This window comes from Nelumbo lutea, chromosome 3 (assembly GCF_056320005.1).
Source record: "Nelumbo lutea isolate HS-2025 chromosome 3, American lotus-T2T, whole genome shotgun sequence".
NCBI classification, from domain to species: domain Eukaryota; kingdom Viridiplantae; phylum Streptophyta; class Magnoliopsida; order Proteales; family Nelumbonaceae; genus Nelumbo; species Nelumbo lutea.
The window spans coordinates 45,427,237-45,499,000 of record NC_142686.1 but is presented as its reverse complement, the minus strand read 5'-3'; the positions used below and the strand labels follow the sequence as shown (position 1 = coordinate 45,499,000).

General features: G+C 42.5%; 2 protein-coding genes, 1 long non-coding RNA gene and 2 pseudogenes across 6 annotated transcripts in view; 2 read left to right on the top strand and 3 right to left on the bottom strand.

Annotated features, from left to right (window-relative positions):
- Positions 1-2,275, top strand: part of LOC148864667 (uncharacterized) — a 3,040-nt gene extending 765 nt beyond the window's left edge. The window contains exon 2 of one of the 2 annotated variants that reach the window (XM_088980420.1): positions 161-2,275. In XM_088980420.1, the coding sequence (XP_088836546.1) occupies positions 190-2,112 (1,923 nt within the window). In that variant the 5' untranslated portion in view covers positions 161-189 and the 3' untranslated portion in view covers positions 2,113-2,275. Of the gene's footprint in view, positions 1-100 lie in introns of both variants that reach the window. The other variant, XM_088980419.1, reaches the window with a different exon arrangement.
- A 4,570-nt stretch (positions 2,276-6,845) lies between these two features.
- On the top strand, positions 6,846-8,090 carry LOC148864666 (peptidyl-prolyl cis-trans isomerase CYP28, chloroplastic pseudogene; annotated as a pseudogene). The gene has a single exon (XR_016110704.1). The product of XR_016110704.1 is annotated as a peptidyl-prolyl cis-trans isomerase CYP28, chloroplastic pseudogene (transcript).
- A 28,166-nt stretch (positions 8,091-36,256) lies between these two features.
- LOC148864665 (multicopper oxidase LPR1 homolog 1-like) lies at positions 36,257-38,716 on the bottom strand (annotated as a pseudogene). The gene is made up of 4 exons (XR_016109577.1): positions 38,503-38,716; positions 38,202-38,410; positions 36,682-38,107; positions 36,257-36,464 (listed from the first exon to the last, which is right to left on the bottom strand). The product of XR_016109577.1 is annotated as a multicopper oxidase LPR1 homolog 1-like (transcript).
- A 3,771-nt stretch (positions 38,717-42,487) lies between these two features.
- On the bottom strand, positions 42,488-43,392 carry LOC148864664 (uncharacterized). The gene is made up of 2 exons (XR_016109041.1): positions 43,251-43,392; positions 42,488-43,140 (listed from the first exon to the last, which is right to left on the bottom strand). It is a non-coding gene; the product is annotated as an uncharacterized LOC148864664 (long non-coding RNA).
- A 4,234-nt stretch (positions 43,393-47,626) lies between these two features.
- LOC148864663 (uncharacterized protein At1g51745-like) lies at positions 47,627-65,238 on the bottom strand. The gene is made up of 3 exons (XM_088974896.1): positions 64,452-65,238; positions 59,858-60,852; positions 47,627-49,491 (listed from the first exon to the last, which is right to left on the bottom strand). The coding sequence occupies exons 1-3, from the start codon at positions 64,634-64,636 to the stop codon at positions 48,122-48,124; spliced, it is 2,550 nt and encodes an 849-aa protein (XP_088831022.1). The 5' UTR covers positions 64,637-65,238; the 3' UTR covers positions 47,627-48,121.
- Between the last annotated feature and the right edge of the window lie 6,526 nt (positions 65,239-71,764).

Sequence of the window (71,764 nt, the reverse complement as noted above, 5' to 3'; positions counted from 1 at the left end):
GGGGGGGGGGGGGGGTTTGGTTTGGGGATGGCAGATGAGGGAAATGAAGGTCAAAACAGGAGAATGGATCTGAATTTGTATCTCGGTCTTCCTCATTCAGCACGTCGTAGGGAATTGGATCTTGGGTCTGATCTTTCTCTTGGCTCCCTATCCGTATCAGGCGAGGCAGAAATTCGTGGATCTACACAGATGTCTCATTATGCAGAGGCCTCAGATTCTCATGCTCCCTATTCCCCATCTCATGCTTCATTTTCCCCGAATCCGCAAGCTGTGGAACCTCTAGATTTTCATGAAAATTCTTCCTTTGCCTGTCCTGACTACTCGTCGCTCCCTTCTTATCCGTCTATTCCACAAGAGACGCAATCTGATGCTGAACCGCTGGTTGGGGAAGGCAGGTCCCATCCTGAGTATAGTCCTTACTCCCCATCTTATGATTCTGTCATTCCGACTGTGGAAGCGCGCCCGGAACCTGTAGGGCAGGACATTAATGAACTTACTGAACATTCTCCTTACTCTCCGTCCTATGCTCCAGCATCAGCTACTGGGAATGATGGCTCTGAAACCATGGTCCACGAAGGTGGCAACCATGTGGAATACGTTCCATACTCACCGTCTTATGTGCCTGCTTCATTGTCAACCCCCGGTTCCTCTGGTGAATCCTTAGTCCAAGAAGATATTCCACATATTCCATATATCCCAGTCAGTCCATCTGATCAAGCCCAGCATGGTGTCTCTAGTGGATTGGTACCTGAAGCCACTGGGTTTGGCGCACATCAGGTAACTGGACGGGGCAGAGATACTCTAGTTCGAGACAGCCCTTTGCACCGTGTGCTGCTTCAGTATCCGGAATATCGTATCAGGAGATTGGTTGAGTCACATCGCCGCCGTTGGCCTGTTCGAAGGTTCAGATCAACAGTTCCTTATGGTCTTAGCCGTAATCTTGGTGCAATTTCCTCAGAGAATGGTGCTTTGCACAGTGTGACAACCGAGGAATCTAATGAAGAAAATAGTGAGACCCAAAAAACAAATTTGGAAGGCATTGCAGCACAGGATTCGGAAGAGGGAGCAAAGGAACAAGCTAGTGGAACCACAAATTTTGATTGCAATATCTGTTTGGATGTGGCCAAGGAGCCAGTGGTTACTTCTTGTGGTCATCTATTTTGTTGGCCTTGTTTGTATCAGTGGCTGTATCTTCACTGTGATCATAGGGAGTGCCCTGTATGTAAGGGGGAGGTACTTGAATCCAAAATAATTCCTATTTATGGACGGGGGAACTCTGAGACAGGGGATAAGCAGAAGGGGCAGGATGCTGGGAATTCAGATTTGAAGATACCTCCTAGGCCGCACGGACATCGATTTGAGAGTTTAAGGCAACAAATAAGGAGACCATTTTCACAGAGGTTGGAAGAAATTAACTCATTGAGGCTTATTTTGGGTGGAGAAATACTCAATGGAAATTTAGACAGGCAAGAAGAGCCGAGTACACAGAGGTTTGTTGATGGAGCTAGTGCTTCAAATAGGAGCCGTAGATTGCTTTCCAGGCTTGTGACAGCCCAGCGGTTGCATATGGGGGACAATTTAGAAAGTGGATTGGATACAAGGAGAGGTGAGTCATCTAGAAATGCTGTTGAAGTGGCTTTAAGCTACACTGAAAATGGTAATTCACCTTCTGAAGGGCTTCATGGGGGTGAATCAAGAAGTACACCACCTGCTATTGCACGACACGGTATTGGCTTCTGGCCCCGGCATGCTTTTTACAGTGTTTCTACTTCTGATAGATTGGCTGCTATGGCTGCTGACTTATCTAGGATGATGAGGAGGTTTGGAAACAGTGGTAACCAGTCTGGTGCCTCGTCATCCATGAATCCACAAGATTCCAATCCTAATGTTCAAGGATCCCGAGAAGCAACGGTAGCTGCAGATCAGGTTTCTGCTTCAAGCACAATGGCCGTGATTCAGGATGATGCTGGAGTTCCTGTTGATGCCCCGTCAGAGCCAAACAGTGGGAGTTCTTCTCGTACCCTCAGAAGAAGAAGGAGAAATAGTGTGTCTGGTTCTGTAGACGTAGATGGAGGAGTTCATCATGCACGTAAAAGGAGAAGATTGAACTAACTTTGAAATTTATTACAGCACAACAATTTTTAAATAAGTTATGATCTCTTTTCTTTCTTTGTGATATGGATATTATTAGATTTCTTGTAGGCCATGTACCATACTTTAGTTCTAAATCATGCTATATCACGTTGTTGATCAATGCAATTGTGTTTCATTTTCATGTTGATGTTTCTTGTTATCCTGTACTATGGACAGTGTTCATTCTACATTTGATACTAAATGCCTGGCATTTTTGTCTGGTTCCACGGCCCCATGAAGTTCTTTACTTGTAATATAGAGGTATGGAATTGGAAGCAACATATGATCTAAATGGTCAATGTATAGCTGCTTTAAAGAAGGATTCATACTGGTATCCATATAAAAGTAATTGTGTTGTATATGTTTCTTTCTTGGAAGAGCTAGGGTAGACAATAGAGTTGAATGGCGAAACAGGATTCATATGTAAAGTAACCAACGATGATGATGTTGTTTAGGGAGCTTTCTTTTTTCGGATTTTGAAAGGGGGAAGTTGGTCAATTGGATTTTGGTTCCTATTGACTAAGAATCTCGTGTTCTTTTTTCAAATTAATGTGGAGACTAAGAAAATTTTATTATTTGGTATCACTTACCCATCTCTTAGGTGGGTAAATAAATAACTTCCTCACATGGGGGGAAAGTTTCTAACACTTAAATGGGACAAAAATGTCCCTTTTAATAATTGTTTTTTAAGGCTAAAATAATCATTTTCTTTTTTACTTGAAAAATAAAAGATCATGGTTTAGTGTTTCCCAAGAAAAACCTACTTACGTATAACTTACCAAAAAACAAACGGGCCATGTTTCTAATTCTAATATTACCTCTAACTTCTATGGTCTACTGCAATGGAGAGGGTTGTTCCGTTGGACAAGCAACAAACAAACTAACGAGATGTTAGGGCAATCACTACTAACATGAACCAAGTGTTCATGTATTGTATGATCCAAGTACTGGTGTAATGATGAACTGAGGGGTGGTTCCAGCATTGATGTAAATGATCCCCACTGGCTAATTTGGGGAAGAGGGGTTATTAATGGTGTGTGTCACCAAATATCAAAGAATAAAGTACTAGTATAATGGTGTTCGCCTACAAATGCGAATTAAACTAGTATCTACATTTTGACTTGTCAAAATGTCCTTTAGTCAGTGAGTAGTATATGGTATCCACTGTGGAGTCGTCGAATTCACATCTGTGCCGCACAGGGAGTGGCCCCACAACGCACAACATACCCCCTCGGATCGGACATTGACATGACCAGAGATAGATATATACATCGTGGGTAGGTAGATGTCAAATTTCTTTTTGATATTCAATTAGTTATTAAATTTTATGATGACATGACGAAAACCCACTTCATAGTTTGTGATATGATTTTATACAGAACAAGAGGGTAGGAAGGTTGTAGACCATAGGGACAGACCCGCCAAACGCAGTCGGGAAAGAAGAATAATGTTCCTGTTTATGTAAACAGTATACTAATATAAGTTAAAGCCCATTGGAGATGGGAATCATGGCATGAGAATAGCGGATAATCCCAGGTGGTCCCTACAAATAGAGAAATAAGAAATGAGAAATGCATCTCCTTTCCAAGTCTAAATATGTGGCTGGCTAATCTCCCCATGTCAAAGCCGTTATCTTGGACTTTCTAGTCTCACTCTCATGCTTATAACGCTAGACTTATCAAAACAAACTTCGAGACTATTAGTATGGTAATAGTATCATACAGCCAAAGGGAAGGGGAACGCCTTTCACTTGACAATGCGTATTATCAAATTATTTAAGCATCTAAAGTCAACTAACTATAACACAGTTCAGTTTCTCTTCACATTCATCCATCCCCTCCCCTCATTCTCTCGTACGTGCTTGCACTCCTCTTTCCTTCCCATGGTAAATTTCTCTCAAGATGACCACAGGAGCAGTCGCAGCCTCATGTCGATGGAATTGTCATGTATTCTTGAGTTTCAGAGGTGACGATACGTGTAAGAGCTTTACAGAGAACGAGGGACACATACCTTCAGAGATGATGAAGAGCTCAATAGAGGAGAAGAAATTTCGGTGGAAATACTGGAAGCAACCAGAGAACCAAGAATTGCTATCGTGGTTTTCTCCAGGAACTACGCTTCTTCAAAGTGGTGTCTTGATGAACTAGTCAACATCTTAGAATGCAGGAAAACGCTGGGCCAGTGGGTTCTACCCCTTTTCTATGATGTAGAACCCTCGGATGTTCCAAACCAAACTGGGAGTTTTGGGGAAGCATTTGACAGGCATAATTTGCTTGAAGGTGCTTAATCTCAGTCATCCCTTTACCTAATGAAGACTCCAGATTTTTTAGAACTTCCCAATCTTGAGAGATTGGTACTTGAAAGTCGCACAAGTTTGGTCCAAGTTCACAACTCCATTGGATATCTTGACAAGCTCTATTTTTTGAATCTGAAGAACTGTGAGAAACTTAGAAATCTTCCTCACAGCATTTGTAAGTTGAAATCTCTTAAAAAGCTTATTCTATCTGGCTGTTCCAAACTCGATAAGTTTCCTGCGTTCTCTTGTTTTGATACCTTTACTTCCTCACTGGTTTTGCTCTTTGGTTTATGCTTCCTAAGAAAATTAGACCTCTCTTCTTGTGTTCTGTCAGATGGTGCAGTTTTACGTGCACTTGGTAGCATATCTTCATTGGAAAAGTTATATTTAGGTAATAACAATTTCTGTAGCCTTCCAGACAGCCTCGGTTGTTTTCCCAAGCTCAAGTACCTGAACTTGGGAGATTGCTTGAGGCTAAAATCACTCCCATTGCTTCCAATAAGCTTAACAAAGTTGAGAGCAAATAATTGTAAATCATTGGAGAGATTATCAAACCTTGGGAGCTTATCCTCACTAGCAGTTTTAGATCTATGTGGAACCAGTATTTCTAACCTACCAACCAACATAAGTTGCCTTTCTCAGCTACATGAACTTATGTTAAGCAATTGCACAAGGCTTCAATCACTGCAAGACCTTCCATCAAGTTTCAATACATTACAAACATTTGGTTGCACATCGATGAGGAGACTGCCAGATCTGTCAAAGCTACAGAATTCGTGGTCCTTGTACCTTAATAGCAGCGACAACTTAGAAGAGATTCAGGGTGTGTTGAGGTTAGATGACTGCAACAGTGTGACAAATAACTTTTGGAAGAATCTCCTTACTGTTTTCCAGGTTCTCTCTCTCTCTCTTCTCCTCTACATGTATAAATATCTGTGAGATTGTTGTTGATCATCAAGCTTTCCATGAAACAGGGAGGGTATGTACGTGACACCATTCTACCTGTACCTGGAGGTGAGGTTCCAATATGGTTTGACAACAGAACCATGGGGCCTTTGATATTTCTTCAGGTCCCTGGAGTTTTGGGTCGTAAGGTGGTTCAAGGGCTAATTATATGTGCTATCTGTGAGGCTCATGAAGGAACTGATCACGGTTTATTTATTCCCGGTGCCTATGTCCATAATCTAACACTGGGTTATTCCTATCGCCACATACCAGAGTTCTGTTGGATAAGAATATATCGTGAAGCACAGATGTGGATCTGCTACTAACCATGTACTAAGGAGTTGGGAGCAGGGCATCTCGTCGCTGTTTCAATAGATACAAACACAACGGGATTGTGGGTGAAAGACTGGAGTCCATTTAGTATTTGAGTCTGATGACAAGGGTTCTAGCTCCAGTGATTACAAGGGATCCTCTGAGACAAGGACTTCACTTCATCCCTCTGGATGATCAAGTCCTATATTTGGTATTTGGTATTAGTGTGAATTCCATTTGCATTGGTGTAAATGCATGGAAGTTCAAATTGGCTGTATGTAAATTCTGGTTTAGTTTCGCATCAGATTTGACTTTGTACCATTTTGCGAAAAATAAAATAACTAAAATGATGTGGTCTCATTTTGTATTTATCTGTTTTTCAGATGCAAAATTTACATTATCAGCAGTGAGTGCAAATGAGACAAAAATGCAAGCATACAAATCATAATCACAAACAAATGGATGAAGTGATGAACAACTTAAAAGAGTACAAATTTTGTATCTCGTTCAGAATTACACAGGCAAACAGGCAAATAAACAGAGCTTAAATTTCTAATTTTGTTTTCTTGTTAACAATTATATAGCAACATGTACAGATTCATGTATAAATATGTCAAGTCGGAATACAATAAATTTGGTGTAGTTCAATAGGAAACAAACCCAGTTTATTCAAATTTTAACCCAAAGCAAAGGGTTTTCTTTTTTTTTCTTTTTGTCAGATACAAAGTATAGTAGTAGTGGAGCTGTAAAGTAGAACGAAATGAGTTGGACCAGGCATGGCCCAGTCACTACAGTGACCTGGCTGGGCCGTCGGCCCATATCCATGCGCTATGCCGGGTTTGGGTTTTGAGGCCCACGGGCCAGCATAACATGATACAATAAAGTGGGCCATGCCAGCATGGTCTACAGCTTAGGACGACACGGCCCACTGGCGCGGTACGACATGATCCCATAGTGGCCCAGAACAACCCACATAATAGCTTTTTTTTTGGGTAATAAGAAGATCCCCTGTACTATGGGGTCTGTGACAAAGACCCCTTGTAATATTTTTTGGGTAATAATAAAGACCCTTTCCGTTAACCTTCCGTTTGAGATCCGCGTTGCAATATTTTTCAATCCCCATACTATCTTTGTAATAACTATTTCGAGAAAAATACTGTTCGCCTATCTTACGATACACGAACGAACAACAGACGGTAGCTGTTGCAGCGGCGGCGGACTTCCGAAGTCCTCCCTCTCTCTCCCTTTCTCTCTCCCCCGTTCTCTTTTCTTCCCCTTTCCCTTTCTCTCTTCCCCTTTCTTCTTCCCAATTTCCTCTGTTTTCCGTTCGTTGTTGCCGACAAAAATGAAACCGTTCCACCACCGCTTTGCCTGTACCTTGAACTTTTGGCTTGAATGTTTCACAAGAAGCTTCTTCAGACAGTGGAAGCGGTGGTGGGACGGTTTCAAGATTGCCTGTACTAGCCCTTTCTGCCGACAAAAATGAAACCGTCCAACCACCGCTTCCACCTCCGCCACCGCCACTTCTCCCGGTCCCTGACACCACCATTACAGACCAGGTTTACATGAACTTCATCGTCTGTCCGAACTATTTCCGCTCTGATTGCACCCTTGGAGATGGGTTCGCCGCTTGCCAAGAAGCGGAGCCTTTGGGCCGCGTCGTGTTCGGCCTCTACGGCAAGCTTGTCCCTTTAACCGTCTCCAACTTTAAAGCCATGTGCACTGGCTCCTCCGGTTCGTCTTATAAAGGTACATTGGTTCAGAAAATCTTCCCGGGGCAGTTTCTCATGGCCGGTCGGCAGGGGCGGAGGGACAAGAGAGAGGTGAGCCCACCGTCTGGTCTAGTCAGGAATACGGAGACTGTGGATTCCAAGTCTTTCCTTCTCAGTCACTTGAGACCCGGTGTTCTCTCGTTGTGTTTGTCTGAAAATGATGACGATGAGGAGATCAAGCTTAACCCCAACTACAGGAATGTTGAGTTTCTCATCACAACGGGACCGGGGCCGTCGCCGCATCTTGATAATAGAAACATCGTCTTCGGAGCAGTGCTCGAAGGTTGGTTTTGTTTGAAGTGCATTTCCTTAGAGTTACTGAGCTATCTTCTGTTATCATTTTTCCTATTTATGAGTGCTATTTTGAATTAATTCATCATCAAGCCAATCCATGTATAGGATTTTTTTTTGATAGGTAAGCCGTGTATAGGATTTTAGCCCAACAGCATAGTCAATTGACCCATTCCATTTTGAGAACCAAAGGTTATACTTTCCCTGTCAACAAGTTTATTCTACCAAAATTGGTTTGAACAGGGGATTCTTTGGCTTTTTTTATCTGTAATTCTGTACTCTGTAAGCTTATGGTTCATATACTTTGTCCTGTTTTGAAGCTTGGGCTATTTGATTTTGGAGATTTGATATTGACCATCTTGTGTGTGGTGCACTAGCCTTCAGTTTGTTTTCCCCCTTTTTTTATCAGCAACAGTAATTCATACTTTTTAGTTATGATTATGAGCGAAGAAGCTTCTTGTGAAATATTCAAGTCAAAATTACAAGTACAGGCAACCTTGAAGCAGATTTCATTTTTGTTGGCAGCAAGGAACAAAAAAGAAGAAACGGGAGGAGAGAAAGGGGGAGGGGAAGAAGAGAGGGAGGACTTCGGAAGTCTGTCGTTATCGTGAGGTCGGGAATAATTATTATAAATGTAATATGAGAATTAAAAAATATTGTAACGACAAATTTCAACGAAAAAGGGTTTTTGTCTCACGGTCATAATACAGAAGGTGACAAATGCCATAATACAGGGGGAGTCCTTGTAATTTACCCTTTTTTTAACCAAGATTAAGATTAAAAGTAGCGCTTATAACCCTCCAAGATTTAGAAGCATCAAAATGTTTTTTAACTCTAAGCCTATCATCCAAAAGATGTGGAAGATGCAGTCCTAGATTTCAAAATGATGAAATATAATCCGATTCCAAAAGCGGCCCAATGTAGTGGCTCCAATACTAAGTTTCTAACGCTACATTTATATTGACCACACCTAATGGAGATGGTGAGACACCCACCCCCTTTTGCTGCATTAGAATGAGTTGGTGGAGCCACAAGTCCTGATGGTTGCCGCCTCTGAGGGAATTTATATTTATGCACCACAGCCTGTCCCCACATATTGTGTGTGCATTGGGAACATTTTCGTACGAGTTCTAATCTGTCTCCCCACCGGCTTGCGCTCCTTGTGCCAAGTTAATGGGATAGCCGTTAGCTTGTCCTGTTAGTACTTATTTCATCCAAAAAAATAATTTCCATCTTTCGAGTTCAAATCTCAGTCTCTCACTCTTCCTATCGACCTGCCCTCTGAAACTCAGACAGCCCCATCTCCTCCCTTGTTAGATCTTGCCTAGAAATCCGATGCCAACGATCGTTCCAACAAATAAACGAAGGTATGTACTCCCTATCGTTCTCATCTCAGATATTCTAGAATATGTTTATCTCGGCTTTTTTTTTTATTTTTTTTTTGCAATAGAAAAAACGAAGAAGGGAAGAATCGTCGATAGATATTTTCGAATCTATTCTCTCTTCCTCCTCCAATACTCCATTCTAAGTTCACTGGTTTGAGTTTAACCATGAATGCCTCCGGCTGAGTTGATGAGCCTTACATTGCAGTTTGGACGTTAAATAGATATTGATGGAGGATGATTTAGCCCGGCCTACGAAATGGTGACACATGAATCTGATTCAGCGCGAGTAACAGCTCAACATCGTGGCCTATTACGACCAAGTAATGAGCCAATAAAGTAGCTCACCACATCATAGCTCATAAAGAAGGAGCTCGCCACAATGCAAGTTCCAGGTTCCCCGAGCTACCCCGAAGGGGATATTCCGAGGCAACTTTAGCTCGCGAGCTAGGGAAACTAGCTCGCCTGGGCCCCCAAGTAGGTAAGCCGTCCCAGGGACCAATTCTACTAAGGGTAACCCTGAAGTATTCCCAAGCTCGCTACAAAGTGGCTCGCAAGTGCGCATCGTGAGCGTTCCTCAGGAAGCTTCTATCTGACAGGCCGTACTGATCAAACTGCACCACGTCCCTTAACTGACGGCGCAGTCCCTGTCCTTTCGACAGTTTGCGCCCATGTCTCTCAGCAAGCAGAGACGCGCCTGCCCCTTGGAAACGTGTCACTCACCTGGGCAAAGAGTACGTTGCAACGGCCCCCTGCGTAGCCCTGGCAGGTAACGGTTGTGGCAGGGGTCCAGCGGCGGTTACGCCCGATCTGACAAGAACGCCCCTATAAAAGCCCTCAAGGCAGAGGGGAAAAGGGATCTTTAGACTTCGGAACACTTTAACATTCTGATACTCTAAACTGCATATATCTTTGCTCGCGAGCTAATCTCTCGAGCACAGTGACAAAGCACGACCTACACTCTTAGCTTTAGCGCTCTTCTTTTCTCTTTCCCCTGCGTTCTGACTTAAGCATCGAAGTGTTCCCATCGGGTAAATCCTCGGGAATCCTTCTTTTCCATCTTCTCAGGCGCCGTCCATCGCCAACAAGGAGCCAGTCAATAGACAACTAGGAGTGCCCGGATTGCGCTGCATCATTTGGGTTGAAAAATGCTAGGGCAACCTTTCAAAGGCTTGTAAATAAATTATTTGAGCCATTAGTTGGTAGAAAAACAGAGTGTTATGTAGACGACATGGTCGTCAAAACTCAGTTCTCACACGAATTAATACAAGACTTGCATTATGTCTTTCAAATTCTACGACAATTTAACATGAAGTTGAATCCAAACAAGTGTGTCTTCGGTGTCACATCGAGAAAATTCCTAGGATACATCGTTAACTAGCGCGACATTGAGACCAACCCGGATAAGATTAAGGCCATCTTACATATGAGACCACCCCGGAAGTTGAAGAAGGTTTAGAGGTTGAATGGCCGCGTAGCCACCCTGAGCCGCTTTATGTCCAAATCGGCAGACCGCTGTCTGCCTTTCTTTAAGGCAATTAAAAGCAAAGGGTTTGAATGGACCCAAGATTGCCAGTTCATGTTAACAAGCTCAAGAAATACCTCGCTAGTGTGCCAATCTTAACCCGGCTTGAAGAGGGCGATGTTTTAGAGTTGTACCTCTCGGAAAGTGGCGAAGTGGTCAGCTCGGTTCTGATAAAGAAAGTAGATCGGGTCCAACGTCCTATCTATTATGTTAGTAAAGTCTTTTAGGGAGCAGAGATGAGATATCTAGAGATAGAGAAGCTAGCCTACGCACTGGTCATCGCAGCTTGGAAGCTCTGTCTGTACTTCCAGGCTCATACTGTTATCGTCCTCAACGACAAACCTTTGAGGCAAGTCTTACTTAAGCCCGAGGTCTCTAGTCGACTGACGAAGTGGGCCGTTGAGCTCAGCGAGTACGATCTCCGATACAAGCTGCGAACTGCTATTAAGGCCTAAGCCTTAGCAGATTTCATTGCTGAGTGCACTTTCAACTCCAAAGTTCCCAGGCCAAGCGCGAACTGGGATGAGGAGCCTTGGATCCTTTACGTAGACGGCTCCTTAAACTAGCAGGGCAGCGGAGCCATAATAGTTCTACACAGTCCAAGTGGCACGAAATTGGAGTATGCACTACGCTTTGAGTTCGCGGTATCTAACAATGAAGCGGAATACGAAGCGTTGATAGCTGGACTAGCTTTAGCCAGAGATGTAAAAGCCAAGCACATCGTCATCTACAGTGATTCCCAGCTCGTAGTCAACCAAGTCACCAGAGATTACGAAGCTCGCGAACCGACCATGGTTGCTTACTTAGCCAAAGTAAGAGAGGCTCTGCTCAACTTCCAGTCACACTTCATCAGGCAAATCCTGAGGTCAGAGAACATTGAAGCCAACGCCTTGTCCCGATTAGCTAGCACCAGCGATATCACCATGAGAACTGTGTACATAGAGGACCTACCTCAGCCTAGCATTCTCGAGGGGGCAGAGTCGAGCTGGATTGACCCGCTCGCGAACTTCTTACTACATGGGATCCTCCCTGCAGATCGCAATGCGGCTAGAAGGGTAGAGCGCCAGACAGTCAAATACGTCATAATAGATGAATGGCTGTACCGGAGATCCTACACTCTCCCCTACGTGCGTTGCTTGTGACCTACTGAAGTTGAGCTCATACTCCGTGACACTCATGAGGGTCTATGCGATGGACACTTGGGGGGCAGGGCCCTCGCCCCAAAAGCACTACGATAGGGGTATTATTGGCTAACAATGAAAGGAGATGCCATCGAGCTCGTCAGAAGATGTGACAAATGCCAGTAGCATGCCAATATTCACCACCATCCTGCTGCCAACCTCAAGTATCTCACTAGCCATGGCCTTTTGCACAATGGGGCATCGACATACTTGGACCATTCCCACCAGTGGTAGGCTAGAGGAAGTTGTTAGCAGTAGCAGTAGATTACTTCACCAAGTAGGTAGAAGCTGAACCTCTTGTAACGATCACAACCCGAAATGTCCAAAACTTCTTTTGGAAGAACGTTGTGTGTCGCTTTGGGCTACCCTGGGTACTAGTTTTTGACAACAACAAATAGTTCGAGGATATCAAATTCCAGAACCGGTGCCAAGACATGGGGATCTGACAAAATTTCACCTCAGTCGCACACCCTCAAGCAAATGGTCAAGCGGAAGTCACAAACAGAGCTATCATCCGCAGACTGAAGGCACAACTAGATAGAGGCAAGGGACTATGGGCAGACAAGCTACCCAGTGTTCTATGGGCTTATCGGACCACAGTGAAGACCGCCACAGGCGAAACCCCCTTCAACCTCACCTATGGCACTGAATTAGTCATCCCAACCGAGATCGAGGTTTCCTCGCTACAACTTGAAGTGTATGATGATAAGGCAAATAAAGATGAGCTACGCACTAACCTCGACCTCCTTGACGAAGTACAGGACCTCACATATATTAGGACCACAACCTACCAATAAAGAGTAGCTCAGTACTATAACGCCGGGGTCAAGAAGCGGAACCTCCGCGTCGACGACCTGGTCCTTCGCAGAGTTATGGTGCCTGAGCCCGGTGTTGGTAATTTCAGGCCAAATTGGGAAGGACCCTACAGAGTAAAGCGAGTGCTCGGGGAAGGAACATACGAGCTCAAAACCCTAGAAGGGAAACAAGTACCTCGGGCATGGAATATTGTCAACTTAAGGCAATATTACCTATAGCTACTGAGTAGACCGCGAATCACTCCCAGATCCTAAGGGCCAGAATCCCGAGCTAACGTAGACCTCGACACATTAGGACCCAGTCGCCTCCATGTCATGGGTGAACTCCAAGAGTGGACTATGAGTCACTCCCAGAGCCTAAGGGCCAAAATGCCGAGCTAACGTGACCTCGACGTAATAAGACCCAGTCGTCTCCCCAGCATGGGCAAACTTCAAGGGCAGACTATAAGTCACCCCCCGGCTTATGGGCTAAAATACCGAGCTAACTAACACCTCAACATCAAGAAAGACTTAGCCATTTCGATGATGAAGGCAAAGTATGAAAAGTGTAAGCCGCTCGGGTTTAAACCCTGCCAAGCATAGTTCATTTCAGTACGTTAATTGAACTAAAGAATAATCGACAAGTGTATGGTTCGGGCACACATGGTAATTACTTCACTGCGCACCACAGAAATGCCTTAAATGATTAAGGGAGAGTTCGAGATAACAACTATCGAGAAGTCCTACTTCGGGTATGTAGCTCTAATAGCTTGGGTGTTGAGATTGCCTTAACAATATTAAAGAGAGCAGATTCGAACTCGGTGCCCCCAGAGGGGGGAGTCCGATCGGGGTGCGACCTCTTCACTATGTGCCTCTGGTTGCTTGAAAGGAGGCGACGCGAGTCGATACCAGACATGATGGCTGCCAAGAAGAAACCACAAAGTGTTAGTTTGGTAAGAACAAAGTATATGTATATGAACACAATGTTATGACAAGTACTACGCGACCTAAAAAGGTAACCTACCCGGGCTCAGGCCAGCCTGCACGAGCTTCTCCTCGGTCAAGTAGTCCGAATAGAGGAAGCCTACTGATGCCCATGACAACATCATTTTCTGAGTATCGGGGTCCAACTCGACCCCGGAGTCCTAGATGGTGCCCCTCCAAGAAGTAGGGAAGGGCCACCCTTCAGGGTGGCGGACCAAAAAATAATCTCGCTTTCAAGCAAGAATTTTTTTGGGGATCTCATGCAAGAGCTTGTAGTTACGGCGGGGAGAGAAGTAATAGAGATGCCTCTTCGGTGGAGCCCCGGGGGTGGAATTCTTTATACAAAGGATAGTAGAAAAAATGTCGAGATTCAAGGGAAGATACTATTCCCAACACAATGATATAGTCACAACCATGTTCCGAATGGCATTGGGATGAAGCTGATCGATGGTGACATTAAAGTGGTTTAGCACCTCCACTATCAAGGGGTGCAAGGGAAGACGCAGGGAGCTGCTCCTGGTAAATGACTATCTCATTGGGACTATGCTCCCACGAAAAGTTACTGGTGGGAAGGCAGTAGAGGAGGTCCCTAGGAAGGTGGAAATAACTAATTAGAGGCCTAAGTCTCCCCTCTGTCATGGAGGAAGGGCCGGAAGTATCGGGCTCCCTTCCCCGGGAAGTAGAGGCTCCATCACTGGAGGTCTCCCGGGCCCTCGGGACTTGCTCCCAAGCTCCCCCCGAGCTCGAGAGAGCATCATCATCCTAGTCAACGCCCCGATGACGAGTATGGTACGGGTGCCCAGACATGACTGACAGTAAGTAAGACTCACCGAAAGGGACGGGATGAAGTGAGTTGAGGAACTCGAGTAGACTTGATAGATGCACAATCTCATAATTCGAAGACAGCAAGATGGCATGAGGGAAAAAGAGACTCAGAGGGCCCTCCTATTTATAGCCCCCACTCCTCTGAATCAATGGCCCAAATTAAAGCAGATCCAATGGTTCACAGGCGTACTGACCACACACCTTCTGAAAACCGAAAGCGGTTAGCTGCACATCTTCCACGATTAGGGTAATGACGGCTGCACGTCATCCGGAGTTAAGCACCACTTCAGCATGTTTTCGGAATCCGAAAAGTTAGAAAATCTCCTGATTCTCACGAATGCATTTAATGTGAGTAGTCAATCAAGTTTGAATTTCGGCCAAATCAGTCCGTCATACTTTGTGAACTCGCGCTAAGGTGACGCTCTCAGCCCAAGGAGTGGGGGGCAATTGATGGAGGATGATTTGGCCCGACCTACGAAATGATGACACGTGGACCTGACTCAGTGCGAGTAACAACTCAACATCATGGCCTATTACGACCAAGTAATGAGCCCATAAAGCAGCTCACCGAATCGTAGCTCGAAAAGAAGGAGCTTGCCACAACGCGAGCTCCGGGTTCCTCGAGCTACCCCGAAGGGGATATTCCAAGGCAACTTTAACTCACGATATAGGGAAACTAGCTCGCCTGGCCCCGAAGCAGGTAAGTCATCCCAAGGACCAATTCTACTAAGGATAACCCTAAAGTATTCCCAAGATCACTACAAAGTGGCTCGCAAGTGCATAGCATGAGCGCCCCTCAGGAAGCTTCTATCGGACAAGCCGTATTGACCAGACTGCACCACGTCCCTTAACTGATGGCGCAGTCCTTGTCCTTTCGATAGTCTGCGCCCACGTCTCTCAGCAAGCGGAGGCGCGCCTGCCCCTTGGAAACGTGTCACTCACCCGGGCAAGGAGTACGTTGCAATGGCCACCTGTGTAGCCCTGGCAGGTAACGACTGTGGCAGGGGTCCAGTGGCGGTTACGCCCGATCTGACAAGAACGCCCTATAAAAGCCCTCAAGGCAGAGGGGAAAAGGGATCTTCAAACTTTGGAACACTTTAACATTCTGATACTCTAAACTGCATATATCTTTGCTCGTGAGCTAACCTCTCGAGCACAGTGACAAAGCGTGACCTACACTCTTAGCTTTAGCGCTCTTTTTTCTCTTTCCCATACATTCTGACTTAAGCATCAGAGTATTCCCACCGGGTAAATCCCCGGAAATCCTTCTTTTCCATCTTCTCAGGTGTCGTCCGTCGCCAACAAGGAGCCAGTTAGCAGACAGCTAGGAGTGCCCGGATTGTGCCGCATCAGATACTGTTGATGCTCGTATTGGCCGAGGTCAACATTGTCAATTCACTCCCAAGTCCAAGTAGACCCAAGGTATTGAAAGTCTAAGTACAGGCATGGCCGAGGAATAGAGTCCATGATGAGGGAGATCCGTGGTCCATGGTCTAATATTCGTTGTGTCTAGTACATGGGGTGGATGAGGAACTTGGTATCGGTTTTGCAGGGAAGGAGAATGTCAGAGGCCTCGAGTGAAGACTCGAGGTGGGGACTCCAACGATGGACAAGTTGGTAAGAGGGTATGAGGTGGACGAGGTTTGAGGTGCGAACACCTAGATGAGGCCAAAGGAGAGCAAGTAATCTCAAGAGTGTGCTAGAGAGCTGGAGTATTCCCCCTTTACCTAGAGGGGGTTGCCCCCTATTTATACTTGAGGTCACTAGGGAGGTTGCCCCCCAGTCTTGTGAATGCTAGGTGCATCTCGTGAGGCCTCTTTTTCGGTTGAGGGTTCCAAGGAGGAAGTCCAAGGGCACCTGTGCTGGTGCCTTGGTCGCTTTGTGAGGGATCTCTTTATGCGGTGTCGTGGGTCATGAAGGAAGCTATTCCCGAAGCCCGATAAGTGAGTTGGGGGCCGAGCCCTCAACGAGTGGCTGAGTCATCACTGTAAGGAGGATGAGAGGTGGGTTAACCGGACAACGCTTTTGTGGAGTCAGCATGGTTGGGCTAACCAGTGAGTCGCGGTGAGGAGGTGTTTTAGTTTGCCAGGCGTTGTTTCGTCTACCCAAGGTAGGCCACGCGTGTCAGTCAATAGACGGGTAGCAAAGGCAGTTGTTTGTCAGTCATTGGATCCCACGTGATCTAGGCCATCAATTTTTCTTTAAATAGGGGCCTCGGCTTTGGCTATCACTTGTTCACCAGTGCTTTCGCTTCCAAGAGTTTCTTGCTTCGCTAGAGCCCTCGGTTTCAGTTGCTCACCTTCATCTTTGCTGCCCTCATCTTCTTCGTCTTGTTTGGTACAATTTCTTGTAGAGATGCCTGTGGACACCGAGAGACTGCTACTGGAGGGTGCCTTGGCCAAGAAGCAGGGTCAGGCAAAGGGCACCTCGGGGTGGGGGTGGGGGGGCAGAGACCTGTGCACAAGAACATCCCAGCTGTGGACGGTATGCCGAGGAAGGGGGCTCCTGTTGCTCCGAGGAGATTGCCTGCCGAGGGCAGTGTGCCAAGGAAGGGGGTTCCTATTACTCCAAGGAGACTGCCTACGAAGGGGCCCGCCACCGAGCCCTCATCTGCTCCTCTCTTCGCTTTCGAGCCCCCAAGGGGGGAGGAGCGCCTGAACCGTCTCTACTTCCCAAAGTGGGGCATTCACAAGGGGGACTCCATTGATACCGAGGGCGTCGACAGGGCCCTTGTCAAGGGGATGGTCCCTCCGAAGGACTACTTAGACATGATGTAGACGGACCCTGTTGCCATCGTCGATGAGGGGATGGACTTCTTGGCCGAGGTGAGTTTCCATCTCTTTTTGACTTGCTGCTTGCTAGATTCTACTGGCTTTTTTAATGGTGTGCTTGGTGCATGTCTAGCATCACTATGTTGGCCTCAATGACCGCACTTGCCTCATTCTCAAGCATGCAACTTGGCTCGAGAAGAAGAATAAATAGCTTCAGGTGCGGGTGGCTTCGACGAAGAGCAGTCGAGTTGAGACCCTCACATTGCTAAAGGAGGAGAAGTTGCTCCGATAAACATTCGAGGATGACTTAAGGGCCAAGAAGGCTTTCATCACCCGGGTCGCTAACCGGTTGAGGAGGTCAAAGGCTGAGGCTGAGGTAAAATACCGGGACGTTGTCGCTGTTTGGTAGTAGACACCAGAGTACAGTGCTTGGTGCACTATGGATCCATGGCTTACTTGGAGGGGATTGACGACACCAAGATGGCTCTTTTGAAGATGGCATCGAACTTCCCCATTAACCAGTTGTCAATGCTCCCTGACTCTCTCGCCCTAGAGGACAAGGTCGAGGTTCCCATCGAGGTTGTAGACGCAGGCATCGAGGATCCTTGCATTCTTTTAACTGAGGGTGATGCCTAGCCGACTTCAGTTCTTATTTTTGTCTCTATTATAAATGTGCTCGGCCTCGAGGGCCAAAAATTTTGTAAGTTGAACTGTAAAACAAGATGAGCATTTTTTCGTATACTTTGTGCCTGTCTAAAAGGGTCACAAGTAGACAAAAAATAACCTGAAGCGGCTCGTTAGATGTTCACTTTAGGAACACTTATTCCCATAGGCGAGGCCGAGGTGGACCTCCGAGATGATCGGGGTCACATGCTGAGTTGAACCACTGGGAGGTTGGGGCTACTATCCTCTTTTTCTTGTCGTGCCGTCATGGAACCAAGGTGGCCGCCTATTGCCGAAGAGGTCGCAAAGTTGTGTATGTTGTGCCATTTTGTGGTAGTAATTCTTCTTGCGTTTCTTATGTAGGGATCGGTGCCCCCTTCCAAGAGATCGCAAGTTGCAGAAATTCATTGCTCAATAACCCATCTACTCAATCACCCAGGTGGGTCGATGCCAGTTCTTGAGCCTAAATGACGACTCACTCGTTTGGAGGGTCTCTGAGGCCGAAGCCAAAATCAAGGGCCAACTCGTTGGCTGCGGCCGAGTGCCAATAGGTTCCTTGTCACAAGGGATGAGTAGGTGTGTGACATCCAACGGGTTGTATGCCTTGGGGTGACGTCTGGTTTGGGCGTGTAACCTTGGCAAATGTTGTATACCGCATCCAAGTTGTCGAGCGAGGTAGGGACCTGGCGACTAGGCATACGACCTCCAAGGGTCGTGTAACTTGGATTGAGGTCCAATCCGAGCATGTAACCTTGGCCAAGGTTGTATGCTGCGAAAGGATGCTCGGTTGAGATGAGAACATATACGCGGAGGGTTTGAGCCGAGGTTTCCTCAATGGTGATGTACGTCTGTGCCTTCAAAAATTCTGCCTTGGTTTTGGGTGGCGTCTTGGTGACAGAGCACTTAAGGGCCGACCCGAGAACGAGGCCTTGAGTTGTTACATTCATGGAGGTGTCACCTCGGCTCTCCTTGACTTGCTGAAGTTAATCCTTCATCGTGACAATATGTGCCTGTATATTGGCGATTTGTTGGCCGATGGGTACCTCGGCTTCCTCTCATTTTCCTTGACAGTGGGATGGGCCGGCTACATCTTGGTTCCTTTTGGCTTATCTATCATTGAGGTAGTCTCAAAGGTTTGAGGTGCAAGGTGGAGGTGGTGTTTCTTGTCGATGGTGGTGTCCTTGGCTTCGGCGTCGGTTGCAAAATTGTGTTGATTCCCTTCGGTTGGGAGGTCTTGTGTGCTGAGAGGGTTGGCTCACACGTTGGCTACTACCAGATTCAGAGGGCTCGGCTCGGTGGGAGTCAGCGGAGCCGAGAGCTAGCGGGTCCGCAAACTCGCGCTGCCCCATTGGCTCAATGCCCAGGCGGGGCAGCTAACCTAAGGGCGGCTTCCTACCTGGGGACATGCCTCCTCGACATGCCAGGCGAGGTGGTCCATTCGGTCTAGGACCGCTTGGTATTGCTCGTTGATGATTAGGTTTTGGGCATTCTTGGTGTTTCGTACCATGTTGAAGGAAGTCTTGATTGCAAGTTAGATTGAAGGAAGTCTTAGCGATGTTCCCACAAACAACGCCAATTCTTGATGCTCGTACTGGCCGAGGTCAACACTGTCAATTCACCCCCAAGTCTAAGTAGACCTAAGGTACTAGAAGTCCGAGTACAGGCATGGCCAAGGAGTGGAGCCCGTGATGAGGGAGATCCGTGGTCCGATATCCACTGTGTCTGGTACTTAGGTGGATGAGGATCCTGATATCAATTCTGTAGGAAAGGAGAATGTTAGAGGCCTTGGGTGAAGATCCGAGGTGAGGACTCCGACGGTCAAGTTAGTTAGAGGGTATGAGGGGGAAAAGTCTAAGGTGCGAACACCCAGACGAGATCACAGGAGAGCAAGTAATCTCAAGAGTGTGCTAGAGAGCTGGAGTATTCCCCCTTTACCTAAAGGGTTGCCCCCTATTTATACTTGAGGCTGCCAGGGGGCAGGTGAGCTTGGATGGCCTAGATGCAGTCCATACCGAGGGCTCGATCATTTGGGAGCGCCAGCTGAGGGCATGCGATTGGCTCCGTGAGGCCTGCCAAGCTCAGCCTAGCATACGCCCTCATTGGTCCAGCCCAAGGTGCTAACATCGGCTCTGCCCGTGACCTGATTGGTTCCATTCTGTGCTTCGTTGCCTGACGCGCATAAGCTCGCCATTGGCCCAGCCGGATGCGCCTACATTAGATACATAATTCCATATACATTCCACACCCCTCCCAAGATTTTAAAATGACCGGGGACCAACAATGGGTACTGACCTTCATGATTTCTTGTTCCACTTTGTTTCTTCGTCAATCATCATCCCATCCCTTGATACAAATATAAAAAACTGAACAATTTTCTCTTCTCGGGTTGCTGACATGGATTTCTAATGCTGAAGTGAAAACCCTTAGACCCCGTTCATTTTTCGGTAAGTTACTTATCTAGGTAAATGTAGTTACTTAGGTAAGTTTTTCTTGGGAAACACTTATCCAGGTAAGTGCATTTACCCATGCTATTTTATTTCTCGTGTAAATAAGGCAATGATCATTTTAGCCATAAACATCCATTATTAAAAATGCCATTTTTGTCCCATTCAAGTGTTGGCAACTTTCCTCCTAGGTGGAAAAGTTATTTACCCACCTAGGACATGCGTATGGTTCCCACATAAATCTAAAAAAAGAACATGAGATTCTTGGTCAATGAGAACCAAAATCCCATTGACCAACTTTCCCCCTCTCAAAATCCAAAAAAAGAATGCCCCTTAATCTTAATTTTGTTAGATTTTGATAAAAAAAAAAAAACAAAAGAAGAAAAACTGATGCATGCATGGTTAATTGTGAGAATGCCCCAAAATTCACATCAAACACACAAAAAGGCAGCAGTAACACAGTCATGGGTGGTACACAGAACTTACTGATCGTGCAATGATTTTGGTGAACTGTGTTTCATTGTTTTTGTTGGATTACTTTTTTGAGATAAATTATTGCCGTTTACTGTACTCATTAAGCATCTTAGCCCATTTTATGTCTAATTTGGGTTAATTTGTCTCTAATAAAACTTCCTCACGTCAATGGTTTACTCATCCAGCTTTCTTTTTAGCAAATTTCATGATTATTTAAAGAATGAAGATGGCGTTAATTAAAATCATAATAATTGTGTGAGTTAAACAGAGCACAATCGTTTTGGTGATTAGAGGGTTGGCGCTTAAGATGTCGTAAATAATTTTAGAACTTTATTTTGAGCCATGATGCATTTCTGTGCTTTAGGTTGTGTTTGGTTGCAATGCAAATAAATTCATATTGATGTAAAATCATGGCAGTGCAAATGATTTGAGTGTAAATTTTGACCTATTTTTATTTTAAATTTTAGTTTATTTTGTTTGATTGCAGTATAAATGAAGTAAATTAAGACATGAAACAAAATAAAGTAAAATCTAAAATTAAATTAAATAAGGATTTGCATTTTTTATGTTTGCACTCTTACGAATTTGAACTAGTGCAAATAAAATTGCATTGCAACCAAACATAGCCTTAAAGAGAAATAAAGATTAGTTAGAGGTTAAGTAGCTCAAATTAATTCAATTTGGCTTCCATCAAGAAAAATAATGAATCCTTTTCCTGTAGAAGTCGTTGTTGCTAATAATTTAGAGATAGAAACAAGCAGTTGGTGATGTTGTCTGATCCAAGGTGGCTCCAACCAAGGATGCAGTCAAATGATTCTATCAACTGGATGAGACCGGGGTGGGAGGACAAAGATGTGCGCCCAAGTGATCTATAAGAACAAGAAGAGTCAAAAGCCCCAGGAGTTCTTCTCCAGGTAGGCACTTCAATGCTCAAGTCAGTAAAGCGATGAGAGATCGGTCAAGCCGAGTCGAAGAGGATGGGTTAGTCAGGCTGAGGTGAATGTAGTGGGTGCTGAAGTGAATCAAAGGTCAAAAGTCCTTTACCTTGAGTGGGAGGTGCCTATATAGCTAAGCATCCGTGTAGTAGTTGGATTATGCTCGCGGAGTTGTCGGAATGAGGTTGCTTGCTGAAGTATTAAGAAGGCTACCTCTTCCTTAGCAGGACATGTCTCCTTGTCTATGTAAAACTCTATCTCCTTTGTGTGCTCTTTTGTCACACAATTGTGGTAGGCGGTGCTGATGTGGCCCGAGGAGATTGGCCATGGAAACTGACATGTGGCGACCTAGGCCAGGTCATGCACCATCCAAACACCACTCCCCTAGTTTTGAAGTCGAGGAAGGTAGTGCTCAGCCATGACAAGGCGGAAGAGTTCTTAGATCCTTGGTTGAGAAACTTCGATTTTTTTAGCTAGTTAGGTCATGGTTAGACTAGTTTGATGGGTAGATCATCTGGTTCAATGTTCGTACCGTTGTCTATACTTGTTGGCGATTGCATTGTTTCGTCTTCTTAAGGTTACATGTGTGCGGAGTGTGGCACTTCATCTAGACATTTGCCTGCCCTTATATAAGGGGAGTGGGTGAGCCATTTCACTTTGCCATTTCTAAGGGTGATTGTCTTGGAGTTCAATTGACATCTTAGATTGTTTCCCTTGCTTGGTGCTTTAGGTGACCTAAGCTTAATTTATTCCTCGAGGGTGAGAGGGAGTGTAGTTCTCGGCGTGAGGCAATGGAAGTTAGGGTACTTAAGACGGACACCAACTAGGTGACAAAGTGCTTTCTAGGGATGACATAAAAATGCATCATTGTCATTGTTTCAGGCCTTTGAGTCCTAACCAGTGCCAACACCTATATCTGTTGGCTATTCTTCCCTTCTGCGTCTTTTCTATGGCGAAAAAAAAACAAGTTAAAAATTTTGAGAAAAGCATATTCGAGAATATCTGAGATGAGAGGAACGGGGAGTACGTCCCTTTGGTGTATCTGTTGGAACAATTGTTGACGTTAGATTTCTCGACAAGATTCGATAGGGGAGGAGATGGGGCGGTCTGAGTTTCAGAGGATAGGTCAATTGAAGGACCGAAAAGACTGAGATTCAAACTTGAAAGAGAGAAACTCACTTTTTAGGTGAAATGGTAGCTAACGGGACAAGCCAACAACTAGGGGTGTCAACGGTATTCGAAAATCCAATTTCGAATTTGAGATTCAACATAATCGAATTGAATTTGGATATGACCTGATTCAATTCGATAAATATCCAAATTTGATCGATTATTTAATTATTATATATAATATATAAAATTTTTAAATACTTTATATAATTTATATATATAATAATTAAATTATATAAATAATTTATATATTTATATACTTTATATAAATAAAATATTTATTTTATATTTTTATTATTTATATAAAATGATTAATTAGTCGAATTCGAATCGAATCAAATATTTGAATATTTAATCAGATTCGAATTTGAATATTAAGTTTTGATATTTGTTAAATATCGAATCAAATTTTTTATTGGATTCCAATTTAAATATTACATAATCCGATTCGAATTTGATCCATTTGCACCCTACTAACAACTGTCCCATTAGCTCCGCATGAGGTTGAGACGAATGCGTGTGGGACGTTTTTGGGCGCAAATCAGTGTGGGGTGGGTGGGGGGAAGCTTCGAACTCCTTCCATACTTGTCATGGGGTATCGATGCCAACTCCTCATTGAATCCCAAATCCGGATTTCCTCTATCACTCTACCCATCAAACACACCAGTCACACATCTCATAATACAAGATCGTGAGTGTAATGTATTGGAGTTTTTTCTATAATTTTTACTTTTTGATTTTGTTTTTCAGTTTCTATAGTTTTTATAATTTAAAAATAATTTTTATTTTATTTATAATTTTTGTAATTTCTATATTTTTATGTATTTTATATTTGATTTTTTTTGAACTTTTTCCTTTTTTCATGTCTAAGTATTAAAATGGTAATATATTAACATCCGTTAATTTATTTTGTATATATTTTATATTTTTCTATGAAAGTTAAAATGGTAATATATTAACACCCGTTAATCTGTAAATCGTCAAGTTAGTGACATGATGAGTTTTAGACATTTCGAAAAGTTGTGATGAGTTTAAGATAAATGCTAAAAACTCATAATAAGTTTTAGACAATTTCACTTTTGTTTAATATCAAATTTAATTTTAAATTACCTTTTTAGGTCTATTATATTATAGACATGAAAAATTAACTATGATATATGATGATTTAATAGGTTCCTCAAGGACTGATGAGGACTGAAGAAGGGATTTCTATGAACAAAGGAAACATTTACTTTGGTGATCAATCAACCCCAAATACTGTGATCGAAGCATACATGGAGCAATTCCGGATGGATTTTTTTATTATTTCTCGAGTCACGCTCGGAAGAAATAGTTTCAGGAGGCCATATGAATTGATGAAGCGCGATCCGACCGGTCTTAGCTGTCAACAACCTTGCTTCTGAACTGGGTAGCAGGGAACCTAAAACGGAGGAGATGAGGAAGCTTTGGGGGGGAACCTGGTGTAGCGGCTCCGAAGCTCAAGTTAGAATCCTTCAAAAGCAAGATAACACCAGATAGCGCAAAGTTTGCATACCTTGTTTGTTGGGGGCAGGGGGCTCTTATAATCACTTCGCGCACTCGCTCCGAGGCCCTTGTCAGGACGGGTATGATTACCCTTGCGCTTGTCAATTCGGCCGTCGTCCTTTCTGCTGGGACAGAACCGTCACTGCCTAACCGTCTCTCTAACTGGAGATGGCGGTGTCAGTGGCGGTGGCAGGTGGCCGTTTAAGTGCGGCCGCCAAGCGTCAGATCCCAAGTCAGTCAGGTGCGACGCCCTCGGGCACAGACTTCCTCAGTGTCAAGCATGGTACGACTTGTTTGGTTTTGGTGCCCAGAAGGTGATGCGGAGTGGTGAGCGAGGCGAAGTCTTGAGTTCGGAGGTATCTATGGGGCAGGAGTTCGGCGAGATGTATCCCGAACTGTTACAAGGTTGGCCAGTTCGGCGAGGTATATCCCGAGCTTTTACAAGGTTGGCCAGTTCGGCGAGTTATATCCCGAGCTGTTACAAGGTTGGCTAGTTCGGCGAGGTATATCCCGAGCTGTTACAAGGTTGGCCAGTTCGGCAAGGTATATCCCGAGCTGTTACAAGGTTGGCCAATTTGGCGAGGTATATCCCGAGCTGTTACAAGGTTGGCCAGTTCGGCGAGGTATATCCCAAGTTGTTACAAGGTTGGCCAGTTCGGCGAGGTATATCCCGAGCTGTTACAAGGTTGGTCAGTTCGGCGAGGTATATCCCGAGTTGTTACAAGGTCGGCCAGTTCGGTGAGGTATATCCCGAGTTGTTACAAGGTTGGCCAGTTTGGATTACTCTGATTTTGGGCCAAGGGTGAGTTCGGGTCCCCCGTAGGGAGTTCGGTCCGCTGGTGTCCCCTTGCTCACACCTTAGGCTTGGCCCTTTTGCCGAGTTGTTGCTTCTGCCATGTGTCGCATAACTGTGAGGTCGGGCCAAATCTTCCTTCATCAATTGCCCCCCACTCCTCGCGCCAAGGGTCTTGCCCTGGTGCGGGGAGTTTCGCGAGGTAGTAGGTGGATTTGTCCCGTCCTTCGAATCTTGACTACGCGAGTTGCTTTTGCCAGGGTTCTTCGGTTTCTGAGAAGGCTGGAAACGTGCCTACTCATAAATGCTGATGGTTGTGACAGCGCGCGTTTTAAATTTCAAAAATTCGCGCCGCTGGGACATGATAGCAGGTCATTCAAAAAGGCGTGCCACTGTTGTACATGCGTGAGCGGTTGTCAGGGAGACGTGCGGCGCAGTCAGTTTCGGAAAGACGCGTGTCGGCGCGACGTCGGTTTCAAAAAGGTGTGTGCTGATGTTTCGCTCTTTTCAGAAAGACGTGCGCCAATCACGTCTTGACTTTATGGGACGTGCGGTCAGCAAAAACGTGGGCCATCGGATCGTCTTTGATCTGAGCGGTCGATTCTTGGTTACTGTAGCTATAAATAGTGGGGGACCCCAGTCGATTTGTCACTTCTGCGGTTTGTCTACTGAGCTCGCATCCAACTTTTCAGCTTGCGTCCAAATTTTTCCCAGCTCGCGTCAGGGCTGGTTACATAACCTTCAAGATTCTTTGGCTTGTTCCCGTCTCCGAAGCCTTCAAAACTTTCTTTCGATGAGTACCTTCCTGAATCCACCTTTTCCTCAATGTCTAGCTTTGATAGCTCAGACAACTCTTCAAATAGGGTCGACGTAGGTTCTACCAATCGAACCGTATCCCCCGACTGCCTCAGTGATCCTGAGGTGGAACTCGAGGACTATGAACCAGTAGGCCGAGCCGCTTCGGGCAGTTTGGCGTCTACCTCCCGTCGAGGTCGAATGCTAGACAGGTTTGGTCCCTCGACCATGACGCCTGAGGGGCTTCAATCCATACTTATGTCTTACAACCTTCTTGGGGGGTATACATATTTTATTCCTTCGGGTAGCTTTCCTTGGGAACAAGGTCCTGATGAGATCGTGATTTTTCGAGAGCAGCTCGCTGCGGGGTTGCGACTTCCTTTCCACCCCCTTCTCGTCGAAGTCATAAACCACTTCGGTGTCACCATTGGCCAACTTCATCCGAACTCTATTCGGAACCTGGTGGGGACAGTTTCCCTTTTTTGTGAGCAGAATTTCCCCTTGGGCTTAGAGATATTCTCCTCCATCTTGATGCTCAAGAGACAGGTGGGTTCTCTTCCTGGGGGAAGACGGACGTATTACCTTTCTCCTCACCAGGGTTTTAAGCTTCTGCACGATCTTCCTAATAAGGTCCCGGCGTGGAAGCGGGACTACTTCGGTGTGCGAAGTGCACAAGGATGGCCCTTTCAGACTGGGTGGGGTGAGGCCGCTCCTGATTCAGGTGTTACTCTCGATAAAGAGACGGTGAAGGGCCTCCGGCAATGGGCACGACAAGGTTTAAAGTGCCATCACTACTTAACAGAGGCCAAGCTTATTGCGGCCGGCCTGAGTTCGGGTAGGTTTCTAGCTATGCGGTTTCTTGCTTGCTTTGTTCTTTCATTTTTCTGATGTCGAACTCATTTCTATAGGTGTGATGGACGCGGAGAGAACTCGTGGGGGGCGTCTGTTCCAAGGTATGAAGAGGAGGAAGCGGGTCGCCAAGCGAACTCGTACCGAGCTGCCCCTGGATGAGGAGCCCCAAGTTCCAGACCACATGCCAGAGGATCTGCCTAGGGAACCCGAGGTGACTCCACCGATGCATGAAACTGCCGGGGCACCTTACGCTAAGACCACTCATACGGGTGCTCCTGCATACTCAAGTGCTCCTGCTCACTCTGGGTCCACTCATACGCGGGTTGGGCCCTCGGGTTCGGGAGCTCAAGGGGAGTTCAGGAGCGTGTTGACGCCAAACTACGCTCTTCAGAAGAGTAGGGAGGCTACTTTCCTTGAGGAGATCGCGGTGTGGACCGATCTTCCTTTGAATCAGGTCGCTTGCCGCGCCGTAACACATGCTATGGTGGTAAGTTAGATTTCGTTTGCCTTTTTCATTTTCTATCGCTTTTGCTGTTATTGCTCACTTGTTTCTTTTGGTAGGTGAATTCTTCAATTCATGCCTTAGCGGCCCAAGTGGAGAGGAGCTCGCGACAGGCGCGAGCTGCTGAGGTTGCCGCTCATGCTGCTGAAGAAGCTTTCCGTGCTGTAGAGGTGAATACCCGAGCTGCTGAGGCGGCCGCTTATGCTGCCGAAGAGGCTGCTCGCGTTGCGATTGCCAGGCAGGCAAGGTCTCAGCGTGACGCCGAGGCCATGGGGGTAGTTGTCAAGCATATGGTGGACTTGAAGTTGGATTTGTAGCATCAAGTCGAATATCTTTAGGAAGGCATCAGGGAGAGAACACGGATTTTTTCCCAAGGCATTGAAGACGACAAGAAGAAGGTCATTGAAGACTACATTGCCTCTCCGCGTTTTGACGATCTGATGGTGGATTCTTCCAGGAGGGGGTTCAAACTGAGCAGGTGGATGATCCAGAATACGTACCCCGACCTCGATGTTAGTGCCATATCCACTTTGCATATAACTCAGGAGATGGCCAATGCTGCCGATGGCGAGCCGGACTCTGAAGGAGAGGCAGGGCCTTCGGGTGTTGTTGAAGTGCCTTCTGATGGCGAAGAAGTAGCTCCAGGCATGTAACAACCTTTTTTTTTGTTAGTCCCTTCTGATGGCCAATGTACTGTTTCTTGCAATGGAATAGATAATCTTTTTGCCCGTGTTCCTTTTCCCCGAACTGATTCCTTGTCGAACTGAATATGCCACTTTCTTGTCCGGGTTATTATACTTCCGCGACCTGTTTTGCTGTGAAGGCTTTTTGCAGCTAAGTGATTTTTTTTCCGAGCTGATAATATGCTCGACTTCTTTGCTTGTTTACGCCGAGGTTCCTCTTGGCTCTGCATCGTGGCACATAGGACCTGATTTCGTCCACTTCGCTTGGCGGTTTATAGGTAGTATCGCCTTAAGTTCACGATGTTCCACGCTCGAGGTACTTGTTTGCCTTCCAAGGTTTCAAGTTCGTATGCCCCCCCGAGCGCTCTTTTTACTTTATAGGGCCCTTCCCAGTTTGGTCCAAGTTTGCCCACACCGGGTTTGGGCACCATAATTTTACGAAGGACCAGGTTGCCAACTCGAAAGCTTCGTTGCTTTACTCTGGTATTGTAGTAGCGAGCTACCTGCTGCTGGTATGCCGTTGTTCGGATGTGCTCGAGGTCCCTTACCTCGTCCAATAGGTCAAGGTTGGTACGTAACTCGTCTTCGTTCATCCGATCGTCGTATGTTTTTAGTCGCAATGTTGGTACTTCGATTTCCACCGGGATCACTGCTTCAGTGCCGTAGGTGAGGTTGAAGGGGGTTTCTCCCGTGGCGGTTTTTTCTGTAGTTCGGCGAGCCCATAAGACACTTGGTAGCTCTTCGGCCCACAATCCCTTAGCTTGATCCAGACGTGCTTTCAGTCCGCGCAGGATGGCTCTGTTCATTACTTCCGTCTGACCGTTTGCTTGCGGGTGTGCGATTGATGTGAAGTTTTGCCGAATCCCCATGTTTTGGCACCACTCTTGGAACTTGATATCCTCGAAATGCTTGCCGTTGACGGAGATTAGTACCCGAGGTAACCCGAAGCGACATACTATGTTCTTCCAAAAGAAGTTCTGTATGTTTCGGGCCGTAACAGTTGCCAGAGGTTTGACTTCTATCCACTTCATAAAGTAATCTACTGCAACAACTAGGAATTTTCTTCCACCTGTTGCTGGTGGGAAAGGCCCCAGGAGGTCGATGCCCCATTGCGCAAAGGGCCACGGGCTGGCGAGGTATTTGAGGTTGGAGGTAGGTTGATGGTGGATATTGGCGTGCTTCTGACACTTGTCGCATTTTCTGATGAGCTCGACAGCTTCTGCCTTCATCGTTGGCTAGTAGTATCCTTGTCAAAGTGCTTTTTGGGCGAGTGCTCTGCCTCCCAAGTGTCTGCCGCACAGGCCTTCATGAGTGTCGCGGAGTATGAACTCGATTTCAGCAGGTCGCAAGCAACGCAAGTTGGGGAGCGTGTACGACCGTTGGTATAACCGTTCGTCTATTATGACATATTTGGCTGCCTGGCGCTGCACCCTCTTGGCCGCATTGCGTTCTGCAGGGAGGGTTCCGTCTATCAAGAAGCTCGCGAGTGGGTCGATCCAGCTCAGCTCTGCTTCCAAGACGGGAGCGACCTCCTCTGTCCCCTCGAGAATACTAGGCCGAGGTAAGTCCTCTACGTAAACAGTTCTCATGTTGTTGTGACTTGTGCTGGCTAACCGGGACAGAGCGTCGGCCTCAGTGTTCTCTGACCTCGGGATTTGCCTGATGAAGTGTGACTGGAAGTTCAGCAGGGCTTCTTTTACTTTCGCCAAATATGCGATCATGGAGAGCTCGCGTGCTTCATACTCGCCTGTAACTTGGTTGACCACGAGCTGGGAATCGCTGTAGATGACAAAGTGTTTTGCCTTTACCTTTCGTGCTAGGTCCAGCCCAGCTATCAGTGCTTCATACTCTGCCTCATTGTTGGATGCCGCGAACTCAAAGCGTAGTGCGTATTCTAATTTTGTGCCTCCTAGGCCGCATAAGACTATTCCAGCTCTGCTACCTTGCCGGTTCGAGGAACCATCCACGTGAAGGATCCAGGGCTCCTCATCCCAGTTCGCGTTTCGCCTGACCAGGAGAGATGCCACACTGGCTGCTACTTCACGGGGTTCAGACTCTATTGGCTCGAGAGTTCCGGGTTCGCCCGAACTAGGGTCCTCGGGCTCGACCTGTAGGGCTTCGTGGCTGAAAGTGCACTCGGCGATAAAATCTGCCAAAGCTTGGGCCTTAATAGCAGTTCTTGGCTTGTACTGGAGGTCATACTCATTGAGTTCGATGGCCCATTTCGTCAGTCGACCGGAAACCTCGGGTTTGAGTAAAACTTGTCTCAAAGGTTTGTCAGTCAGGACGATGACGGTGTGAGCCTGAAAGTATGGGCAGAGTTTCCGAGCTGCTGTCACCAGTGCGTATTCTAGCTTTTCTATCTGCGGGTACCATGTCTTTGCTCCCTGCAAAATTTTACTAACATAATAGATGGGTCGTTGGACCCGGCCTGTTTCTTTTATTAGTACCGAACTGACCACCTATTCGCTTGCCGAGAGGTACAGTTCTAAGACCTCGCCCACCTCGGGCCGGGCTAAGGTCGGCACACTAGCGAGGTAACCTTTTAGCTCGTCAAACGCGAGCTGACAGTCCTGGGTCCACTCGAACCCTTTGCCTTTGATTGCTTTGAAGAAAGGTAGGCAGCGGTCTGCTGATTTGGATATGAAGCGGCTTAGAGCGGCTATGCGGCTGTTTAGCCTCTGAACTTCTTTTACTTTCCGAGGTGGTCTCATATCTAGAATGGCTTTTATCTTGTCCGGGTTGGCCTCAATACCGTGTCGATTGACAATGTACCCTAGGATTTTGCCCGAGGTGACGCCGAAGACACATTTGTTGGGGTTCAATTTCATGCTAAACTAACGCAGGATTTAGAAGACAGAATCTAAGTCTTGTATTAATTCTTGTGAAAACTGAGTCTTGATGACCATGTCGTCTACATAGCATTCTATCTTCGTGCCAATCAGGGGCCGAAACAGCCTATTTTCAAGTCTTTGGAAAGTCGCTCCGACATTTTTTAATCCGAAGGGCATGACCTTGTAGCAATATAGGCCGAACTCGGTTATGAAGCTATTTTTTTCCTCATCGGATGGGTCCATTCGGATTTGGTTGTAGCCCGAGTAAGCGTCTAGGAAGCTTAGCAACTCATTTCCCGAGGTCGCATCCACTAGGCGGTCAATTCTGGGGAGGGGGAAGCAATCTTTCAGGCAAGCTCGGTTCAGGTCAGTGTAGTCGACGCACATGCGCCACTTGCCATTTGCCTTTTTTACCAACACCGGGTTGGCCACCCAACTCGGGTAATGGACTTCCCTTATAAAGTTTGCTGCGAGGAGCTTCTCGACCTCCTCGTCGATCGCCCTCCAGTGTTCTGGGGCTAAGTTGCGTTTCTTCTGTCTAATGGGTCTGACTACAGGGTCAGTATTAAGTTTGTGAGTTATCAGGCCGGGGCTAATGCCGGGCATGTCAGCCGCAGACCAGGTGAAAATATCTAAATTTTGAAGTAAAAAACTCACCAGTTCGATTTGTAGGGGTTCCTCGACAGAAGCTCCGATCTGAAGTGTGCGAGCTAGGTCCGTAGCCGAAGTCGGGATTGCGGCCGTTTCCTCCGCGGGCGAAGCTCGTTCCTCACCTTGCTTTGCAGGCCGCTCCAGTTCGAGGTCATCGGCCGCCTTGGTTTTTCCCTTCAGGGCGGAAACATAACACTTGCGGGACTCGAGCTGGTCGCCCCGAGCTACCCCCACGCCGAAGTCCGTAGGGAACTTCATGGCCAAATAGTAGGTGGAGACCATCGCCCGTAGGATATGCGTGATCAGCCGCCTTATTATGGCATTGTATGGGGAGGGGGTCGCGACCACCAGGAAATCATGGTTGAGTCTGACCGCACAAGGCCATGTGCCAACTTCCACAGGTACTGTTATTTTTCCGAGGGGTCTGATTTCCTCTCCGCTAAAACCCACCAGGGGAGTGTTTGCAGGCTTCAACTCGCTCCTCTGTAACTGTAGCTGGTCAAATGCTGATTTAAAGAGGATGTCCGCTGAGCTGCCCGAATCTACGAGTACGCGTCTGACCTCGAAGTCGCTGATCCTTAGTTTAATGTCAAGCGCGTCATCATGGGGGTAGCGGACCCCTCGCGTGTCGTCCTCCGTGAAAAGATTGGTTCTTCGGTCTTTGGTCTCTTCGGGGGGTTCCGTTCCTCGAGGGCCGCTTCGCGAACTGAAGTCCGGGCCGCTACCGTGGTACACCCTGCTACCACCGAACCTCCCACAATTACATGAATGGTTCCCCGAACTAGCCTCTCTTCCGGAGGCTGTCGCTGCAACGGTTCGGCAGGTCAACTGCTAGACTCGGGGACATCCTTTTCGTGCTCCCCTTGCCGACCTCCCTTATTGTTATTATTGTTGTGTTGTACAAAGTTTCTCAAGTATCCGCGATGGATAAGCCCCTCTATCTCGTCTTGGAGGTTATTACACTGCTCGGTACTATGACCATGGGCTCTATGAAAACTACAATACAAATTCTTATTTCTCTCGTTCGGATTTCCCTTTAGGCGAGGTGGCCACTTCACGTACGGGGCGTCCTTGATCGTCATTAAGATCTCGGTCCGCCTTGTGTTTAACGGTGTGTAATCCGTCCGAACTGCGGGGGGAGCTCGGAATGAATGGTTCGGCTTCGGCTCCCGGGCCGGGTTTTTTCTGTCGATTAGGTTGGAGAGCTCGCCTTCCCTCTTTCTTTTCTCGTTCCCGCCTTCGGTTCATTGGTTGATTTCTTCCTATCCTCATGAACTTGTCCGCGAACTTAAGGAATTCGGCCACGGTTGCGGGCTGGTTAGCCACCATGTGCCATTTGAATTCTTTGTGCATTACCCCTCTTTTGGTCGCCGCGAGCTACACTGTGGGGTCCAACCGCGGTATCTGCAAGCATGCTTCGTTGAATCGCTTGATGTAGCCCCGGATGGATTCTCCTTCCCTTTGGACTACTCTGAAGATGCTTTCCTCTGTTCTGAGGCACCATTGGCTGGTGACAAAGTGTGCAGTGAAGACCTGCACGAACTAGGCCTAGCACTTTATCGGCCCGGGGGCCAGGTTCCTGGACCAAGTGCAGGCTACTCCCCTGAGGGTGGTGGTGAAGGCCACGCACATGCACGATTCACTGGCCCTAGCGAGGTGCATTTGGGACTGGAAAGCGCCAACGTGGTCGTTGGGGTCGAAGGACCCATCATACTTGTCCAGAGGTGGGAGCTTGAAACTTCTAGGTAAGGGGACCGCCAGGAGTTCTTATGCGAGGGGGGAAGGAACCGAGAGAATCGGGGCAGCTCCTACCTCGTCCGAGCTCGTCTCTTTGCCTCTGAGCTCTAACAAGACACGGGTGGCGGTTCGGCGACTTCGTCGGTGCCTTCGTTGCTGAGTGGGCCTTGTACTGGCGCTGCTGGCCTCCGTGTTACCGAGCTTGATGGGCCCGGAATGCTTGTAGTCTGCCGCCAGGGCGCCAAATCAGTTCTCCGTGAGCGGGAACTCGGGCTTGGAGCGCCGGGGTGCCGACCTCACGGGTGAGGTTCCCGACCCGCCTGCGAGTTGCGAGGCGGGGATGATATTTTTCTCTCTTCGGCCTGGGGACGAGGCCTGGCTGTTAGGGGGTTCTGGGGCCGGGAGGCCTTTCCCTGGCAGGGGCGTCCATCCTGCGGGGAGGCCTTGACCGGCCTCGGAGCGGGGTGGCGAGGTGGAAGTAGTGGTTGGTTCAATGGTAGTTGGGGGAACTGCTGTTGATAGTGATACTGAGAGGTATTGTCCAGTACTTGGTGCTAGTGAAGCTGGTGCTGCTGGAACTGTTGCATTTGGGCTTGCATTGCCTGCATGCACTGCATCAGGTCGTCCAACCGATTTTGGCTAGCTGTCAGGGGGATGGCAATCGGTTCAGTAAGGGTTGTCTCAATAAGGGGAGGAAAGGGGATGCTTGTGGTAGGAAGGTTTACGGGCGCCACTGCTTGTGGCGCGTTCAAGCTGGGGATCCCATCCACTGAAAGGGGGATGGTGAACTGTCCAACGCACACTACGGGACTTGAAGTTGTTCCCCGGTGGTGTTTGTCTCCGTGCCACGTCCAGCGTTGCTGGAGGAGGCCATGAGTGTTGGGTTTTTTGAAGAAAAGGGGTTATGGAAGTTTGGAGGGAGGCTTTTTGAAGCGTTTCCCACAGACGGCGCCAATTGATGAAGCGCGATCCGGCCGGTCTTAGCTGTCAACGACCTTGCTTCTGAACTGGGTAGCAGGGAACCTGAAACGGAGGAGATGAGGAAGCTCCGGGGGGGAACCCGATGTAGCGGCTCCGAAGCTCAAGTTAGAATCCTTCAAAAGCAAGATAACACCAGATAGCGCAAAGTTTGCATACCTTGTTTGTTGGGGGCAGAGGGCTCTTATAATCACTTCGCGCACTCGCTCCGAGGCCCTTGTCAGGTCAGGTATGAGTACCCTTGCGCTTGTCAATTCGGTCGTCGTCCTTTCTACTAGGATAGAACCGTCACTGCCTAACCATCTCTCTAACTAGAGATGGCGGTGGCAGGTGGCCGTTTAGAGTGCGGCTGCCAAGTGTCAGATCCCAAGTCAGTCAGGTGCGGCGCCCTCAGGCACGGACTTCCTCAGTGTCAGGCATGGTATGACTTGTTTGGTTTTGGTGCCCAGAAGGTGATGTGGAGTGGTGAGCGAGGCGAAGTCTTGAGTTCGGAGGTATCTATAGGGCAGGTCAGTTCGGCGAGATGTATCCCGAACTGTTACAAGGTTGGCCAGTTCGGCGAGGTATATCCCGAGCTGTTATAAGGTTGGCCAGTTCGGCGAGGTATATCCCGAGCTGTTACAAGGTTGGCTAGTTCGGCAAGGTATATCCCGAGCTGTTACAAGGTTGGCCAGTTCGGCGAGGTATATCCCGAGCTGTTACAAGGTTGGCCAGTTCGGCAAGGTATATCCCGAGCTGTTACAAGGTCAGCCAGTTCGGTGAGGTATATCCCGAGCTGTTACAAGGTTGACCAGTTCGGTGAGGTATATCCCGAGCTGTTACAAGGTTGACCAGTTCGGCGAGGTATATCCCGAGCTGTTACAAGGTTGAGCAGTTCGGATTACTCTGGTTTTGAGCCAAGGGTGAGTTCGGGCCCCCATAGGGAATTCGATCCGCTAGTGTCCCCTTGTTCACACCTTAGGCTTGACCCTTTTGCCGAGCTGTTGTTTCTGCCACGTATCGCATAACTGTGAGTTCGGTCCAAATCTTCCTTCATCATGAACCAAATTGGATTCGTTAATCAGCTTATAAGCTCCATTCTGCAGGGTCTTAAAGAAGAAGCAAAGTTGGATTTGTTAGATGGCCCGACACCCGGCAGGAAAACCAAGTTGATTTCAGTGGAGAGTTTGGTACAAGTGCTTTGGCGTTTGAACAAAGCGTCGAGAATACGAAAGTGGTCATATCTCATATGATACTTCTGTTATTCTATACCATTTTAAAACCCAAAACAGATCTGACTAGCGATGGCGAGCTAATCAGTAAAAAATATGGAGTATATCCAATCCAGATGGGTCGGATCCTGGTCTGGCTCTAAATGGATTGCACTTAAAAACTACCGGCATGGTGAGTTTGACCTAGAATCCATTATATTAATATCGGATTCTGATCGATCCGATCGAACCGGATTGAACTCAAGCACCGTGATAAATCCGGGTCGAATATATATTATGATTCTGACCTCTGAAGAAGGTCCGAAGCACGCGCAAGCCCTAAACAAGAGCAGACAGTTGGGTGTCATAGGGGTGAGGGGTAATTTACAGAGCATTTTGAGGCGTAACCCTCGAGTAGTAAGGGTCCGTTGAATTCCAGGAATAAGGAGTTGCGAACAGGAATTATTGGAATATAATGGTTCATTTAATTCCTACCGTTTGGTTGGGCGGATCAGAATCCTATTTCCATTCTTCCTGGAAAGGTCTTCCCCTGTTTGTCAATTCCAGTAGATTCCGATTCTAATACCCATCTAAACCAACAGCCAACAGGTAGGAAGGAGGAATAAAACATTCTAATTCCAATTTTCAGGGATTTCGATTCCAATTCCGGTTCTGGGTGTGAACCAAATGGACACTAAAATTTTATACAGCTTTTCCGATATGTTGGACATGGGTCTGAATCCTATCATAATAGGTTTTTCTCCTCTAAAATATAGTCACTATAAAAACAATACCATATGAACCTAACTGTTCAGATTTGGGGCTTTAATCAATCAGACTTTTGTTCTGAGTGTGCTTTGTGGCGTTAAATTACATCCTTTAGAATACCAAACATCATTTATATATACAACGTACTGAATTTGTACACTTTAGAACAAGTAGACTGTAGACGTTCTCTTAGCCAATTTTTTCTATGAAACTAGCAGCTTCAATGGTCGTATCATAGCATTGTCCTCATGGTCCAGAATCTGCACAAATAGAAATCAGACAAAAAATTATTCAGTAAGTATATATGAGTTGGTTTGCTTGAACCCAATCTACCGTGTGAGCTGCTGGTAGTCGCAGCAGATGTGAGCTCTGTTTGTTTCGTTTATATCCGTTTGACAGAAAAAAAAAAAAAAAAAAAAAGGTCTGTATTATTCTACTTATATGTGAAGAGGAACTGAGTAGAAAAAAGATTGGTACATGACAATGGTAGACATATCCAGGTTCTGCGGTAGCGTCGAACGGATAAGGCTCGCCGTTCTCAACCAGATTAAACTTGACGACCACCGTCGTCTGGTATCCGGGCTCTATCTTCACAGAGTTCTTCCATGTTCTCTCGTAAGGAGGTATGTCAAGCAACTTCCCGGTTGCATGGGCGGCCACATTGCAGGCGACTGCATCATTCTTGGTTGTCATGCAAGCCTCGAACTCCTCCAAATTCACCAGCTCCTGCACCTTGATTGCCTGTAATGAAGCTAAATGCAGGTGCATTGGGTGATTATCGCCGGTCAAGTTAATCACCTCCCACACCTCAGTGGTACCGGATATTGGTGTCTCTGTCACCGGATCCATCAAACTTTTCCCGTTAATGTAGAGATGTGTGGGAGTCCCGGCATCGGCGGTATACTCATACAACATATCTGGTCTGTGCTGCCTCCTCTGTTGTCGCCGCTTGGTAATTCACTAGATTCGCCGGCACATTTGATCTGTCCGGCAAGAACGGTCGTCTCCGTGCAACTATAAATTTCATGACGTTCCCGTTTAGCTGGTCCACGGCTGAACCAGTCGGGTACGGATATGGGGCATCGTTGGTCAACACCACCCTATTCGTCGTAGAAATTGAAAAGTCAATGACCACGTCAGCAATTTCAGATGGTGCAAGGAGTATATTTGATGTCTGGACGGGTGAGGGCAGGTAGGATGAGTCAGATGCCACTTGGACAAACGGGAGACCGTTGGATAATGAGAATCGGAAATATCGTGCATTGGAGGCGTTTATTATCCTGAAGCGGTATTTCCGACGTTGAACCTTAAGGTACGGCCAGGCTTTGCCGTTAACGATAATGGCGTCACCGAAGTATTCCGGTTGCCACTGGGGATGGATTGACGGATTATCTCCGGTGGAGTTCATGTAGATGGATCCATCGGTGGAAAAGCTTCTATCGAAAACGATCAAGTGTCGGTCAAATTCGGGACCACGTGGGAGGTTGAGAAAGTCATCCAAGAAAAGGTCACGGATGACATAAGCACCGACCAAGCCAGCTAGGAGATTAACGCGTGTTAAGCCAAGCGCATGATCGTGGTACCAGAGGTTCCCGGAGTGTTGGACGTTGGGGTAGGTATAGGTCTGCTGGGACCAGGCGGGTCCGGTGTCTCTGAAGTTGGAGGTGAACCAGGCAAAGGCGCTGCCGTCACTTTGTGGCTCGTGGACCCCGCCGTGGAGATGGACGACGGTGGGGACGGTTGGATCCCATGAGAGTATGTGATTTTGAGGGAGATGATTTTGCCACGTCACATAAATTGGTACTCCTCGGAGTGTCTCGATTGTGGGACCGGGAACAGTGGCGGTCATTCGGGAGGTTCCATACGCGAAGACTGTCGTCGGAGGCAGGTCACGGTGGAACTTCTGTAGCAGAGTGAAGAAAGAAAAAGTTAATCAGACATGAGAAACAAGCAGGAGGGAGGAATACTTACTGTGTGAATCAAGAAGAAATTAGTACCCATTTCTTTTGATACATGCCGATGGTGAGACTTGAGGGAATGGGAAGGCGATATAGCATGGAATAACCGTAGAGTTTAGGCATTTGTGGGAGTTCATCGACGAACATTTGCAGAGAAGCGGCTACTTGCTGAAGACTTGCTTCGGTTATAGGAGCCTGTGCTTGTGCTTGAGCTCGGCAAAAAATATTGGAGATGATTATTAACGTTACTGTGATTGTGATTGTGAGAGAGAAAAAAAAATCTGTGGGTCTTCATTGTCTAATGCAAGGAAGGTCGCCACGTGGAAATGGTTGACCGGACAGCATGCATATGCATGATATTCTTTTGGGTTCAGGCTTTTCCTAGTATAACGAACCAATGTACTGAGTACCCAGTTGGACTGGATGGACACAGGACTGAACCGGCGGGCATCTAGTCTAACTCTGGTCTGCACCAGCATCATCATCAGACTTGGTGAAGGTGAAGGACCCGTGTTACGTTGTGGAAGTAGGAGAAAGACCAAAATACCATGCATACCTACCTCTGAATAACATAGAAGCTACGACCAAGACGATGATGAGAGAGAAAGAGAGAGATAAGGTAGAGAAGGCTAGTTTGGTTTGGGTTCATCTCAAGCTTTGCAGGAACACAATGTTTTCATGTTTGGCTTAAAGCACCACTTTGTACATTGGTGATACCCCCCAACTTACGAAATTTTGTTCTTTTTCGTCGAATGATGAGCAAAGCAGACTACTTTACGTGGTTCAATTAATTAATCAAAAAATCACCCAATTATATAATTAACACAAATTGAATAATGAATACCACCAGCTCATATTATTCCCTTATTTTTCAGTTCATATTTTACTTAATTTGTGAACTGAGGTCCATGCATTTTCTTCCAAGAGTGAGGTTGATTGAGTTTTAGAACTATCGAAACCAAACGTACGTACGTTAGCTCAAGCTATTGCAGTATTTCCCTTTCTTTCTACAATACAGCAAGGGCGCCCTCTTATAGTTATAGGTAGCATAAGCCTGCCTCCCCACTCCCACCCCACAACCTTTACAAACAACTGTTTTTTTTAATTCTAGAGGACTTGCACCGGAAGGAATGAAGGAGCTGCGAATTGATTAAAACATAATTATATGTACTTGTAATTACAAGCAAACCTTTGCTATGTCTTTAATTTTCTAGATTATGGGTTTTATGGCACATTCATCTATGCAACCATTACACGTGCCAGCTTATGTGGCAGTCAGAAATTTCGGCCCACGAATTTGGGTAGTATAAATTAGAGAGAAGTACAAATCAGCCCAGTTCAGAATTTACTATGCCCAAATTACAGGGCATCCTGATCGTGAATTGATGCCAAATTTATGGGCAGGATTTAGTTTATAGGGGGGACAGGGATAGTTGTTGGGAGGCTGGAATTCAGAATTCTACATCGTGTGTCTCCGTACTTTTCCCTATAAATTATGATTGTCTTCAATACAAATACGATTGCCCTTTTATCGGGGTTGGGGTTCATCAAATCAAAGTGATGAAAAATATGATTTATCACGCCATACAAATTACAAGGGAGTCACTTCATTTCAATGTTTTCAACCCGCCCTTGATTCAGTCGGTCAAATCGTTTAAACCATCACTCAATCAGGTTTCTAGATTCAGTTTAGTCAATACCTGTCAAAGACTTGGTTAAGAATCATTTGATTCGGTCAATTCGACTGTTAACCTGTTTGACCTGGTGATTGAGTCGCGGGTTATATATTTAATACATACAAACTTTTGGAAGTCATAACTTTGCACTCCAATGTCTGATTGAGGTTTTTTTTTTATTATTTTGGATAACTTTTCAAGATCTATGCATCCCAAGGAGCCCTAGGCGCTTTCCCCTGTTATTTTATAAAAAAAAAAAAAAAACCTTTGTTTTTTGCCTCAAATTGCAATTTTTAATATTTCTTATAAATAAAAAAATAAAAACTAAATTTAAAAATATAAATTAAATATAAAATAATACATATAACATATCTAAAACATATTTATACTCTATTTATTGCTAAAATATATATTTATACACATACACTATGTATATATGTGTGTGTGTGTGTGTATAATGATGTGGCATGGTCTGAATCGTTCAATCCAGCTGATCGAACAGGTGACTTGTGACCCAGAGAAAAAATAGTTCAGCCTCTAGGTCGGTTTTTAAAACATTTCTTCAATTCAATTCAATTGAATAAAAAAAAGAAGCATGTGAGGGACTGATATATTGCCATTTAGATTTGAAACACCACATTTGACATTTTAGATAACAATAGCTATTTGTTTTGATCAACTCAAAACGTTTCTGATTATGTGACATGACAACTCATACTTCACATCAATTTCTATTGATCAAACCCAAACATTTATGGAGATGTTTGAATCCATTGGCATTTATTGAAAAAATGCCATCACACCAACGTCACAAAGGCATATCGGCATTTATTGCAGATAAAGCAAAATGAAACAATTGTTTGGTTTCATCGTTTATCAAATAAATGGCAGAAAATTGAAATGCTTTGATTTTTGTGCATGGGGAATTTGGGGAAACATCAAATTCTTGTTTCCCCAACGGACGTTTCTTGAAACCAAATTCTGATGTGGCACACTTTAATGAGTATTAATTTGAGGTGGAGAGTAAAAAACGTTTAGGGTGAAGTCCAACCAAACAACAAAAATATGAAGCATTTAAAGTAAAAAACGTTTGAAGTGAAAAAGTATAAATAAACATTTAAAGTGAAAATGTGCAAATAAACACCATGTCCATAAACGCCCACGGAACCAAACACATACCATATGTATGAAGAAATAGCAACACTATCAAGCACAAGCTATATTACAATGCAATGCAAAACAAAACTATTTATTTTAATTAAGAAATTTCAAACTTCCATAGTTGATGTCAAGACTTGAAGAGAAATGGTCCACTTTATAAGGGTCTACATAGCTGATGTAGGCTGGGTAACTAATAATGTGGCTAATCTACTGGATTGCTTATTTGATGGGAAAATCCGTGTCATGGGTTTCTATAACTATATACAACTAGCTAGTGTGTTTCATAAAGTTTGTCTCAAGTGTTACAATCATGGTTTATAAAACTGACCCGGAGATCGAACGGGTTAGGGGTCCAGTTACCGGGTCGAATGGTCCAACTATTCGAACCAAAGAGTAGGTCGTTCTAACAAAAATTTAAATTAAATTTATAAAATAAAAAATGGTCAAAACCACTCGAACAGTTAACCGCCCGGGTCAGCAGTTTGCTGACCAAAATCAACAGCTTTTGAAGAAAATTCATTTTTGGGGAAACTAAAACCGGTCACCTGACCAATTCCCGATTTTTCCGGTTCGACCATCCAATCTGGTTTTGAAAAACCATGGTTCCCATATTGTATCCTAAATAACAAACTATTCCATAATTGCCCCTATCGATTAGACCATTCAGCCCATCTCCCAGTCATGATTCTAGTTTGGGTTAACCCTAAATCCACCCTCAATCAAAAAACCATTGATTTGACAGCAATCCACCATCCCAAGTAGCTAAACCTTTAACCTACTTGACCTAGTCAATGGGTCATGGGTTGCAAATTAGCATTACTAATATCTATGCATATAAATTTATACTACTATTAAATTATGAATGGGAGTGTGGAACTTTTGTTTGATTAAAATACCTTCGAATTTGATTCTTCTTTAATTGCAAGGATAGAAATGTAATTTGAATAACCATTTTCTCCTCATTCAAATTCCCCATTCATTAAGTCTTATATTAAAGGTATTATTATTAACTCTCATTAATATTCATTGAATCTTATTTTTAACTATAATACCCCTATTTTTGAATTTGTTCTCTCTCTAACTGTGATGACACAAAATGCAAGTTAAACTACTACATTTCTACTCATTCAATTCATTAAGTCTTATATTTAGGCTGTTAACTCTTATTCTCTCATTAAATCCTATATTTAGACTATTATTTTCATCAATAAATTCTATCAATTGTATCTATATCCAATATTTTTAATGACATAAAATACATGGTTTTTAAAATTGACCAAAAAAATCAACTGTTCTTCCATCCTAGTGGCCAATAAAGCCCCATTTAGCATGGATCTTGAAAATTGAGTCTTAGGATCCTTTTAGAAAAGAATAGAATTTGAGAATTCTCATGTAGAGAATTTATAGATGCATTTGGCACATTCATTTGATTCTTGTTTCTTAGATTCCTCATATCAATTCTTTAAATGAGAAATACATATAAAATCATGTCAATCAAGACATTTGCTTTGCATTATTTTATTTTGTAGGAGGTGCATCCATTCTTAATCAAGAAAATAACAAGAACAAATAAATTAAAATTTAGAATTACAGAAATATTTCCACAATCAAGACTCTCCACCGTACTATTACGAAGCAAGTTCCATTAGTACCATTTAAGGTATCATTAAATTCGGTCATGGATTTACTATCAAAGTCAGAAAAAACTAGTGTACACCAAACTGTTAATTTGTTCATATAGCAATGATGCCACACACCAGAAGTTCATATCTAATCATGCTAGTGTGCAGTCGGAAAATCCACACAGCTTAATATCATTAGGGAAGACGTCACAACCATAAAGCATAAAGCAAAAAGATCCAAAAGCCATCATCTAAAATTGCTCACTGGGTTTTCAATGATCTCTTTCTGGTGTTCTATAACGCTAAAAACATGGAATAATAGACAAGGAAACGTTTGGAATAACAGAGAAAATGGTAGCAAAGGGAAAAAAATAAAGGTATATGAGCAACAAAGCAAAAATCTTTAAGAAAAAAAATGGAGAAATGAATTTACCTAGATTATTTGAAGCCTCTTGGAGGTTTGAAGAGAATGGTGAATTTTGAGATTTAACATATCAGCACGATAAATCTCAAAAATGTCTGGAAAAATCAAAACAAAGAGGATGACAATTGAAAGAGAAAAAAACAAATGAATGTATGAATAACGAAAACCAAAAACTTGAAGAAAACACGAAAATAGAGATTTTTACCTGAAAGCCTATTGGTTGCCTATGAAAAGAGTCACAGAGAGCCATTGGAGAAGAACATGCCCAAACGACAGGATTTAGGGGCTTTTGTCAAGGTTCTCTCATGTTTTTCTTGTGAAATTACTGAAGTGCCCATGTTTTGTACATGAAACATGGGCACACATGTTCATATTTATAATAGAGACGAGAATTATAAGAATGAGAATCTTCATCTTAGAAGTTTCTTTTTATGGATTCCGAAAATCATGATTTTGGAGTGGAAATTCCATAAAAAATAGAGCGATTCTCAAGATAAGTCAAACCCAAATGACAATCCCATTTGGAGAATTGCTAGAAACATTTCTCTAGATGGATACGAAATAGGGCCTATCAACCATTTGGGTCAAATGGGTCAATATATGATGCACATTTCTAATGTTTTATAATCATATTAAAGAAAATTAAGTGTGATAAATAATAATCTTTCCTATTGATGTTGGAATGAAATGTTAATTTAAAAGCAAACCAAGAATATAAATTATTTTTGTGGTGGTGGGTTAGCAATTCAACCTTTTGACTCAAATGTGTTAACCCTTGATGTCATAATTAAATAAAAAAAAAAGTTAAACAACACAATAATATTATGTAATAATACGAAAATTTTGCAAAAAAAATATTTAGGCAATTATCTAATATTTTATATTAATCATATTAAAGAAAATAAATAATAGTTATTTTTATTGATGTTAGAAATAAAATATAAAATGTCAAGCCAACCCAAAAATGAAATCGTTTTCCTAGTGGCGGGTCAATAGTTCAACCTTTTGGGCCATATGTGTTTGATCTCCTACTTAAATAATAAAAGTTAGAAAAAAGATAAAATATAAAAATTAAAAAAAATAATTCTGTAAAAAAAAACATTTGGAAACATCTCTATTATTTTATATTAATCATATTAAAAATTAAACATGATAAACAATAATTGTTTATAACTTTTTATTGATAATGAAAAGTGCTTTAGTATTTGGTAGTATATCAACAATTCAACCTTTTAGGTTAAATGTGTTAGCCCATGAAATCATAATTAAATAATATAAAATAAAAATAAAAATACAAAAAAAAATACAATGCATATATAAATTATGTATAAAATATTTGGGCATATCTCTTATCTCTTATATTAATTAACCATATTAAAGAAAAATAAGTGTGGCAATGTATAATTGTTTTTATTGATAACAGAAATAAAAGACAAATTTAAAACCAACCTAGAAATGGAATTGTTTTCCTATTTCGTAGTGAATCAACAATTCAACTGTTTGGAACAAATGTGTCAGCCCTTGATGTCATAATTAAATTATAATAATAAAAGTTAAACATGATGAATACACACAAAATTATAATAAAAATACAAAATAAAATGCGGAAAACAATTGGACACATCTCTATTATATGAAACAACAATTAAGTGTGACAAATAAGAATATTTTTATAGACATTGCAATATAAAAAATTTAGAAATTTGGAAACATTAATTATTATAATAATCATCATAAAAAATTGCCACATGCAAAGCACGTACACGTTTACTAATCCATGTAAAGAAATAAAGAGCTGTGAAAACTTCCCGAAACCATAACTTTGCATTTGGTGATTGATTGTCTCATTTTTTTTAATCACCTGCTGATTCAAGCTGCACTCAAAAGGCACATCTCATGGGAGATTGCAAATGAGGAGCAACTGTATAGGTTTTGGGCCTATGCAAAGAGATAGCAAGCTGAGTAAGAGCATCATCATTGTCATCTAAGCCTCGTCTTTACTATATATGGTCAGCTACATGAATCCTATCTTGCCATTTCAATCTATTTAGCACCATATCAATCCTTAGAATTATGGGTACTTAATTCATTTCTAATTACTTCCACCCAAGTCCTCTTTTTCGTATGCTCCCATATAGTTCTAGCCTCTACAACTTGCAATAGATCACTTTTTTCTAATTGGTGTTGTAATTGGTCTTCTATGCACATGGCCAAACCATCTCAATCTACATTTTCTCATTTTACCACCTATTACAGGTGCTCCTAGGTTCCTTGGTATGACTTCATTTCTAACACTCTCTTCTCTAATTTTACCACTCATCCATATAAATATTTACATTTTTGCAACTCTTTTTTTTTATATAATGTTTTATAATTGCTTATTTTCCCAACATATGCTAAGCAAGAGCATGCATCACCTTATTACATGAAAAGGGAATTAGGCAAAAAAAAACTATATTTTGGAAGTCCTTATTTTGAAAGCATTGCAATCATGACTTGTGAGATGAGCCATGGAGGCTTAGTACTATACTACTATCCATCAGGGTCCTAACATCTTCCTCAACCCTTATTAAAGAAAACCCAATTGCCTAGATAATTGTAGGCCTTCAAGTAGGAGTGTTCATGGTCCAGTTCGGTGCAGTTTGAAAAAATCTCGAACCAAACTAAATCAGACCAAGCCGTTTTATTATAGTTTGGAGAACTTTGGACCATTCTTTAATTCTATTGGCTTAACCCAATTAGAAATCCTAAATAGCATCCCTAAAAATTAAAACTTAAAACTTATATTTTATTATAAAGTAAAAGAGATATATTTATAATTTTATGCATTTAATATATATAAATAATTTGGTTTGATTTGATTTACGGTTTGAATCAAACAATGAACACCCCTACCCTCAAGGCTCAAGCTTCGGCCTAAGAGACAAGCACATAATTGGGGCTCCCTTAGTTGCCTTGGTCGCTTCGTCTTTCAGTTTAGCCCCCTTTTCCCGATAATCTCGGACATTGTTAGTTTGGCTGCTATGCTCTCAGTCTCAGATGTTTCCTCTGCCCATGTACCTTTGCTCAAAAAGTGGCTCAAAGAGACTTGTCCGGGGCTAATTCTTGGCCCCTTATCTCTCTTGATCGAGTGGGTCTTGAGTCTAGCCCACCACGACTTGTTTCAAAGCTCTTCGTATTTTTCTAATGAACGAATGAATTTAACCAAAACAAAAAACTATACGAACACATTAAAACTATAATGATTTTAAAGTTCAACTTTTTTAAACACACATTGTAATTTTTTAAGTATCAATCAAAAGATAGAGAAAATAGAAAATTTTAATTAATTACTAAAACTGGTTTTTTTAAGTGTCAATGAAATATCTAAAAATAAGAAATAATTAACATTAAAATCAGCACTTTAAGTATTAATAAGATATATATTTTGGTTTCCTAAATTATACATGAGATATAAAATTACATTAATTTTATTTGTATACCTTATTTTCCATAATTTAGGCATTAGATATGCTTAAAATATTTTTGTAGGTTCTTCTCAACTAAAACTTATTCTTCGTTGAGATTTCCAGTGTTAAAGAAAAAAAAAAACAGTTTGGTAAGCGGCTCGGTTTATCGGGCTTTTAAAAATGCATTTAAAGACTATATATCACATAGAAAGACCAGAAAACTTCATTTGGATCTTCCCGAAATTCAATATTTTCACTCTTTTCAGGTCTCTCCATGCATGTGTCTTTTCATCTTTACGGCTTTTAGTTACCAAACGGAAAAAGATCAATTTTCGATCTTCTGAGCCTGCCAAAGCCCAAAAGACAGCACAAAAAGAATTATCAAACGCTGCCTAAATAATCTATTGCCTGTCTGGGAATGATAATAGGCTTGTGCCTCCATAACGATAAACACATGTCAAATAACATCAAATTGTGGTTTGATATTCCAAAACCAGATGGGACACCTCTAAGTGGCTGTGGATTGACAGATTTTTCTCAAAGAATCCACAACAATTTGGCGAACTAAAACACTTCTTTGCATGGTTTTTAAAAACGAACTGGCAACCGAATCGGTCCGGTTACCAGTTTGAACGGTCTGACCAGTCAACCCAAACGGCCAGTCCATTCTATCAAAAAAATAAAAAAGAAATTAAAAAATTAAAAAACGATCAAAACCGTTCAAACAGTTCGAATAATTAATCGGCCGGTTCAGCAGTTTATTGATCAAAATCAATGACTTTGGGAAAAAAACGGTTTTAGAGGAAAACGGAACCCGTCAGATGACCAGTTCAGCCCTTCTCCCAAACCTCATGTCCCTATCCCCTGCAGCCAGGGACCAACCTAGCTGGTGTCACCCTCGGCGAAGGAAATGGATATCTTTCAAATAACATGCTTAATGCCATGTAGGAGAGTTTTTCATGGCATAATTGGCATTATAACATAGTAACAGACACGTGTCACAAGTGACAATTTTGCCGCGCCAGCAAGTGCCTTCCTTGCGCTAGCCCCGTGACAACATGTGCTTCGAGAATTCCATGCATTAGAATAGGGAATACGTCTCTCTCTCTCTCTGTCTCAACGGGGCCTACGATGAACTTAACGTCTGGCTATTGATCCAGAATTAAATTAAGGCAACAAGGCATAATTTAGCACCAATATACAACACAAATCTTGGCCCATCCCTACCTGAATATACAGTCCAATTAAAGGAAAAAGAGTAACACGGAATTTAGTGTATTGTGTATTTTAATCAGATGAATGCTAGAAGCTGCCGTAAATATTTACATGACTAAGCTAGTCCAATGGTCCAGGGCCCCTGCTCGAAGATGGGGGGGGGGGGGGGGGGGGGTAGATGGGACATGGAGAATTATTAGGACTGAAGCACTTACAGTACTTCGATCGATGAACTTTGCTGGCATTTCAATGGAAGACTCCCTATTGATACCTGAAAAGCAGACTAACAGATCAGGAGACATTGGAAATTTGCCCTGAATTGACGAATGCTTTTAATGTACAAGTTGAGTTGAAGCGTGGGGATTCGGTGGTACAACATTATTGATCCCCCAGTAACAAGCTAAAATGGATACTATAGTGGTTTCCTTTCTGGATTGCCGTTCATCAGAACCCCATAATTTGCTGCTCTGGATGGAGGCCTACCAACTGCTTCCAGTAACCTACTGAATACTAGTTTCACAGGGATGCAAGTAACCGTCGTGGGTCCAGTCTCTTCTGGGTTGATCAGCCCATCCAGGTAATTTTTGCTTGCAAATTTTAGGTTCAAACCCTTGCTATGGTGTTTCTGCAAAATGGGAATTGAAGACAGGGTTCTTATTTTCTGGCTAGACAAGCTCACTTTCTTCAATAGCTTCTTTGGGGACTTCTTTTCTGTTATTGGAGGAGGCCGGCAAATCTGAGAGCAGCTCTTTTTCACCAACCTTGCCTTGTGACTTAAATAACCTGAATATGGTTTCTTGTACAATGACTTGTTTCCATGATCTAAAGGTGGACTAAGGGCAGCGGCTTCATTGCCTGCTTCATCATCCACTAATGCTGTCGAAAGCTTAGGGCGTGGGACACGATGCATGGCTGTTCTTCTGGCTGTTCTCCACACTGGTGAAAGTGCTGTATTTCCATCATTACCAAACAGTTCCTCACCAAAATCATCATTTGTAGGCAGAAGAAGATCAGAGGATCCATTCTCTAACACTTCGATTTGGATAGGATGCCCTATAATTGCTTTCCCATTCAATTTGCTCATTAAAGATACCAAAGGTACATGCTCCCCTTGATAGCTTGTCTGTGTTTGAACCTTCAAATCCACATCAACCAAGTCCATACCATTGTGAAGACGATGACCAGCATACAATGGATCAAGGCACTCATCTGGTTCTTCCCAATACCCTCTAAGGGTGGAGTGAGATAATCCACTGGCCCTCCAAATCAAGTCTTCCTCTGAATCTGCTATGTCTGTATTGATTCTGCCAGGTTCTTTGGAAGCTGATTTTAAGGTTAATGGGTATTTTCTGTGATCAAATCCAACCATTTGTGATCGCAGAGAATCCTCAATTAAATCATCCTCATCAGAGACATAATCTAACTCGTCATTTCTATGGTAAAGCCCCTGGTCTAATGCCCTCTGGTTGAAGTTTGTTCCCTTCCGTTCAATGTATGTTTCCTGAATGGATCCATAGTGACTCTTTCCATCCATAACCTCCATAGGCTTCTTGGATAAGTTGCGAAGATTCCGTTTTCCTTTCGATTGCCATTTGGATACCCCCACATCAGCAGCAACTGCACCATAATCATGAGATTGAAAGTGAGGCACGTGACCGTCGAGTGCTGTCTCACTGGGCTCCTCACTGCTCATGCTTCCCTGATGTCCTTGAACATGATAACCACCAGATGAAACATATCTACCAGAGTTTCGAGGTTCAGCCATCAGTGTCTGAGTAGCATCTGAACAAGCAAAAGATCAGAATTTGGTTGGTAAGGGGACATAAATTGTAATGACTTAGCCAGCAAAAAGAAAAGAGAATCAACTTAACCAAAAGAAAAATGGGAAAGGAGAAAAGAAAAGCAAAAAGTTGTGAAAAACAACTGAGAAATTGCAGAAATAGGATAAAGGGATGCATCAAGGAAGTTCATTAAATATGTATTGAGATAGGAGGATCAATAAACTGTTCAGACTATTAACTTAATACGGTATATATGAATGAAATACTGTTGTAAAGAGATTTATCCAGAAGTGGCATTTTTATATATTTATTTATTAACAAAGGTAAAGTATAATTGTATTAATGTAAAGGTCCTTTGTACAAAGAGATTGAGAAGCTGTACATAACAAGCCAGAAGGACCTCAAAAAACTACAATCAGAAGTAACCTCTTTAAAGTCAGTAAGTATAGACAGCCAATTTCTAACAAAACCTAAAGCCATATTTGATGATTTCTGCTTCAGTAGAGGGTTTGAGATAAAAAAACCCTGCTATTTCTTTCTGTCCAAACCACCAACATAATTGCTAAGGGAATAGAAGACCAGCAAATCTTTCCTTTTCTAGTCATCCCTTGTATCTGCCAAGCCTCCAGGCAAGCTTTAACTGAGGCAGGCATACACCAACTTAACCTCAGACTACTTAATAAGTGGTTCCAGATCTTTGAGACAAATTTGCAATGTAAAAACAGATGGTTGACTGATTCTGTATTCACACTGCAGAAGCTGCACCTCAGATCACTGCAGTTATAACCTTTCTTCACCAACATCTCTTTGGAGAGACACTTCTCTAAAGCTGCCACCCATACAAAAAACTTGACTTTTGTGGGCGCCACTGTCCCCAAAATGGCCCGGCTAGGGAAGAGGGCTTCAAAACCTCCCACCATGGAGATGTAGAAAGATTTACTGAAAACTCCCCATTTCTGTTCCATTTACACACTAGAGAATCCTCGGATTGCAGATTCAAAACCTGAGACTGAAGCAAAGATAGGAGATTTCCAACCTGATGAATCTCCCAGTCATTGAAGCCCCTTCTAGAGGCTGGAACCCAGTATATAGCATTGTCCCTTATCACAAAAGTAACAGCTACCATTGCCTCTTTTTTTTTTTTTTGATCAATAACTACCATTGCCTCTTTATCTTCTGTCAAACTGAACAGGGTGGGAAACAGCTCCTTAAGGTTACTCTCCCAGTCCAGGGATCCAACCAGAACCTGATCCTTCTCCCATTCCCTACTTTGAATCCGATTCCTCTTCTGAATAGGTTTGGATCTCTGCAGATTCCTTTCCACAGACTACACCAATAGGTCGCATGGGTGGACCACTACCCCAACCACTGTCAACCATCCCATATTTTTCTGCTATTACTTTCCTCCAAAGGTTGTCAGGTTCAGCAGCAAACTTCCACAGCCAACTTCCTAGCAAAGCTAGGTTGAAAGATTTTAAGCTCCTTATCCCCAACCCCCCTTGAGATAGGGGTTTACAAATCTGACCCCAGTTTACAAGATGGTATGTGTGAATCCTTCCAGCTCACCCACAAAAAATCCCTCATCTTTTTTCTAAAACATCCACCACCTCTGAGGGGATTGAAAAAAGAGACATGAAGTATGTTGGCAAACTTGCCAAGGCACTCTTAATGAGTGTTACCTTCCCACCTTTGGAGAGACACCTTGCTTTCCATGTAGCCAATTTCTGATCCATTCTTTCTATTATTGGGTTTCAAATAGCTTTAGAATTGCATTTGGCTCCCAATGGCAACCCCAAATAATTTAAAGGTAGCTGACCAACCTTGCGACCCAAAAAACCTGCCAGACCCTGGATGTTAGAGACCTCTCCCACTCCTATCATCTCACTTTTTGCTAGATTTACTTTCAAGCCTGACGCAATCTCAAACCAGAACAGCAGGTACTTCAGATTCAGAACTTGCTCCTCTGAAGCCTTACAGAACAAGAGTGTACCATCAGCATATTGCGGAATTGGAATAGCAGTCCCATTGGGCTTCACCTGGAAGCCATCCACCAGCTCCCTCTCCACAGCTATATCTACCATTTTGCTTAAACCTTCCATGACTATTAGAAAGAGAAGAGGAGGCAAAGGGTCCCCTTGCCTCAAACCTCTTGAACTGCTAAAATTTCCTCTAATTACTCCATTTACAAGCACCGAGAATGTTGGACTGGAAGGGCAAACTTACATCCAACTTCTCCACCAAGAGCCGAAGAGCATTCTGTTCAATAAATAATCCAAGAGGACCAATTAACATGGTCATAAGCCTTCTTTAAGTCAATTTTGCAGATTAGCCCACTTTCTCCACTTAACCTTGAGTCTATTAGTTCATTATCTATGAGAACTACATCATGAATGTGCTTATTGTGGACAAGAGCCCCTTGGTACTTGAAGATCAAGGAATCCATCACCTTTCTTAACATGGTGGCCAGAATTTTGGCTAGGATCTTGTAAACGCTTCTAACCAAGCTGATTGGTCTAAAGTCTTTCAGCTCTGTAGTTCCTTTCTTTTTGGGGATGAGGGAAAAAAAAAGTTGCATTTAAGCTTCTCTCAATGGCTGCAGAATCATGGAATTCCTCCACAACCTTTAATAAATCAGCTTCAATGAGCTCCCAAAACTTCTTAAAAAACAGCATTGTGAAACCATCCGGGCCTGGTGCCTTCTCCCCTTCCATTTCTTTTAAAACCTTCTTTACATCTTCTTCTGAGAAGGGTTTTTCCAAGTCTGAAGCCTGTTGCTCAGATAAGCAGTCAAAATTCAAACCATCCAGCCTTGGTCTTCTCTTGCAAGGTTCCTTGAATAGATCTTTGTAATAACCAACAAAGGCATCTGCTATGTCTTCCTTATTATTCACTGCCCTTCCTTCCAATTCCAGTTTTTTTATGGAATTAACCCTCTTTCTTGCATTGGCCACCTTGTGGAAGAAAGCAGTATTGTTATCACCTGCTTTCAGCCACATTACTCGTGCTCTTTGCCTCCATTTGACTTCAGCTTGGTGCATCAGAGTATCCAACACCTTCTTAGCTGAGAGCCTTCTCCTCCTTTTCTCCTCATCCAAAGACCCACCCTCCTTTGCATCAATGTTAGCTATAATTTTCATACACTCTTTTTCCTTTCAACCATTTTAGGCGCTGTTTGGATAGACTTCTACTTTTGTACTTTTAATAGTACCAAATTATAAAGTACATAAACGACTTTCATGTTGGTATTTTTGCCGTGAAACCGTTTGGATAAAAAATTTGTAAAGTATGCTTTACAAAGCAGAAGAACCATTTCCCGTTTCGTAAAAGCACACTAGCAGTCATATGATTCAGCTGATTTTAAGTGACTGGTTTTGAGCAGTGATCAACAATGGTGATTCCGACAAAGACAGGCCGATGAATAGTGGAGCATGGCCCTGCTCCTTTCAAATTTGAAAACATGTGGTTGATGCATCCAGATTTTATTTGGAAAGTGAAGGATTGGTGGAAGGAGGAACTAAGAGGAATAAGGTGGGGAGGAATCAAATTCCATAAGAAATTGCAAAGATTAAGATCTAAAATAAAGGAGTGGAATAGGGATCATTTTGGAAAGTTAAAAGAAAGGAAACTAACTCTAATTTCCCAGATTGAAGAGTTGGACAATGTGGAAATTGAGAGAAATCTCTATGCGGAAAAGAGGGATTTAAGATGAAAATCAAAAAAAAAAGAATTGGAAGAAGTCCTCAAGAGAGAGGAAATATCTTGGAGACAAAAGTCAAGACAAAAATGGATAAAGGAAGGGGATGGGAATACACAACTCTTTCATGCGATCGCCAATGGAAGAAGGCGCAAAAAACTGTGGCTAGGTTGGAAATCAACAGAGAGATAATCTCAAATCAAGATGAAATTGCCAAAATCTTTGTATGTGGACCACTTTAAATCTCTTTATAGGAGACCTCTGGTGAATAGATTGAGATTAGAAGGTTTGGAGTGGCCTTTGCTAGATGAGGAGGCAGCAAATTGGCTCGGAAGAGATTTTGAGGAAGAAGAAATAAGAAAGGCAATGTTCTCCATGAATAGATCTAAAGCACCAAGCCCAGATGGATTCACAATGGCTTTCTATCAGGATTGTTGGGAAGTGTTGAAAGATGATTTATTGAAGTCTTTAAGGAATTCTTAAATACACATTAGCCCTGGAGTTAATGCAACTTTCTTGGCCTTGATTCCAAAGAAAGGTGATGCTAGACATCCAAAGGATTTCCGACCCATTAGCCTAGTGACTAGTGTTTACAAGATAATTGCTAAAGTCCTATCATTGAGGATCAAAGTAATTCTCCCTTCCCTCATCAGTCAGTATCAAGGAGCTTTTGTTCAAGGGAGACAAATAGTTGATCAAATTCTAATAGCCAATGAATGTGTAGAGGAGATGAAGAGATCTACGAAGGAAGGTTTTGTGTGCAAATTGGACTTAGAAAAGGCCTACGATATGGTGGATTGGGGTTTTCTAAAAGAAGTTCTGCATCAACAGGGGTTTGGGGAGAGATGGTGCAATTGGATGCTTGGATGTGTACGATCTTGTCATTTTTCTATCCTTGTTAATGGAGTGGTAAAAGACTTCCTCCCAACTTGCAAAGGGTTAAGGCAAGGTGGTCCCCTATCACCCTTCCTTTTTACTTCAATGGCAGATGTCTTCAATAGATTTCTCTCTAAGGCAGATAGAGAAGATGAATTTAGGAGTTGGAGAGTGGGTAGAGACAATGTCCCACTTACTCATCTCCAATTTGCAGATGATATCATTATTTTTTGTGAAGGAGGAGACATTAGGAAAGTCGAGAGATTGAAAAATCTAATCAAGAAGTTTGAATAAGTGTCAAATATGAAAATAAACTTGGACAAGAGTTGTATAAAAAGGATTAATATGGAGGGGATGGTCCTACATAGGATAGCAGATTGCTTAGAATGTCATATCACCCCATGTCCCCTAGGTGCAAATCCGAAGGAAAGTAGGTTTTGGAACCCAATTATAGAAAGATGTAAAAAGAGATTGGCTACTTGAGAAGAGAAGTTACATCTCTTTGGGAGGTAGGATCACTTTGATAAAATCTACTCTGGCTAACCTACCCATCTACTTTCTTTCTGTCTTTAGGATTCCACCAAGAGAAGAAAAGAAATTAGAAAAAATTATGAGGGATTTTCTTTGGGAGCCGAGAGAGACTAGAAAGAACCACTTAATAAAATGGGAGGTTGTGTGTAAAAGAAAGGAAGAAGGTAGTTTAGGTCTAGGAAATGTAAGGAAGAAAAATACAGCTCTGTTAGGGAAATAGTTATGGAGATGGCCTCTTGAGAGAGAAAATTTGTGGGTTGAAGTAGTGGCAAGTATACATGGTAGATTGGAGAATGGTTGGGACGTTGGTGTATTGCATAGGGCTACCTTGGCAGCACTTTGGAAAGCAATTCATAGATTCCTCCCTCAGTTTCTCAGGTACGTCAGGTATGATGTTGGCTCAGGGAATTTAATTCGATTCTAGGAAGACACTTGGTTTGGTGACCGGCCTTTAAAGGAGGTTTTTCCTTCTTTGTATTCTATTTCGTTGTATAAAAATAAGATCATTTCAAATTTTTTGGTTCTTCCTTCTTTGCCTTTGAGTCTTAATTGGGATCTCGGATTTCGTAGGGGTTTGAGGGATGAGGTTCTTCCTTCTTTGTCTGTTAGAGCTTCTCCTCCTTGATAGTGTTTGCTTAGACCTTTCTTGTCCAGATAGAAGAATTTGGTTCCCAAGTTCCAAAGGTTTCTTTTCTTGTGCCTCCTTTTTTAAAGCTCTTTGTTAGTCCTCTTCCTCTTTGTACGCAAGATTGGAGACTCCTTGCCCAGCAACTTTTCTAAGGACCAGTGGGGAATGGAGACTCCTTAAGGCAGAATTGTACGCAGCCCTACAAGGTGTACAGATTGCAAGAAAGTTAGGATTGAAAATTTTGGTGATAGAAGGGGACTCCAAGGTGGTGGTGGGTTGGCTAAAAAACCCAAATTCAGTGATCTAGGCTTATAGAAATGAATTTAAGAAATTCAAATGGTTAACTCAACAGATGGAGGTAACTATACAATGGGTGGGGAGGGAGGCAAATGCTTTTGCTGACTCTCTAGCTAAACAAGGGGTAACTAGGGAACAGTTGTACTGGGCCCAATTGTAAATTTATGATGTTTCTGTATTAATGAGTGAGGCTGCACCTCGCACCTCATTTTGGGATGCTTGTAACGAATTATTTATCATTTGCTTCTAATGAAATCATATGAATTTTATCTATCCAAAAAAAAAATAGTGGAGCAAATGGAGAAAAAAACACATTCAAAAAGGAGAAAAGATGAAACCAGAACCCATAGTTGACAAGGTGACACCTAGGCGCTAAGAGATTTTTAGAAGTCACCTCGCCCAACGCCTAGGTGTTTTTGTATTAGGCGCTCACCCAAATATATGCAATACTATTTTTTTGAATGTGCATATGTATTATATCATTTTTATTGGTTTGTTTTATCTAATTACAATACACCTATTGTATATTATCATTTTTTATTAAAGTATTTCTCTTTTACTTTAATAAAAGAGAAGAGAAAACGAGAGCTGAGAAGAGAAAACGATGACGAGAAGTTTCCAAGTAGTCCAAGAACTCCTGGTACGTTTTTTCCTTCTTCTTCTTCTTCTTCTTCTTCTTCTTCTTCTTCTTCTTCTTCTTTTGGGATGAAACAGGGCCCCACCTCCTCCTCCTCCTCCTTCCTCTTCTTTTGGGATGAAACAAGGGCTCCGCCTCCTCCATTTTTTTAGCCTGAAACAGGGTCTCCTACTAACTTATGTTGCGAATGAAACAGGGGATCCGCCCCCTTATTTTTCACTCTTTTTTATCTTCAATCCCCTTTTTTTTTTGCCTAGATGCTAGCTATGGCATTTTATGTTTTATTCGAATGATTTTATTGCTAATAGCTAGCATACAGGTATTTTGGTTAGTATAAAAAACCAATAACATAACCCTTTCTTTGAAGCAAGTCGTTTGTGTTAACTCTTTCCAGGAAAATTTCCCAACAAAAACTACCAATCCGAGGAGGAATGGGTTTGCTCCAAATCTCTTTAACAAGGAATGACAGCCCAAGCATAGTAGTAGGTTGGACTAATGTCTCAAAAAACGAAGCACAAGAGAAAGAGCCAGATGAAGAAGAGGTCCAGATTCTGGTGTCTCCCTTACTGGGGTTCAAGAAAACATTTTCAATGATGGTTAGCAAAGATGACATACACCCCAAATCTGTATCCCTTATTGCCCTTCTCAACCCTGGATTCCACCCAAATCTAGAAGAAGAATCAGAAGGAACTAAGAAGGAGGAAATGAGTTCATTTTTCAAATCTAACAAAGCAAACAATGATGGAAATTGGTCTTTCAGGGGTAGGTCCCCAACCCAAATTTGCTCCCAAAATTTTATTCGATTACCGGAGTTCAAATCATACATGATCCAAGGGGAGAAAACTAGAAGCAAATCATGAATGGCTTTCCACGGGGATGTGGCAATAGTCCTTGCCAAAATTCCAGGATCCCAGTCATTCTCATCCAGCCCATGTATGCTAACCACAATCTTCGTCCACAATTTGTCCCTTTCCAATGGGAATCTCCACAACCATTTCCCCAATAATGCCATGTTCCTTTTCCTGATATTCCCAATCCCAACCCCCCTTAGCTTCTTGCTCCTATTTACCACTTCCCACCTCACCCTATGGTCTTTCTTCTCCACTCCTGGTTCCCATAAAAAATCCTTCATTAATTTTCCACCCTGTTGAAGACCTTTGTAGGAATCTTCTTGAACACTAACATGAAGTAAACAAGAATGTTGGAAAGGGTAGACCTAATCAAGGTGATTCTCCCCCCAAGAGATATAATTTTTCCTTCAAGAAGCAAGCCTTTTCCCAAATCTCTCTACTACCGGGTTCCAAAAGCTTTCATTCTTGGGGTTATCTCCGAGGAGGAGGCCAAATAAGTGATAAGCCACTCCGAGATAGCACAACCTAACACACCTGCACAATCACTTACTTCCCTTTCCTCCAAATTCACTCCCACCACACAACTCTTATTGAAGTTCACTTTAAGATTAGACATCTACTCAAAGAGTTGTATTGTCAGTTTTAGGTTTCTGATCCATCTTATATCCCCACCCTCACAAAATAAGATTGTGTCATCTGCAAACTGCACAAGTGGTACTTCCCCCCTTCGGACTCTCCATCCTCTTATTAAGTCTCTATAATCGGCTCTATGCATCAGCCTCCCCAGGACATCTACAATCAAAGTAAAGAGAAAGGGGGAGAGCGGATCACCTTGTCCTATTCCTCTCATGGCCGAAAAGAAATCCACCGCAGTTCCATTCACCAATATCGAGTAATGGCAACTCCTGATACAACCCCAGATCCATCTACACCATTTGTCTCCAAAGCCAAAACTTTTCATTACCTCAATCAAGAAGGACCAGTCAACTAGGTCATAAGCCTTCTCTAAGTCTAGTTTGCAAACCACTCCCTTTTTCTTGGATTTCCTAAAATTCTCTAAGCTCTCATTTGCAATCAAAATTTGATCAGTGATCTGCCTTCCCTTCACAAAAGCTCCTTGATTGGGTGTGATAATGGCTGGAAGAACTTTCTTAATTCTTAGAGACAAGACTTTTGCAATTATCTTGTACAGACAGACCATTCACCAAACTAATCGGTCTGAAATCCCTTGGTTGTGATGCATCTTTCTTCTTAGGGACCAATGTAATGAATGTGGAGTTTAAACCCGGATTAATGATTCTCCTCCTGTGAAACTCTTCGAAAACCAACGCTAGGTCCTTCATAATATCCCAACAATCTTGATAAAATTCCATTGTAAATCCATATGGGCCTGGAGCTTTCGTTCTATCCATTGAAAATGTTGCTTCCTTTATCTCCTCTAAGGCAAATTTTTTCTCTAACCCCACTTTGGTTTCTAAACTAAGAGTTGGCCATTCCAGCCCCACCACCCAAATCCTCTCATTTAGAGGCCTTCCAAAAATTGATTTAAAATTGGTTGCAAAAGCCTCTGCTATTTCTGTTGGTTGGGAAAGAACAACTCCATCAACTTCTAGCTTAGAAATGATATTCTTCCTTCTTCTAGCGTTTGCCATAGAGTGAAAAAATCTAGTGTTTCTATCTCCGCCCTTTAACCATTTACATCTAGACTTTTGTCTCCAACTTATCTCTTCCTGCAATAAGAGATCCTCCAACTGCTTTCTAACCCTCCATCTCAATTCTCTATCCAAAAGAACCCCTTTCCTCCTTCAAGTCCAGTTCCTCAATCTGCTCCATTAAAATCTTCTTTCTTTCCTCCACTCTTCCAAATTCCAGATGGTTCCACTCCTTTATTTGAGATTTTAGGAATTGAATCTTTTTGTGGAATCTCATCTCCCATTCAACTAATGGATTGTGTTGTTCCCACCATTCTCCGATCTTCTCTATGAATCCCCGATGGATCAACCACATATTCTCAAACCTAAAGGGAGCAGGTCCACCTCCTCTTAAGTCCTCCTTACACAACACTATAGGCCAATGGTCTGAAGTGAGTCATTTCTCTTCAAAGTCTCAATATCAGAGAGCCAAATTAGAGCTTTTAGATAGAATGAAATTGTCACATTTTTGTGTATATATTCTGTTTATGTTTTATTAATATAAACTTCAGTACTGATCAAAACATTTTGAAGCATAGGGCTAAAAGCATCAATATTATGTTGCATGTATAGTATCTTTCAGATAATTGGCACATCAGAAGAGGAAAAAGGGATTAGCAGTTAAGTTTTTCCAAGGACAATGAATTAGTGTCCTTCATGCAGTACCTTGCATGGAACGGAAAAATGAGGTCACTGGCTATTTTGAACAATGTTAGCAAAAACAAGGCATTGAGAAATGAATAGCAGTATAACATTGGAAAAAGAAAATAGCCCCCAAGTGAATATCCAACAGAAATCTATTTTGTAAATGATCATAGATGAATATCACTCAGAACTATATGTTAAAAGGGTTAAAGGAGTGAATGAATTATAGCATTCCAAATAAAGATAACTTTAACATGAACAATAAAATATAACTTAGAATCCCACTATAGGTGAGAAGCACAATTCTTTTCTTTTTTTTTTTTTTTGTTGATACAGACAAGAAGGAAAAAAACCTAGCGCAACAAGGCTCTACCCCACATGTTCGTAGCACATATGTAGTCCAGAGCCCAAGGAAAACTATCAACCAATTCAAAGTAAAGACAAATCTTGAGTAAACTTATCAAAAAAAATTAACCTTAAGTAACAAGAAATGCATCAAGAAAAGTTAAAATTTAACCTGCAAGAACAGTAGTCCCATCTTCCATGCCTGGATTCAGATAATCCCACTCATCATCATCATCATCATCCATCGACCCTAAAGAATCATTTTCTTCTGTCAAGGAACCAGGGTGTATTTGGCAGTTATCCACTCCAAACAGGGTGGGTGATGTATGTATCTGGTCTGGGATAAAATCTATATGATCAAAACATTCATTTGAGTCACCTGGCACATAAACATACCTGCTCCTCTTTGCCCCACAAGTAAGTCCTGTCTGCTCCTTTTCTCCTTGCACAGAAACAGGACCAGTAGTACCATCAGACTGTAAAGCATGAGGCACTTGTAATTTTACACTACTCTGTAATACTTGGACAAGAGGCCGGCGTCTATCACGTCTCTTTACAATGGATTCTTCAGTCAGGCCTCCTTGGGACCTTTTCCTTTTAATGGCCAAAGAATTCTTAATGTTACTGATATAATTAAAACCCCCCATACTATGACTACTACTAGGAAGACCATTATCCTGATGATTGACTGAAGTAATTTTACAAGGACCCTCAGAAATAGAATGCTTTCTCTTTGATGGGACAATTCTGAGCCCAAAGTCCTGCAACCCTCTCATGCGAGGGATGGCTTCAGAATTATCATCTTCCCAGTTTGGTTGTTTCCCCTGCCTGACCTTTTGCACAAAAGAAGGGTTGCCTATGCTCTCATCCTGTATTTTGAGAACTCCAGGTTTTGCATGATCACTTCCCAAGTTTTCTGCAGCCTCTTTTTTTGGAGCACCGGGTATTTTTCTGATTGGAGAAGCAACACCTAATTTCTGCTGTCTCTTCTCCAACAGCTGCTTCTCAAGTTCAAGGGCATGAAGAATGGCATCTTCTCGGCGTGCATACTTTTCTCTTTTTTTTATAGGAATGCCCTGTGCGGATTCAGCCCTTTCAATACAATCATCAAACTCCCCACAGCGAAATGCCTTTACACGCTTGGATTTCTCTAAATTGTACCAATCCCTGGAAAGATGAGGCCAACAATCAAGCTGTGAGTGAATTGACTGAAATTGCTGAAATGTTAATCACGAAAGGAAACAACAAATGATGAAAGACGAATAAAACCGAAGTGACAACATAACTTTATAGTAGGTAGGATAAGTGGTAAGGGAAACTGAGTCAGGTTTTGACAGGATAAGTAGCATGGTGTTCAACATTGTACATGTATTTATAAATTTTAAAAGAAACAAAATGTCTCAAAAAGCCAATTGGCTCAATTGGTTAGAGTGTCATGTTATTAACATGAAGGTTGTATCATACTCATAGTAGGTTCAGGTCCTACATAGGCTGAACTGTTTAAGTTGAAAACATCAGAGCTAAAATCAACAATGTAATAAGTTAATTATTTCAACATTAAATTCAAGGTTAGTTCATCAAACCATAGCAATAAGAAGCAGCACTTGGGTTCAGGCAAAGAATAAAAAAGAGAAGCCTAGTGCACGAGGCTCCCACCAATGCGAGGTCTGGTTAAGGACAGATATATGAAGTCTTAACCCTGCAGATACACTGAGACACTGTTTTAAAGATTTGAAGCCTGGTCACCCAGGTCACACTGGAGCAACCCAACCATTGTGCCAAGGCCCACCCTCAGGGTTCAGGCAATGAAGAAAAATGAGCCTCACCTATGCACTTAGGCATGGCTTTTAAAATGCAGATCTACCATTAAGCATTTTTCAAGAAGGGCTGTCCATACCCTCAAGAAGGGCTGTCCATACCCTCAAGGATATTGATATTCTAGAAGCTATAGGAGCTTCCTAAGTTTAATTATTAGGAAATGACCCTAGTCTTGAATTTCTGTTTTATTTAAAAAAAAAAGGTATAACTGAGAATACCCCAAACTTGCAGTCAAGAACTAGAGCAGAAACCAACAATTCAATTTTTATTGGAAACAGTGCTTTATTAATTATTATACAAGTAATATGCATGAAAGGGTATTACTATAAACCCCATAATACCTAAGATAGCCATAGCTACCCCTCCACAAATAGACAGCATATTATGTCCCAAATTCCTCATTTGTTGCTCCACAGAGACCTGAACAATTGTGCTACGTTTGCTCCTTGTTTGGCTAACACGTCTGCCAGTACCATGCCATTAGCTTACCTTCTTGTCCATTGGAATGTTGCTCACAACTCCTGTGCTATCTTTCTAATTTCCCTCACCATCTGTCTGTATTGCCACAGGCTTGGACTGTTGTTCACTATTAAGCAGTTTACTAAAAATTGGGAATCTCCTTCCACAATGAGATCCTTGAAATTTAAAGCCTTCCCCAGCTTGAGTCCTTGATGGGCAGCAAAAAGTTCTGCTTTTAAAGAGTTCCCTTGTCAAATAGGTCCTGACTCCACCTTAATACGAAGCCAACATTAAGCAGTTGCAATTTAAAGACTTAAAAATGCCAAACCTCCCTGGGCTTTGCTGTTACTCCCATCAAAATTCAGTTTTATTGTAGGAAGGGGTAGGACTGTCTGGGATGCAGAGATTGCATTTCTTGCAGTTGAGGAAACTGCTACATGAGATCGCCTCTTAATCCTCCATATGAGACCGAGACCGCCCTCTTATGATATCTTCTATTGAGAACATGTCAAAGCAAGGGAGAGTCTTTACACAACATGCCACTCTCAGCCTCTATTAGAACTTCTTTATTGTGGTATTCTTCCTTGAAAATCCCCACTTTTCTCTCTTCCCATACTACCCATATTACTGCTGCCCCAACACATCTTCCAAAGTATCTTCCCACGCCATTTTGAAGGCCTAAAAATATGTCTCGTCAAAGAGTCATCCCACAACCAAAAAGAGAAAGACATACACCCAATTGTTAGAAGTGTAGGGACAGGATACTAGCAAATGAAAGGAAGTTTCACCACTAGCATTACAAAAGAGACACACATGAAGCAAAAGCAACTGCTAGGCCTTCTCTTTTGCAAAACCTCACAAGTGTTAATCTTCAAGTGAAACCTCCCAACAAAATGCTTTTACTTTGGGTGGCATAGGACCACTTCTCCAAATGGCTTTTACTGGAAGCCCTGAGAGATAGGGGTGCAAGTCAGGTTAGCCTAAGTTAATAAAGTACACTGTTTCAGGTTACCATAGTTGTCAAGGCAACGCCTAGGCGTCTAGGTGCTTTTGGGGGTTTGTCTTGCCCAATCACCATGGCATTTATATATTAATTCTTCAAGTTTTACAATTTTCTAATATTTCTATATTTTGAGTTTATCATATTAAGATAAGATCAATACACTGAATCGTTCTTTTTATTTCTTTCATAAAATAATATATTTTTATTAGTTTCATATGTCAATAGGGTTTTGATAGCTATTCAAAGACTGAAGAAATGAGGATAGTTATTCAAACTTTCAAGTCTTTGATGCCCCCTCTAGCCTCTAATTCTTCTTCTTCTCTTCTTCTGGAGCAAAAACAGGGGTTCCTCTTCTTTTTTTTTTATCAGAAATGATAACTTTCATTAGAGATAAGTTAAACAAAAATACAGAATTCAACCCTTATTAGAAAAGGTTGATCCAATAAACATCAAACATTACAGCACTGCCTAATAAAGACTCTCCCTTACAGTCCCTTGTTTTGCTAGGGCGTCAGCAGGGGTTCCTCTTCTTTTAGTTTTTCTTTTTCTTTTTTGAAACAAAAGCAGGGGCTCCACCCCCTCTTTTACTCTGGAGCAAAAACAGAGGCTCAGCTCCACCCCTGGAACAAAAAAAGAAAAGAGTCTCTGCTCCTTTTTCTTCTTCTTATGGAACAAAAAACAGGGTCTCCACCCCTTGTTCTCCATCACTTCTGAGGTTTTTATTCATGCTTTCTTTTTTCTATGACAATAACAGGGGCTCCACCACTTCTTTTACTCATATTTCTATGACAAAAACAGGGGCTCAGCCCCTTGTTGTTCTATCTTTTTCTGAACATTAAGCAGCGCCTAGGTAGGCACCTAGGTGACTAAGCACTCCCTTGTTGCCTAGTTTCACCTTGGCGCCTTGAAAACTATGATCAGTACAAGATTTCTGTAAGAGGGAAGGGCTCATTTTTCCAAATGATGCAGAGCCAAACCTACTCATCAGTAGTTAAGTGCTTGCAAGTTTGATCAAGAATATCTGTTAAGTTCACTTTCTAGCTTCTTCATGTTTAAATCAAATATATTATTTCATTGGTACATTATATTCTGTCTCACTTCACATTCACAAGATAACAAAGACAAAAAAATGTAACCCAAAAGTCCATTACACAACTCTAAGAAATACAAAAGAAATTTTCTTGAAAATTAACAACAACAAAAAAAATTAGATAGTTAAATTCAACATAGCATTTTTCTTTTTCTTTTTTTTTTTTGATGAATGTTAAGTACAACATAGCATTCGCTATCAGCTATTCAGCTTAACAGAGCATGATCAAGCATGCAGTTTAGTTACCTCAAACCAGTTAGCCAACAAAAACCATCTAAAAACGACCTTGTTAATAACAATTCAGCAAAGGTAAGCCATCAGTATGAAAATGCTACAAAGGAAAACATCCCCAAAACTAACAATAGTTAAGGGGCAAATAGGGAGAAACAAACTTACACACTGGCATCCTCCCTTCCAAGAAGCTTGACCGGCGTTCCTGATCTGGGAGACATCAGATGAGAAGCTGAGAGCTCATTCTCGCCGAGTATTCTACCCGGCCACCAAGACCCATTCCTCCGACGAACCCAAACGATGGTGCCAACGCTGCAATCAACCCCACCCGATCCTTCCGAAATCCCCATCCCACTCTCCCTATCACTCTTCTCTCTCTCTCTTTCTCCCCCCCCCCCCCCCTCCTCTCCAAACAAAAACAAAAATATATAAAAAACAATTTAAGAAAAAAGAAACTATTAGAATCGAAACAGATACCAACGCCGTTAATGGCGACTGATCAGGGGAGGATCATCTGACTGGCCTGGTCAGCCCCCGGCAGATGAGAGCGCGAAATCGTAACGTCGGCAAGATATCAGAAAACCGCCATTGTTGGTGGAAGGTGCTGGTCCGGAGTCTCTTAGGGTTTCCATTCAAATCCAATGAAAAATATACATTTCTAGGGTTTCTAAGGTGTTTCATTGACGGCAGTCCCTCTCAGTAGATGTTTTTCTTTTTTTTATTTCGATTTGCAGAAGCAGAACATATGGATCGGAACGGGTGTTGTCTCCCCAGTCTCTCTATGCCTGATTTGAACGAAGTAACGAATAGTTGCTTTTCTCTCTCTCTCTCTCTCTCTCTACGAGACGAGACGAGACGAAACGAGAACTGCACAGTTGCTTTACTCTTCTAGTTCTCTCTTTCTTCCTAAGTTATGTTTTTAACTCACGAGAATATTGTGATATCGTTAAATTATCGCGCCTTAGAAATACATAACGAGGATGTTATGAACACTGAACAGTGTCTGTGCACTGCCGTTGCACGGCGGGAGCTCAGCTCTCAAAATTTTTAGCTATTTTAGGACTCCGGACCCGACCGGACATCTCTCACTCGGGCTCGGCTGTAAAGAGCGAGCGGGACATAGAAACCTCTAGGGTTATTTTGGCCATTTCATCGTTCGTACTTACGAATGCTATGTGCCCTCTCTCAACTTTGGGGTAGTGTTAAGTTAGTATTTGAACTTTTAAACATGTAAGTGCAAGTGCAGTATTTAAATTTTCAAAAAATATTAAGCTGGTCCTGCTGTTAATCATTCTCAATTATTTGCTGAAAATATCAAAATTACTCTCTAAAATAAAATACTATTCATTGTCTTCTATCTTAGAAATGCATAACGAGGATGTTATGAACATTGAACAATGTCTGTGCATTGTCGTTGCATGGCGGGAGCTCAGCTCTCAAAATTTTTAACTATTTTAGGACTCTAGACCGGACCGGACATCTCTCTCAGGCTCGGCTGTAAAGAGTGAGCGGGACATAGAAACCTCTAGGGTTATTTTGTCTATTTTCTCATTCGTACTTATGAATGCTATGTGCCCTCTCTCGACATTCATGCGTCATGCGTGATGCGTAGACATTTGTATGAATAAAATTAGGGAAATTTTCACTTTACTCTCAACTTTGGGGTAGTGTCAAGTTAGTATTTGAACTTTTAAATGTATCATTGCAGTATTTAAATTTTCAAAAAATATTAAGCTGGACATACTCTTAGTCATCCTCAATTATTTGTTGAAAATATCAAAATTACTCTTTAAAAGAAGATACTATTCATTGTCTTCTACCTTGAGACTAAATCGATTATCTTCAAAGAAAAAACATGAAATATGATAGAAAGAAACAATAACAGATAACAAAGAAATAACTAGACAAAAATATGTTTTAGATCTAAAGGTAAAAGATAATGAATTCATTAGTATAAAATCTCAAACACCTCAGTCGATTTAGTCTCAAGGTAGAAGACAATGAACAATGTCTTCTTTTGAAGGATAGTTTTGATAATTTCAATAGATAACTGACGATCAATTAACGATAGGGACCAACTTGACACTTTTTAAAAGTTTAGGTACTATAGTGACACAATTGAAAGTTTGGGTATTAACTTGGCATTACCCCCAAAGTTCAGAATACTAAAATAGAAATTTCCCAAAAAATTATAAATAAAAAAGAAAAACCATTTTTTTTTTATATTTGATGACATGCACCATTAATAACTTCCCCTTGACCCTTTTTCCCCAAAGTATTGGTTGCGAAATTTAATTCCACGTTAACACTAGAACAAACCAACTAACACACCAAGAGCTAGCCCTTGGTTGGTTAGAAGGGAAAACTCTTCAAACAACCCAATATTTGTACGAAATGGATTAAAACTATCCATGATATCTCTTTAGGCCTTGTTCGCTTTTCAAAAGTCCACTTACTCGGCTAAAGTGTATTTATTCAAGTATAAATATTTCATAAAAAACACTTATTTGGGAAAATTTGTTTACTCATTTTTTTATTCTTAGATAAGTTATATAAATAATTTTTTATTTATAAAAAGTCAATGTTAGAATAGTCAAATTTATCCCCTAGGTGAGAAAGTTAACTATCCACCTAGGTAATGCAACGGGAAACTAACTTCACCATGAAGCCCGGAATTTACTAAAAAAACACACTGCAAGTTTGGTCAACAGGAATCACTTTCCCATTGACCAACTACCCCCACCCCCATTTCCTAAAGAAAAAACGGGGCCTAAGGCTATGTTCACTTTCCCTACTTTTTTCCTTCAAACCAAAAATAGTCTAAAATTATTCTTAGGATTGTTTTTACAATTAACCAAGTCTACCCCTACCATTATGACATCATTGTATGAGTCCACGTTATGTCCACCCACAGGTGCATTGGACGAATGCACCCTCCAATGAGAGACGACCACGTCGTCTGGGCGAAATCAAGCTAATGCTAACGCGTTTGAACGTTAGTTAAATGAATCTGGTTGAACCGGATAGAAAAAGACATAAAAAACTTCAAATCATTGATTCTTTTGAATTATTTAGGATTGGGATGTGAGAATTCATTCTTACTCCCATTTTTTCCTCGGAGCCCTAACACAGCAAGCAATCCGTCGGCGATTTCACTACACAAATCGACGTCCATGAACGGGGAATTCATCGACGACAAGAAATCAACCGGCAATAAGCATGCTTGTCTTCTTTCTATTCTTCTTCGAATCTTTGAATTCTTTTTCTTCTCCTCCTCCTTCCCTGTAAACTTTTCTTTTTGCTTTTTAATACTTTTGAAGTCGGCATTACCCCTAAACTCCTTCCTCTCTGAAACAAACATCCACATCCCCAAGTTGGTGCTACCCTATTCGAAGGCAACCTATCAAAACCCCAAAAGCAAAACTGGATCCAATTCTATGTTGTTTTGGTGCCCTTTGTCTAATGTAGAAAAACTGAATTCCTTGTCTGTTTAATGTAGTTCTATGAGACTTACTGCACCACTTTGAGAGCTGAAAACCTGGAATTTGGACTATAGAAATGAAATTGTAAAAGCAATTCTCTTACTAGAATTCCAATATTAAATGCTATTTGAGTTCATCTCACTGTAAAAATTCCAATGACTTTTATATTCTTAATGCATAGTTGTTCATCGTACATGAGTTATGCCTGTATAGTTTTTTATGAAAAATAATACAATATTTTACCTTAACCTTAGAATAAAAAGAAAAAACATGTTGATCTGCTAACCTTGAGGAATTCAAGGAAGAACTTCAGCACCACCTCAAACCAAGCTCTATTACTTTATGATACAAATTTGTTGCAAGTAAATAAATAAAACTTCGATTTTTTTACTCTTAAATTTATAGCTGCTTACAAAATTTAGAACTTGCAGAAAAATGCCCATCTTGATTTGGTGAAATAAACCAGGCGTAGAGAGTTAAATGTTCTCTTTTTGGAACTTCGAAAGATTTCTTCTATCAAGGTACCAACAACTTGGGGATGTGGTTGTTCGTTTCAAAGAAAAGGGGGTTCATGTACTGCCAGCTTCATAAGCATTCACAAACAACAAAAAAATAATAGTATAAAGAAGTAATAATGTCAGCATTAACCGGAAACCCCTCACAATTTCTTGCGTTGAGGAACACCGAAGTTTTGAATCCATCGTCATGCAATGCCGGGTTACGATGTTCTGGCAAGAGACATAGTTGACGGAGACGACAACAGTGGAGATAGTACGTGCTATCCAACGGCAAACAAAGTTGTAGCCCTTGATGTTGTCCGCCGGTGGCTTTCACGTTCACGAACGTCGTGCCGATGGATGCTTCTAGGTTAGGGCTTGGCGGGGGAGAGTTGAAAATGGGAGGAAGACCGAAAAATCCCATGTAATTAAAATGTTTATAACTTTTTAAGTATTTTTTATCCTTTTATGCCTGGTTCGACCGGATTTTTTTGGTCAACATTTAAAGTTTCGTTAACATTAATAACTTTTAAATATGCCGACGTGGTCGTCTCTCATTGGAGAGTGCATTTGTCCATGGGTGCACAGAGCGTGGACTCATTATGTTCTATCCGCATGTGATTGCATGCGACTATTATATTGTAATTTTTGTAAAATCCAACTTTTATAGTAAAAAATGCCCTAATTATTTATATAAAACATAAAAAGTTAAAAAAAAAAAACATCTCGTAACTTGAAATTGGACAACTTTCTATTCCCCAACCTTCTTCCTAAACCCTTCTAAACCTTCAACCTTCATTGGTCTGGGTTGGTGAGACGTGAGAGGATCGCTAGACTCGGAGGTATGGGGGTGACTAAAGCGGAGATGGGATGGATTTGAGTTGGTGGGGTGATTGATGTAGGGTATAGAGAGATGGGACTAGTTTGGGTTGGTAGGGTGCTTGAAATTTCAACCAGAGAAGCAGAGGCATTAGTGGCTAAAGAGAGGAGAGAAAGAGATGAAGAAAGTTGCAAAAGGTGGCCTAAGTATGCTAGGAACACGTTCCATGGTCATGTTATAGGAGTAACAAGTAGTGTGGAGAGACTACCCAAGAACGATGATAGTGCTTGCTCTTGAAACAATTGTTTTGTTTATCACAAACATGGCAACCAAAACAATCAGATTGGAGTTGCTTTAATTTTGAGCTTAATTGACAAGTAATGTTTGGCAACAAACTGTACATAGTTATACACAGAGCAAGAAAATGAGTAATAGTCAGGGAGATACTATGGAGCTTGCAAGGGAAAGTGATTTTGAATTAATGTTGGACCCTCTCTCATTTGGTGAATTTTATTTTGGGAGATTGCAAGAGCCAAAGGGGAGATTCTCTTGGAGGCAAACCCGGGGGACATATGTAGTTGATCTTCTTCTTATGAACCTTCTTGTCCCAAATGAAGTTACAAATTAACGTGTCAAGAGAATGGGGTGTAATGTTCTTTATAGTTCAAGTAGAAAGTATGGAGTTCGAGTTTAATTGCTTCATGTTTGCTAGGCAAAAGTACAGAGGCTTTGTTGACTCCTTCCTTAAATACATGTGTAGTGAGCAGGTTTGCATGTTCCCACAAACACCTATAGCGTTGTTGTCATTCATGATGTTAGTGGCCCTCATCAGTCCATTAATTAGGAGAGAGTGGCGACACCTATATACAACATTAAGTGCCAAATACATATCTGAAACTAAAAATTACAAATTCAACAAGCTTAATAATACCTTCCGATTTTACTCGAACTCTACCAATTTAATTTGAACAACTTATAAAGGAGACCATATTAGATGAAAAGAATGTGGTGTCACATGCGGCACAAGTTCAAACCCATGGTCTAGCGGTTAGAAAAAAGTGTGGTATATATGTATTTGAAATTTTAAAAGAATAATGAAGGGTAAAATAGATATTTTACTATTATCAGCAATATTTTGTGCCGATGTTAATTGTCAGAAAAATTAGGGGTACTTTAATTTAAGAGATTTTGCAAACAATAGGGATAGTTTTAGTTTATTTCCTAAAAGGTCAACCATGATTCTCCTATGCACTACCCACCCTATTTCTACCACATGGAGGAATCATCCCAAGGGAATTCTGAATTAACCATGTGTTCAACCTTGAGCATTAAATATGTTTGTCAACATTTTTTGGCAAAAAAAAAAATGGCAGTCAATAACATGCACATCATTTGCTTTATATATAAGCACAACACTTGTTGGAACCCATGCAATTTAAGTCAAAATGGAGCAAAATATGGCTCGTGATATTTCCAATTTGATCACTCAGTATTGTTGTTGTTGTTGTTGATTGTTCATTGTTTTTATAATTTAGAGCAGATCAAATACACAACACAGAATAATGGGTTAGCAAATTCATTTTCATGTCCTCTTCATCACCTAATCAGTAAAATAGGTTTTATGTAGATCTGAATTTTCTTTTAATTTTAATTATTTTTACTATTATAATTAAGATTTAAGCCAAAAAATAATAAGAGAAACAATGAAGAAAAATGTATGTTCATACCTGGGGTGTTTTTCTTGCAAATTTAATGGGAAAGCCAACTTGAACAACACCTGGAGCTAAAATACTAAGCTATAAGCCTTGAATCTATGGAACCAAAAAATGGCATTATTTGCCAATGGTATATAGCTTGAAAATAAAATAAAATAAAATAATGGGAAAATGAACATGTAAGAAGAGGTTTAAGAAAGGTTTCATTCTTGCAGCTACTAGATTTCTAATGGCTCTAAGAACCTCAGTATGCGTTTAACAACTTCTGTTAAACCAAAAAACAACATTAAAATTGCAATAATAGCTTAAAATATAAGAAAAAAGAATTACTGTAAATATGGACCTACAATAAAACATTTGAGAGAGGGTTTGTTTCTTCAGCAAGAAGTAGTTTGAGAAAAAGTTGGGAGAAGAAGAAAGGGTGGGAGAGTTTGGTTTGAGAGAATTTGAGAAGAAGACATTTGATTTCTAATGTAACCATTTTCGGCCACGTACCAATGTTTTGTGATGTAAAATTTTTTGGCAAAGTACCTCGTTATTCGACCCGGTGGTGGCGTACCTTAGTGACGAGCTACTTGGTGGCGAACTGCCTGGTGGCGAACTGCTTTGGTGGCAAACTGCCTGGTGGAGAACTGCCTGGGGGTGAACTACCTTGGTGGCGAACTGCCTGGGGGCGAACTGCCTTGGTGGCGACCTGCCTGGGGGCGAACTGCCTTGGTGGTGAACTGCCTGGGGGCGAACTGCTTGGTGGCGAACTCCCTGGTGGTGAACTGCCTGGGGGCGAACTGCCTTGGTGGAAAACTCCCTGGGGGCGAACTACCTTGGTGGCGAACTGACTGGGGGCAAATGCCTGGGGGCGAACTACCTGGTGGTGAACTCCCTGGTGGCGAACTGCCTTGGTGGCGAACTGCCTGGGGGCGAACTGCCTTGGAGGCTAACTCCCTGGTGGCGAACTGCCTGGGGG

Coding starts and splice junctions, on each gene's coding strand:
- LOC148864663 (XM_088974896.1), bottom strand. CDS start 64,636: ATGGGGATTTCGGAAGGATCGGGTGGGGTTGATTGCAGCGTTGGCACC. Junction 60,853..64,451: donor GGAAGGGAGGATGCCAGTGT/GTAAGTTTGTTT, acceptor TCATCTTTCCAG/GGATTGGTACAATTTAGAGA. Junction 49,492..59,857: donor TGGGACTACTGTTCTTGCAG/GTTAAATTTTAA, acceptor TTGCTTGTTCAG/ATGCTACTCAGACACTGATG.